The 72,089-nt window shown below is 36.0% G+C and overlaps 1 protein-coding gene across 1 annotated transcript; it reads right to left on the bottom strand.

The window, feature by feature from the left end:
• Positions 1-35,236: 35,236 nt before the first annotated feature.
• On the bottom strand, positions 35,237-65,471 carry ALX1 (ALX homeobox 1). Its single transcript, XM_026699054.2, has 4 exons — positions 65,139-65,471; positions 59,707-60,011; positions 44,845-44,973; positions 35,237-35,842 (listed from the first exon to the last, which is right to left on the bottom strand). The coding sequence occupies exons 1-4, from the start codon at positions 65,362-65,364 to the stop codon at positions 35,528-35,530; spliced, it is 975 nt and encodes a 324-aa protein (XP_026554839.1). The 5' UTR covers positions 65,365-65,471; the 3' UTR covers positions 35,237-35,527.
• Positions 65,472-72,089: the final 6,618 nt, after the last annotated feature.

The raw sequence follows: 72,089 nt of genomic DNA, 5'->3' as shown, positions 1-72,089 counted from the left end.
TGATTCAATGACTTTACAGGAGACGCAGCATAAAGAGATTGGTCTGTAATTTTCAACTAGGCTGGGGTCTCCTTTTTTGAAGATGGGGATGACTGTGGCTTGTGACCATATGTTTGGCAAGGAGCTGGTCCTGAAAGATTTTTCAAAGATTATGCTTGGCAGTGGATAGCTTTTTTAAGAAGTAGGCACATATTCTGTCCGGTCCAATAGATAGAGATGGTTTTAGATTGCATAGTGCTTTTTCAACATTGTCTTCTGTAAAATGGATATTTATTAGATCATTGTAGTTGTCTGTGGTTCAACTAGGAAATACTGGGCATGATCCATTGCTGTTTACAAATACTGACCCAAAGAATGTGTTAAAGAGGTTGGCTTTAATGGGGTGGTCGTTGCAGTCTTTACCATTAGGTCCTATCAGGGGTGGGATGGACCTTGAGTCTTTTACTTTGTTGTTCACAAAACTGTGGAAAGCGCAGGTGGAATTGGTGTGTAGAAGGTTTTCCTCTTGTTTAATGTGATAATTGGTGCATTCAGTTTTTATCTGGTGGCATAAATTTTTGTATTGGCTTTTGAAGTTGGCAATGTGACCAGATTTGTTTTTCCGCCAAAGTGATTTCTTTTTTGGATTGAAGCTTCCTTATTGTTATGGGTAATTTGTTTTTTTCTGGTTTGGGGAGTTGTTATTGGTACATATAGTTTGATGACTCTTTTGACTTCAAGAAAAAATAAGTTGTAATGGTCTTCTACAGTATTGGATCCAGTGAACAGAAGTTGCCAATCAAGAGATGAGAGATCATTGTCTATAAGATCATAGTTGCCTTTTTTGAAGTTATAATTGGGCATCCCATCATTAGGATGATTTTTGTGTGGATGTATGTTGAGACACAAGTCAATCATGTTGTGGTTACCCTTGGAAAAGGGTTCTTTAATTTGTATTCCATAAATTGAATTCAGACTATTGCAGAAGATGATATCAAGGAAGTTGTTAAGTCTAGTATTATTGGTTACTAGTTGTTCCAGTCCTAGATTTGTTACTGCATTGTAGAAGGTTGGATGTATGGGTTCGGTTTTACATTCATTTAAGGTCCAGTTTATATGAGGTAGATTGAGGTCACCAAGAAAGATAAAAGTGTTGGGCAGGATGTTGCCCTTGTTAGTAGTGAACTTTATGTACTCTCATTTAGCTGACAGTGTGATCAATACTCTGTTGAACTAGGATTGCCAATTTCTACCTCTCACAAGAATGGATGGAACTCTTGGTGACAAAGAATGCCATGGTTAAATATTTGTGAAACATAAAACAGACATATAAAGGAGAGTCATTAAAAACAAAGACAATTAGTCAGACTAGAAAAACAATACGTAGAGATATATATGTCTAGCCCAGATACACACAGTAGCTACAGTCTGGAATCATTTACTTGTGGATTACTTTTTATCTATTAATAACATTTGGAAAATGACTCTGTGCCCTAAACCTTGTTTCATGAGACAAGTATAATGCAATCTTGACTACTCTTAATAACCTTTCCATGATTGTCGCTCTTTAAAGCTTGAGCTGCTCTGTTTCAGTAGGCCTTTTAGAGTTTCCCCCACCAGTTAAATTTAAAGAGGAAAAAAATATCTAATTACAGCATTTTCTGAAGGGTAGCAGTTAAGAATTTTGAACGGTAACTTTTCTTTCTCTAGGAAAAAAAAAGCTATCTTCAAATGCTTATATATCATAACATCACTACTGCTGTTTCTTTCTTTTTCTTTACTTGTTGCACCAGTCTTCTTCCCAAGAGAGCCCAAAATAGTATATGAATAACAATAATGTAATCAAGAATAAAATTATCAATCTTGTGGGGGGGGGGAATTCCTCATAAATACAAAAGAAAGTGTCACGGTAGAGAGTTGATAACAGGTGTGAGAGACATGAAACTCATTGTATATATTTGGTCAGATTCTTATATTATCAGAGCAGAGAGTTTGAGGTTTCTTCAACTTCATCCCCTGCTGCTTTGAAAAATGTAAGCTTCCCTTTTGATGTCCTGTTCTTACTGTGGTTTCTGTTAACCGTGAGTGCTGTCATATTGAACTGGGCATATGCAAAGAATTCTCCCTCCATGCCTTTAAAAGTATGTCTTTAAAATAAGTTGTTTATCAGAATCCAGTGCCAGAAAAGAAAGTTTATTGGAACATGTGAAGGCATGTTGACCACACTGATCTTATTTTCCCTACCCACTTCAAGGATCTAGAACTGGCAGAAATAATTTGAAATGTTATAACAAAAGAAACCATAAGATTTACTTTCTATTTATCTTTGTGGGTAAATTGGAGGAAGAAAGATCAAAGCAGATATATATTTGCATAGTATTATATATAGATATGTACTTACAAACACACACACACACACATCTCAGACACATTATATTTAAATAGAAATAAAGTAATGCTTATGTTACGACCTCCCTAGTCCTCACTGTTCATGGTCAGCTATACCTTTTCTCTATTCTAATGGCTTTTAAAAATCTTTATTACAGTGTTATTCTGGACATACATTCAAATCAAGTATGTTTTCAAATAGAAATTTTGACCTCAACTAAAGTACTTTCATCCACAGAATAGACATATGGCCACAGGATGTGAATTATGCATATGTTGTACTGTTGCTAAATATTTACATTACAGGGGAAGATAGCAATGGAAGACAACCACAATTTGAAGACTGACAATATATATTGTATATTCGGTATAGATAACTTTTTTGTACAATAGTTAAAGTAGATGACCTTCAAATCCCACTGAGATTTCAAAATATAATATAAAAGTCTACATACGATAATTGGACAGTTAATAAATTCTTCTTCCTTAGAAGCCATTAGAGTATATTTTCATTTTTAGCATTGGAAAAATTGTGTGGGTCCTAACAGTACTATTTGAATATGTTTCAGCACATAGGAAGTAAAACTTAAAAATTAGAAGTATGCATGAAGTAACTAATAGACTGCCCAGTTCCATAAGTCACAAATATTAAAATTTAAAAGCCAATGCATAAATTATTGGGTTCTCCAATTTGTGCTCTAGACAATAAAAAAGAAGTATGCGAAATCTATCTGTATTTAATTAAAAATAGCATCTGCATTTGTGTCAGATACCACTTCTGAATGTAAGCACACTTTCAGAAATAACTTGCTATCAAGTCATTGGACTGTTGAATTTTCTTTGCTGCATTTAAAAAAGAGAGAATATGTTCTGCATAAATTAATCATTCCCTAATTTCTTATTTAGGGCAATGCAGTAGCTCATCAGTTAAGATGCTAGTCATGTGAGCTGGAAAGCTGGCAGCCTGGGTTTGAGACCTGAGCATCATGCAACAGGGTGAGCTCCCATCCTATCCCCAATGTCTGCCAACCTAGCACTTCAAAAGAATGCAAATATGAGTAGATAAATAGGTACCACTTTGGTGCAAAGGTAACAGTGTTCTGTGACCTCATGCTGGCCACATGACCGCAGAAATGTCTTCAAACAATACTGTATTTCAATGGCCTTGAAATAGAGATTAGTACCTCCCCATGTAGTGGACAACAACTAGTGGAGTAAAATATGCAGGTGCTTCTTTACCTTTTACCTTAACTTCTTATTTAAATAACAAAAAATACAGTATATTATAAAGAGAAGAGAAAGAAAAAGATGAGAGGAAAATAGTAGCCAAAGACATTTCTATTAAGTGGCCAAGTAGAGATGCTATCTTCTACTTCATGTCTAGCAGCCAACTAGACTTATAGCAATAGCACTTAGATTTATATACTGCTTTATAGTGCTTTACAGCCCTCTCTAAATGGTTTACAGAGTTAGCATATTGTCCCCAACAGTTTGGGTCTTCATTTTACTCACCTCTGAAGGATGTAAGGATGAGTCAACCTTGAATCTGGTGAGATTTGAACTTCCAAACTGCAGGCAGCAGAAGTCAGCAGAAGTAGCCTGCAGTACATGCACTCTAACCACGGTGCCACTGTGGCTCATTAGGATTATGATTAACTTTTCAGTGAGGGACAACATTCTGCCTACTGAAAGACAATTTCAGAGAAACAGAGAATAACCTGTAGCACATATAGTTTTTTCTCTGACGCTTTACCATCATTCCTCCCTCCTTTGGCTAAAGTGGTTACTTCACTCTACCTCAGGGTAGGATCAAAAAAATCTCTTGTCACCAAAAGAATTCCATATGAATTTATCCAGATATACATTACATAATTAAGGAGATTGCACACTGGTATTGTAATCCCTGCTCAATGTTAACTGTATGGAAATAATGTCATTATTTTGTCTAAGAACCCAAATGACCTGCAGTGAATATTAAACAAACTTTATGTTGCACTGAGGAGGAGATGGCTTAAAATTAGCAAAAGCTATGATCAAAAACAAAGTTATTTATATTTATATTATAGAGTCAATGGAGCAAATGATTGCAGGTAATGTAAACAGCAAGAAAAAAAACCTAGGAAAGGAACATGAATCTGTATATGTCAATAAAATGTGTATTAGAAATGGAAAGTGGATGAAGAAGTTTCAATACATGCAAAAGCTGGTAGAATGGGGGATAGATATATAGTGTGTTGTGAAGAAGGAATGTTTGCTGAAAGAAGTAAAAACATCTGGGTATAAGAAGATGTTTCTTCTTTGCTAATGGCAAAGAGAGTTTGATATGTCAGAAGAAACATAATATATATTACTATGGGTAGCATAACAAAAAGAGATAGTTCAAGACTGAATGGGTGCTGAATGAATATGGATTAAATACTAAAGTGAGCGATGACTATGAAAAAAGTGATTTGACCATATATACAGAATGAATGAGGCAGTGGTGGAATTCAAAATGTTTAACTACCCATTCTGTGGGCATAGCTTAGTGGGTGTGGCAGGGGAAGGATACTGTAAAATCTCAATTCCCTCCCCACTACTGGGGGAAGGTTACCACCAGTTCTCCAAACTACTCAAAATTTCTGCTACTACAAAATTTCTCCAGAACTGGTCAGAATCTGCTGTATACCACCTCTGAAATGAGGATTAAATTGCCAAACAGATATATGAAGAACAGCAAATATTTCACAGGTAAGCAGAAAGATGGGAAAAAATGTGGTTGGAAATTGTCAAAAAGAAAAGAAAGTTAAGACATTTCAAGAAGAAAATGTGGCCTATAAACCTATGGTATGGTGGAAACAAATATTTTATAACTAGTTTAGATATGTTTTCTTTCTTTTCTTACCTATGCCCTTGATTATTTTATTTTACTATTTCTTAATTCCTTTCTATAATTTGCATAACATTGCTTATTCTGAAAAGGAATATTGTGATGAAAATGTATGTCAAATGGAATGAAAATATATATAATATATCTTAATTTATAATGTTTATACAAGCAAGAGAAATTTAACTTTTCTCATATTTTGTGGTGTATCAGCCAACAGCCAAAATACTTTGATCCTAAAATCAAATGTTTACTATCGAGGGAAAATCTTTAGTACATGAGAGATAATTTAACAGGAAATAGCTAGAAGAAATAGCTGAGAAGTTACATATTATAATCCTCATAAATTGACTGGGATTAGTTCAATATTATAATAATGTATTCATGAAAAGACTTACATTACTACCATTTAGGGAAAAGAGCTTTGGTGAAATCAAATGATTGATTTCTACCACACAGATAGATTATCTACCACACAGATAGATTTTCTCAAAGATGGTCTATTCCTAACCTTTTCTTTCATGTGTATGTTCATTGCCTCTGTAACTGAATCCATCCACTGCTGGTCATCTCCTTCTTTTCTTCCCTTCTACCTTTCCTAGCATTAGAACCTTTTCCAAAGAGCTTAGTCTTCATATAATGTGTCCAAAGTGGGATGAATTTGACCCTGGTCATTTGTGCCTTGCATGAGAACTCTAGTTTGATTTGTTCAATAATCCATTGGTTTATTTCCTTGGCTATCCATGATACTCTCTAGAGTCATCTCCCACACCAAAATGCAGACGCATTAATACTATTCCCATTGTGCTTCTTAATGAATGAATGGATGGATTCTTTATTGGCCAAGTGTGCCCAACTTTTAAAAATCCAACTGTCACTTCCATAGAGAATCACAGGGAATACCATGGCTTGCATGATTCTAATATGTGTAAGCTATCATGGCATCTGAATATGTTTTCCAAGGCCTTCATAGCTGCTCTTACTGAGTGCTAATCTGTGGTTTATAGGTTGGTCCTAAAAAACAGAGCTATCTACCACTTTGATATCTTCATTGTTAATTCTAAAGCTGATTGTTCCACCAATTGTCATTAATTTGGTTATTTTTATATTTGATTTTAATCCTGTTTATTCATTGTATTCTGGGCTGACAGATTCTTTGCATACTCAGCTATTAGGATAGTTGCATCAGCATAACACAGGTTATTGATCTTCCTTTGTCCAGTTTTAAAACCATGCTCATCTTCTTCCCGTCCAACTTCCCTTAATATATATTCCACATAAAAGTTGAATAAATATGGGAAGAGTAGATAAGCTTGTTTCACTCCCTGGCCAATTTGGAAGCCAGTCTGTTTTACTCTGTTCTCTCTGGATATATGTTTTTGTATATATGTTTTTCCTGACAACAATTAAATTTCTGGGATTCCAACTTTTCTTAGCCCATTCCACAACTTCCACAAGCATGTCTCATGTTTTTCAGCCTTTTCTAAACCTAGCTTGAACTCTGGCATCTCTTTTTTCATGTAGGTTTCCAATCTATATTGAATGATTATTATAATAAATATTTTATCTAAATCAATAATCACTCTTGGCTTAAAGTCTTTTACTATATTATTGGGGTTCACGCATCATAGTATAGCTTAATGTGATTTGGCTTTGGCTTACCAAGATGTATAAAGCTACCATTGTGGTTTGGAAACATGGCTTACCTTTTTTAAAAATTGAACCAGTAAGTTTGTTCAAGTTTCTGTACTTTTTAAATAATTTGTAGATTCAGCCTATGACTAAAAGGCAGATTGCAGATTGCAACAAACCAGCCTTGGTTTTGGAATAGAAACTCATAATATAATTGTTAGTTGTATAAGTTAGTAATATAATACTGTTTATGCAATAGCAAAGCTTGTTCTACCATAATCTAAAATAAAAGCTTATACAGTTGACAAATATTGTACTAAAACTCCATTCACTTTTACAAGGCACAAATGGTGTCTTTTTTTCTGAATTTAGTAGTATTATCACTGGAAAGATATCAAATAGTTTTGCATCACTAATTATATATCCATAAAGTAGTATTAAAATTGTCATAATAATTCCCTTGAGAGGAGTGTATAGCAATATTCAATTATTACACAAACATTAAACTTCATAGAAAGGAAAGTGACTCAGACAAGTTCTGTCCACAACATCCCCTGTTGATTATCTTTAAATATTCAGCATGAAGATCTGAAGTAGGTTGGGTTGACTACAAAAGGATGTACTGTATAAAAGTGCTAAGATTATTAACCATATTCCTCTAAACACAATCATATATTTTATCCAGATTATTGTGCAAAATAAGTGGTCATATCAAGAAATGTCTCAGTATGCTAGAACATTGTTCCATATTTATACTAAATTTACAGCTCCTCACAACTTTTTGATCTGAATATGATAGGATCAGAGAAGAGGTTGAGATCATGCTTTTCCTCTGACTTCTAGCTACTTTGTTATGAGGAGCCTCTTGCATTTAATGAAACTATTTAAAGCAAGCAAATGACAATTATATTTTTTGTGTACCTTTTCTGGCATTCATACCAAATGGCAAAAATATCAAAACTATTAGTTCCAGGTTTTAAAAAATATTATTTCAAGGCAAAGGGATAACACAGTGAAAACTAATACAACAGAAAAAGTTTCGGGTAAATACATATATGCAATAATGTATCGTATATTGCATCATATTCCTACAGTAAAAAAGGAAGAAAAATGTTGTCATTTGATACAATTGCTCTTCAGAACTAAGCTATATTTGTAAAATGCCTAAAGATTTTCTAAAGGTTAGTTTCTAGAAATATATTTGCTTCTCCAAGTAAAACGAAATAACAAATATATACAATTTGACTTGTATACAGAAGCATACCTACTTGCAAAGCTAAGCCAGAAGTCATGAATTACTTAGGAGAGCTAGGTGATCAATAAAATCAAAGCTAGACTAGAAATAGCTCCCATATGAATTTTGTTTAGTAATGTTATATCAAATGTTTCTCAATCTCATATGGTTTTTCCTAAAACTTTAAATATTTAACCAGATGTCAGCTGGACACAGTGACATTTGCACAATATATATTAGGCATTGCCAACAGGCATTGATAATCAGACAATTTAAACATCCAAAAATAAAGAGGGGGAAAGATTGACATCAATGTTAACCATAATTCTGAGATATTAGTGAACATAAAGTTGCCTGAATTATATAATTAAAGCTAAGTGAAATAATTGAACATTTTATAAATGCAATCCACACTGAGAATTATTCATTCATTCTACTTAAATACCATTGAATCAATAAAGACTATTGTCAGTTACATAAAGATGAATTATCATGCCATTAAAATGCCCAGGGTAAAAAATGAAAATATCAACATTTTCAGAAAATGTGAAATACAGTGAATAGATAAATTATATATTGAATATACATTCACAAATATGAAGCAAATTAATTGATTTGAAAATGGAAATAAGATAATATAAGGTGGGAACAGTCTGTTTATCTTCAAACTTTCTGTGGAAAAGTTCAGAAGACTGAATGAGATGGGAAAATCTTCATTCTAATGGGGCCAGAAAGTAAGATACAGTAAGGAAGAACATATTGGATGGGCCAATTTAGATTTTAAAAAGAGAATAATAGCAAGAAAAATTTCTTTTTCCATTTCTCTCTTTCCAGCCATCAAAATAAATATGCAATCAATATCTAATCATGTTATCATTGTTTTAACTGGGAGATTGGAAAGTGGGATGCAACAAAGAAACATATGAAAAGAGGCAGAAAAATATAGGGAAATCAATAGCTAATGCACACGATGTCTTAATCATAATGCCAAGGACTAGTAGAAATTGGCCTCACCTCACGCACAGGAATTATATCATTCCATTTTTCCCCTCCTCTTCCAAATTTCAAATATTAAAAAGAAACACAATCAAGTTTTTGTCTGGAATGATAAATGGCAACCCCAAAGCAAAGCAAACTTGTTTTGTGATAATCCTTGGAGATCAATGGCTGCCTTGTTGTCTGGCTTACATTTGCCAAAGAAACTGAAATGCAAACATTCACTCCTTCTTCATGTATAATTGCTGCAGGGAACCAGATCTTGATTCATTTCTGCAAGAATAAAATAAAGCTTTGCCTAGACCATATTTTATTTACAAATATAACAATCGCATGGTTTTCTATAAAATAAATCCTACAAGCATGACAATTATTCAGTTTGTTGTAAGCTGCAGCTTTCTTTTAAAATACATTCCTAGGGGAATTCTTAGACATCTGGCTATTTTTGCCCATAAAATCTGGACTTTTCTTTTTGAGTAATGGACAATGTGCAACTTTCCAAATCATCTTGAGTGGATGTAGCTACAAATAAATATGAACCGTGAAATTCAAACAGTAAACAGTGGTTTATACTAATTTTCTTAAAGGGTTCCTTCTTCCTTTTTGCTTATCATAATGCCTGATATTATTTCAACCAGAAATCCTAATTTGGTGGGGTTGATTGGCATGTTTGACATTTGTCATAAAAAAAAGTGGGGGGGAGAATTCTATGAGAAATTTTACAGTTACAAAGTACTGGCTTATCAAAATTTACCTCTTGTAGCCCACTCCTGGAGAATGATTCCAGTTATATTTGCTATCTTATCCTTTTCTTGGAGCAGATGAACTTAATTTTAATGTTAAAAACAGTTTTAAAAAGTGTGCCATAGCCACTTTATCATTCTTATTTCTAAGAAAACATCATATGGCTCTACTTAGGATCTGCTGGTATTTTTGGAAATAAAGATGATGGCTGGAGTTTAGCCAGAGTAACCTTGAGGACCTCAGTTTTAAAAGGAAGTCCTTAGAGGTTTCCAAGCATTATATTTGGTGGGTACTGAAGTTAATCAGAACTTACTTGTATGGGTACAACTAGTTGCATATATCATTTTCATTCTCTTGTGTCTGTTCCAAATGAAGCTGTTCAAATGAAGTTCTTAATGTGATTCTTTATCATGTCTTCACATGATAAACAATTGTGTTAAATGAGAACTGGGTGTCCTTGAGGTCGCCCATTAATAGTCAGGACCTGAATAGCAGATTGAACATGGAAAACCTGGCCACAATCTTCTTTAAAAAGAAAATAAGTGCTGCATTTTCCATTAAATTACAGTAAAACTTTCTAACTGTAGAACTACATATTTAAATTTTCATACTTAATGCATACCATATTCTTTTGCTATTAATGGTCTTCTAAACTTCCACTGCATTTTTATAAATAGTATCTGTAATAGCTCTTTTTATTTTTCAAAGCAATTTATATATATATTAATATTAATTTGGTGGCTGGCATAGCTTGAACCAATAATGAAATCTGAAACACAATTATATTCAAGATTTCTTCCAAGAAATTTTTTTTTACTTTGGATATGCCTATAATTAAATATTGCATTATTACTATGCAGCCCAAGATATTAACATTTGCTTATCATTGCTTATTTGCTTATCATGTAAGTCTCCATAAATGCTAAAATTGACTCTTTCATGATGTGAAACTGTTTAGAATATCCTTTTGGTTCATTAACTGGACAAAATGTGTAAGTTTAAGAAAGTAGACAGAACATGCCTAAAGATTAGGACGGTATTAAAACTTGTGAAATAAATAAGTTCCTTACTATAAAGTAGCATGAATGTTGTATGGATGATAGAATGGTTTATAATTAATGGTTTATCATTAAATGTTCCAGGATCATCATGAGATGCATTGATCAGTAAGATTTAAAACAGTTTAAGGTTTATTATCTAAACTGAATTAACTCAGGATTGCTTTTCATAAGATGGACAGTAACCATTACTCGTCTATATTACTTTTGAAAATAACATTAAATGAAGAACACTAACTCTTTTTCATGAAATAGACTCACATTGTCTGTTGTGAGTTGTCCTGTTGCCAAATACTAAATGCTGTTATACATACACACACATACACACACACTTAAACACTCACTCACACACATACACACACACACACACACACACTGAGAGAGAGAGAGAGAGAGAGAGAGAGAGAGATTTTAATTAAGGATGATGTCATACATTGGCTTAAAAATATTTTTCTTTATAAACTGTATTTTACATTGTCTGACAAACAATATAGCTCCTCCATCTTTTTTGTGAAGGCCGCTGTAACTTTCAAAGAGTTGTTCATAAGCTCACACTTCATCTATCATGTTCAGCTACAACATGATGCATATGAAAAATGCAACCTGATAGTAGACAGAACTGCTAGTTTCTCAGCCATAGCTGTACTAATGCTGGCACAAAAATTCAGACAGATAAGGTATTATATATTACAGCAAAAAAATAAAAATAAACAAATCTGTTAACTGGCTTTCTCATTGATTTAAACAAAATCACAGGGAACGAAATGCCATTGTATATATTATAACTTGGACACAAATAGATGAAGAGACAGAGTAACATTTTTTCCTCCATTAAATATTATCTTAGATGAACAAATATAAAATTGTTTCTACAATGACTAAGTCAGTACTTTTGAAATATCTCAGTGAAACTTCATAGAGATTCTTTAAAAAAAAATCTGTAAGTTAAAACGCCCTCCTTCCCCTCTCAAGAAGAAATAAAATTTTAAAAAGCAACATACACACACACACATATGAAGGATCTGGGAGAGTAAGATTTGGCCTGATATATTTATTAAATATCTCTCAAAGTCTTCAGAAATAAAACATTTTAAAATGCAACTGTTGGACTATCTAAATATCTAGTAAAAGATAGTAACAGAATCTATTCAAAAAGTCTTAGAACTTGTGACAGGATTGTGTTCAAAAACTGCAGGTGCATTGGAGGGGTAAACAAAAGGCCTATCTTGAATAAATGAAATTAATTTTCTTCTATATGCGCTTCCACCAGGAGCATTGACTACGTGCTAGGAGTGAAATCCAGCATCTTTTTTCATTCTTTTTAGGGAATGTAAGAAATTATGAATTCAGTGAATCCTTCTATCATGGAGTTGTAGAGTCGTGAATCCTTGAATCATGGAGTCGGATAGCAAGAAAACAACCAAACTCAGAGAACCCAAGGACTCCACAATTCAAACCTGAGCTACATATATTCTATTAAGCCTTGAATCCTCAGGCATTTACAAGGTTTTTCACAGCAGATGGATTCATTTAGTCCTTCTATTTTATCTTTAAATTGCTATTAATGCTTTAAATTTTAATCTGCCTAGAAAATGCAGGTTATTGGGTGGGTCAATACAGTGCAATAGACTGAATACAAGAAAACAGCTTAATGTTCATGGAAACATATATTATATGTTCTTAATATTCTGTCATCTATTACCATGATTAAAAAATCTCATAGAGCTGGTTTAGCTATTTTAGACCAACTTTGCTAACCAGTTTGATTTCCTTCAAGTGCATAAAATGATTTTAGTTTTTCTTAGCTAGTAGTCAGAAGGCAAATGTTAGCATCAATTAATATACATTGCATAAGCTTAATAAAATACATTAAGGAGCCATGGACATTATTTGTTAAATCAGCGACAATTTTGTATCCCAAGATTTTCCTTTGAGCTTTAATTGGTTCCTCATCAACCAAATGAGTTTCTTGTAGTGGTATAACATCTGTCCCATTATCTATGGCCAATCTGCTTAAGTATTCACATTTATTTCTATTTAAACCTTCTTTAGTTGCAAAATATGGATCCGAGGTCCAATATCTTTTGTCAGTAAGTTCTTAAAAGAACTGTTGTAACCTAATTGCTGCCTCTGTAGTTTTTGCCTATGAGGGATATCCAGTTCAGTTGCTGTGTGTATAGACTTTTAGCCGCTATGTTAAGATAGAACATTGCCTAGGGTATACCATCATGTAAGTAGTCAAACATAGCCTTTTGTGGAAAAAAGATAAAATACAACTACCATCCAAAATATGCCATATGCTAAATAAATAAAGCTTACTAAGATAACAAGATGCAAATCAGTTTTTAAATATGTGAACAGGCTTTTTCTATTTCCCTAAATAAAATTTACACTTTGATTCTGCTTTTGAAAAATATGATTGCAGAGAAAAAGAATAAATTGGATATTAAATATCTGTATGTTGCCTTGGGTTGAACATGCTTATAGCTCAGGTTTTCTAAAAATGCAGAATATGGTTCATTTTTTTAAAAAGTCATCCCAGAATGCAAAGCTAGAAAAAAAATAGCCATTTACACACAAGCTTCTGTTCACAAAATATCGTTCATATCCATTAGATAACTATTCTTTATCTTCTGTCTCCTTCCCTGCTCAAAGCTGGCTCCATTTTGTTGATCATTGTCTCCTACAATGTCAGTTATTTAAGATTTTATACCAATGAGGAGAGAAATCATTCCCCTCTGCTTTTTGTAGCAACAACAGCCAGAAGGAGTTAGAAAAGTGAAAGGAAACATCTTAGAAGATTCTAGGGGTGCATAACAGCAATGTGGAATCAGTTGTTATGGAAGATCAAGATCAAAAACTCTGAAAAAAGCAACATTTGACAAAAGAAGGAAGGAAGGAAGGAAGGAAGGAAGGAAGGAAGGAAGGAAGGAAGGAAGGAAGGAAGGAAGGAAGGAAGGGAGGGAGGGAGGGAAGGAAAGAAGGAAGGAAGGAAGTTTATTGTTTTATTGGGATGGGGATCATACAGTATAATGACACAAAAGAATAAAAATAGCCATTAAAACATCTGCAAACAGTTCTGGGGAGGAGATGAAGCAAGGAGGAAAAATAAGGAAGCCTCCTCCTCCTCCACATGCCAAATGACCTGTACTCTGAAATGCTCATTTATGTCTATACTGCTCTTTCTTTGACTCTTGTCCATAAAATAGAGATAACCAGATTCCAGCCCATCTCTTTTAAAAACAAAGATACACTGAAATCTATGATTCTGATGGAATTTTATGCCTCCAATTATTTTAACCCCTGGCATTAATTATTTGATTTTTTTTTCTTTACTAGTACAAAATATCCATCTCCTGGATCATAGCATTGAATTCATTTGCTTTAGTTTGAAGATTTTTTTTTTCTGTTTCTCTCTGTGTATGTATGGATGAAATAAGTCACACTTAGTCCTTATTTAAATTCTAAACTGCAGAATCAAGCAGTACACATTCATCCATTAAGATTATAAGTCTGTATATATCTTAAGTAAATAAACACTTAATGTTTTGAGCCATCCAAAGCAGTTTAGAAGTTAGCTTGAAATGTTCTGACTAGAGAATTTCAGTAGCAAACCTCTGGTTGAATGAAAGGATTAGTAAAGCATATATATGTGCAAAGCAGAAAGACACACAAGTTCTTGCAGTTTTGAAGCAGAGAAAGGGGATAGATCAAGCTGTGAAACCTGAAAGCACAATACTAATTTGCATTGTTATGAACATAAAAACTGTTTGCTGAAAACCAATGTTTATATATTTGCAAATACATTAAAAAGCAAAGGCTTCAGTGACTTCTGCTCCCAAAGGAAACCAGTCTCTGATTAATGGTACCCAGGAACTTCTTACCAATTGAAGAAGAGGAAAACATAGAGAAGTTTCAATAAAGGAGAATATTTGTAGCTCAGGGTTGAAATGAAGGGTCCTTGGTGCTCTTTTGTTTTCTTGCAGAAATTTCATTACTCTAATTAGGTAACATTATCACTGCTAGAAAGGAGTGCTGTTTGCTGTCAGTTTATGTTCTGGTGTCTTACCTGTCTGTGTGAGTAGGGGTGGTCTTGGATATTCTTTGGTTGGCTTGTTTACTGATGGCTCCTTGGCAGTTTCTTGATTTGGGTATTGTTTACTTGACTGTTGGTTTGAAGTTAACCTTGGAGTTAATCTGTGTTGATTTGGGTGCTGATTACTGGTGGAGAAATGCAGGATTCATTTTGTTCTCTTTTGGACTGGTTGATTGTCTCTTTTCCATAGTCTATAGATGTTGTTAATGTCTATGTGTCTATTGATGGATGATTTGTCAGAGTGTCAAGCTTCTAGAAATTCCCTGGCATTTTTGAACCTGGCCTGGTCTAGGATTGTCACATTTTCCCAATTGAAACTATGGTTAAATCTCTCTATATGTTGTGAAATTAAATAAATTTTGTCATGTCTTCTGACTTGGTGTTTATGGTTGCATTCTGCCAATCTTCTGCCTGCTTGTCCTACATAGTGATTGTTGCAGTTCTTACATTGTATGTTGTAGATGACTCCTGTTTTTTCTTCTGGGGTTACTGGATCTTTTGATTTGCTTAGGATGTTTTCAAGGGCTTTAGTTGGCTTATATGCTATACTGATTCCATATGATTGTGGTAATATGTTGGTGGTTTCTGAGATATTCTTGATGTATGGCAATGTAATTCTTTTTAGGGTTTGTGTTGGTTGTGCTGTATTAGGTTGAATGGTCAGGGACTTTTAAATCAAATTTCCTTCCTTGGGTATCCATTTTGTTGGATAAATTGAGTAAGCTGGACATCGTAATTGCATCATATACTTTTACACTGAGCAAGGAGTTGCGCTAGGCAGTTTCATGATTTTTTCTAACTCCGTTAGTATGTGAGTTCATAAAAATGCAGTCATTGTCTCTAAAAGGCTTGACAATGTAAGCATGTCAGAATGAAGAAGGTTGGAACTATTATTATAATTGCATATTCATGGCCAAAAGTAATATATTCAAAGATGTGTTATTTGGGGGGTTATTTGGGACATCACTTCAATTTGTGACTTCTATTGGTATCCAGTTTAGCTGCTCATGGAAACACTGCATTGTATTAAGTACAACTTTATTTTGATCTAACAAGGCAAATACTGTAATAGCAAAGACTAAATATTATTTGCTTTAAACTGTTTAGCATAGCTTATAAATCTATGAGTCATAATGCAGCAATGTAGATCTCCAGCAGATATTTTTCCCCGCTGTCTTTTTGTCTTAGTGAGACTGCACTTGATAATGTGACCCATTAATGAATTAAAACATAAATCTGCTGAAGAGCTATGAACAGTTGCAGTGTGGTCCTTTTGTAACTGCTTGAGAAATTCTCTTTTGGTCATATTCCAGCCCCAATTGTTGACGGAGAGTCAATAATCTCATTTTGTGGTCACACAGCAGAGTTCATAGACTATCTTTTCCACAGGCTTTTCCACAGGCTTCACAGATGATCTACTGTACATAAGATTTTTTTCTGAAGTTTGACATTAGAGTGGGCTGATTATTTGTAACATACCAACAACAAAGAATTAGGGTCACTTTTTTTTACTCCTACCCTCTCTACTGAATGTGGTATTTTTAAAATAAATGAATATATAACATTCTTGTGGAATAACTGCAGGTCAAACTCCACTGTATAGCAAAATTTTCATTTTTCATAGTTATGATATAATGTTACCTTTTTTTAGAATTATATTTTTTTTTTGTAGAGGGAAAACCTAGGTCCAAGATCTATATTTCACATATTGTAGCTCAGTTTTAAAATAACTGCAGTTCGCTGGTTTAAGATTAAATATAAGAAAGTTAATCAAGCAATGAGTATATTCAAAATGCTAGGTTAATGACAAATTGCAGATAAATACTGTCAGATTCTTCAGTTAGGACCACAATTCTTCAGCCCTGGATTAACCATTAAGGAAAACAGGCACATGCTTAGAGAATCAAGAAAAAAAGGGGGCATCATGGTGTGTGTGTGCCCCCAGCTACCATGCCCTTAACACTTTCATTGCCACACTCCAGTTTAGTTGAACGTTTTCTAATTGTTCTTATCTGCCATGTTCAACTTTAATCTGCATTGGTAAAAAAATATTTTATTTGGAATGGCAAGTGAGTAAAATTTAAAAGTTTGGCTTGAAATGATGTCATATATAATAATTATTTTCATGCAACATAAAAATTCAATCCACTTTTACTTTTCCTGCCATGGACATGGAGTGAAGGAGAAAACCACAATGTTTGAATTTACTTATTAGTAAAATAAAAGATTGTAGCAATAAGTGTGTGTGTCTATACATTTACATACACACACACACACACACACACAAAGAATTATGTCCAGCATTAGCTAGGAATAAGATGCATTAAATTGCAGTAGCATTCAATTTTAGTCCACAAGTCCCATGCACTTCAACATTTCTGCAGTGCCCCTATTGGCATCCCAACTATTTGTCATTCTGAATACTTCTTTAACAATGCAATTAAAAACAATATAATATTATGTATTTCAAGCGGTTATTTACTTGCATAATGATTAACTAAGATACAAGGACGAACTATTTTAAATGTATGGGATTTAAGTTAATTGTAACTACTTCCATTGAGTTCAGCAAGCCTACTCTAAACAGAATAGCAGCTGAATTCAACCCACTGCAAGGTAGTAGCTATGGATATTACTATTTCTCTTCTAATTTAGTACTTGATGGAAAGTATCTCCCCCCACACAGAAAAGAGAGTTTATTTATAAATTGCTTTGGTTCACTTGACAAGGTCAAATCCATTCTTTTAATGATGAATCTCATCTGTTCTGGTGCAGAAAGAAATGTTTTCTTTCACTTCTACGTGTTGTAAGAGCTCATTCATCTCTGTATGTCCTTTAAGAAAATCGAGCTACATCAGAGGGAAAAGGAGTAACCAAAAGGGCAACTGATGGCCAGGAAGATATATTAAATTCACTTTCCTGAGACAGACAGTCAAATGGTAACAAGTGATAGAAAACAGGACTATATTTTAGCATGATGTGTGTTCTCTCCCTTATAATTAACCCCCCCTTGTCGGCCATCGGCATTTAATGAGTCCAAACTACTTTGTAACTGCAGATTTTGTTCCTCCTCCTCCTCCTCCTCCTCCTCCTCCTCCTCCTCCTCCTCCTCCTCCTTCTTCTTCTTCATCACAGCCCTTATTTATTTGAGAGGAGGCCCAGTGACACCCTCAAAACATACAGCCCTGCCAAAGGAATTTGAAAGAAAGAGCAAATGAATGAGCCAGTGTTGTTTTAAACATTTAGTAGTATAAATAGGAAGTGTGGATAAATACAGTGGTTTAAGTGGCTCTCTGAGTAGCTTTGTTAGATCCTTTGCTGACAGTCCAGGGGAGAATTAGGTCAATTAATGTATATAATATTTCATGCTGGCTTTCAACCCAAACACTTTGGGGGGGGGGATACAGAAATTGATTATTTGCAAAACTGATTTTCTTCATCAGAATAGTTTTTTTTGTTTGTTTTCTTAATTTGGAGATTCTACTTGCAATAAATGCATTTTAACTGACAAACAATAACAGGAGTAGAAAATATGGCTGTAAATTTCAATTAAGTTGCAAGATTTAATTCAACAATTTAGTAAGCTATATGATTGAACTATTAGAATTTGAAAAAGCAAGATAGGAACAATATTGATACTTTTAAACCTTGATTTTGGTGAAGATGCCTGAAATCCTGTGGACAGCCAAGAAAACAAACAGATGTATCATCAAACAAATCAACCCAGGCATAAATGACCTGACTCAAATTATCCTACTTTGAACAAATTATACAAAGACCTATCAATCTAGAGGATGCTATAATGCTGGGAAATGTGGAAGAAAAGAGAAGAAAAGAACAACTAGCAGCAAGATGGACTTAATTACAATGGTGAGGTGAGCATCCTTGGAAGATTTGAAAGACCAGGTTAGGGATAGATTGTCATGAAGAAAATCTATCTATATGGTTACTAATTTGATGGCAAATAATCTATCAATCAAATGATTGAACTATATGAGAACTAAGGAATTATAACTTACTGCTATACTAAAAATATGTTTTATGCTGCCCCTGACTGTTAAATGTGTTATAGCAGGCTTTCACCTAAGCCTTGTCTCTAAAGCATTTATATTTCATACAATGTTGCACTGTGATTTTAAAGTTGTTATTTGCCCAGTTTAGTGAGTCTATGTTTTCAGGACATGATTTTTATTGCTTTATTAAAACTATTGGGAAGATACCCTATTCAATAATATCCTTTTTACAGTTGTGTTGAGAATGAGGTTAAAACCCAGCATTCAATCTGCAGAGATCTTAAGTTTCTACCCAGGAGATAATAGTCACATTTTATTATATAGTTAGACTATATAAAGGGCAGTACAGTAATTGAAACTACAAGCCTCTTAGCTGACAGATGCTAAAACACTCACATAACTGATTGCAGAGCAATACTTTCTGTAAATTTTATAACATCATCACCTACAAAAAACTACCACGGTGGTTGGAGAATCAAGGAAATACTGACAATGTAAAGACCTGGGCGTTCTAATTAAGTGTCCAATGAACTTTTCACTGTTAGGATAAATCCAGTGAATCAGAGAGGCATCAAGAAAATCTAGATTCAAAATTCTCAATAACAAAGCTCGGTCTGTGACTTGAGGTTGGTCATTACCTAGTTGACACAGTGCATCATCAATCATTTTAGTTTGGTTTGGACTTCCTATATTGTATGAATTCGGGATTATCAACTTTAAATGATAGTTTAATATATAACATATTGAGTATACTCAGCTATCTGTAGTTTTCAATAAAGGATGGTAAACTGAGCCCAAATTTCACATATCTCATCAGATTATAGTACACGCATCCCCTTGAGCTCCTAAAGAAATGCAGGATACAAATACAAGAAACTTGTTTATCCATCCCAGTCTTTGTCTCAATTTGCGTTGTTCCTAAATTATAGATCAGCTTCTGCAGTTGAAATGTTACTTCTTATGTTCTGACTAACTGCATTTTGAAGTTTAGTTACTAGTGGAAAATTCTACAGGAGTCTGGAACATCTGGACACAGCAGATATAAAGGACAATGTGGATCCAAGGAGTAATTAGTTCTATCCTAACAGGCAGAAATAGTTGAACAGAATGTCCCTCATCAAGGCTAAATTTTATGTGTTTCTTTTTCAAAGTCAAAGGAAAGGATTTCCATTATCATCTCAGCTTTCCTCCCATAAAGTACATACTCAATTGATGTCTCCTAAAATGCCAGAGAAAGCAATATAGACATATACTTTATGTGTGAGCAAATTGGAGGAAAGCAAGGTCAAACTCCATACTTGTTTTGCAAATCTAACAGGATTTTGGCACTGAGATTTAATTTTTCCTGGCCCCAAATGATGGCTTTCATGAGAAATGTGTGGGCCAAACTGTCATCAGTGTAACTCCATGGCTGTTCACATTGTTTATCTGCTTTAGTTATCAGAATTTGTATCTTTATAGAAAGTAGCATCCTGGATTATGCAGTATTAACGATGCATTAAAAGTCAGCCTCATTTGCTTTCTGCTGGAAAATACAAGCCTTAAACTGCTGTCTCTGCCACAACATATTTAACTAAATGTTGCAAACCATTCAGAGATTTACAGACAGACAATTTTAATTCTATCATCACTAGCATTAAAAAAAATGGAAGAAAACCATATTTTTACAAGTCAGTCATCACATTTAAATAGATATCCTGGAACAAGTTAGCACTGCAAAATTGATGAAATTGTGTTATTTATTCTAGAAAAAAATCATGAAATCCTCATTTTTTTTTACTGTATTTTTAAAAAGTCATCACTGAAGGACCTTGTGGTAGATTTGTTAGTATTGCTTGCATTATATTCTGATTTATGGGAAATTTGTTTTGAAGAGTGAAATATTTTTAAATAAATGAGTTTTGTTAAAATGCCACTAGATGAATCAGCTGCCATTATTTTAAAATGTAAACAGCCACCAGTACATTCAAACAAGATGAAGTTGGTCTCATGATGAAAAAAAAATCACTGTTCTTGCAGTCAGGCAAATGTAAGGAAATTGATAAAATTGGGTTGCTTTTCAGCCAAATTTTAGGAGAATAATTTTGCTGTATTTTCTTGGGGGTTGATGAAAATTAAGGGTGGATGAGTGCAGTCCATTCTTCATAGATTTTGCAATCCCATTTATTTCTAAAAAACAAACATGAAATAATATGCTACTAAAATTTAGCCATTTGGTTGCTAAATGTTAGCTACCTATTGTGGAGTGCTTTGAAAACCAAATATAGGTTTTAAAGAGACTCCACATTGGCTTTGGGAAATGAATTATCTATCCTCATTCATAGAAATGAAAAGAGCACAAATGTTGTTCCCTTTTCCAGTTTTCTCCTAGCAACTGCCTGTGAGGTAGATCAGGATGAGAGATGGTGATTGGCCCAAAGTTACTCGGGGACCATCTCTGACTAAGCTTGGACTTGACTCTGAGTCATCTGGATCCTAGTTGAACATTCTAAACCATAACATCATACAGTCACCATAATGGGAGAAAAAAGGAGGGGAAATCAAGGGTGCAATGTTTTCATGTTTATCTGGAATTAAGACCCAATGAAATGGTAGGATTTATATTTGAGACAGAACAAACAAGGTTTTATTTCAGACTGAAAATCTATACACACTTATCTAAATAGCTTATTTTTAAATAGATCTAAACTGGATTATACAATAATGGTGTGATTTATCATCATCCTCATCCTGAAAAGCAGAAGAGTCTTGTATCAAGAGTCTTGTATCAACACATTATATTAATTGCCAACTTTGGGCAAAACTTTAATGCTTTACAATGGGCTTTGCTATAGCGTAAACATCTTTCATATATTCAGTATCCTAGTAACAAGCAGAAGTGGTATTCATCAGTTCTGGAGAACCAGTAGCTGAAATTTTGAGTAGTTCGGAGAATCGGCAAGTATCATCTCTGACTGGAGATTTTACAGTATCCTTCCCCTGCCATGCCCACCAAGTCACTCCCACAGAACCGGTAGTAAAAAATTTTTGAATCCCACCATTGGTAACAAGCATTTTGAAACAAAGTCCAACAGTGCAAGTTAGGCCTTGCCATTATAGAAAGGATCATTATTGCATTCCTAACTGATGACAGGCAGACTAGCAATTGACAGAAAATGACCATGTAAGCATCTTGTAACTGATTCACACAAGCAACTATTCACATGAAATAACCCTTCAGTGATTGCATGGTAAATGAGCACCCTATGATTCTGCATTTAAGAATTGACCATTTTGAGATTTGGAATAGGCTCTGACCACCTGTTCTGAGACTTTTTTCTATAGGTCCTGGAGCTCTCCTGGCCATAATCATTTCCCCTGCTTCCAAAGCATTTGAAAGCAAGGGAAACACAAAAATAAGGCTGTAAACCCAAGAATATATTCCACATAGCAGAATAAAATAAAGAAAGTCTTCCCCAAGAAAAACAAAAAGAAAAAGCTCCTGTGTTTTACAGAATTTGCTCACCATATCCCTCAGAGTCTTCCAAAGTCTTCAACCACATAAAATTTGTTTATTCCTGAATGAGGCCGACTTTCAATATCTCCCAGATCAATGAACAAGATGCTCAAGCACATATTGTATCAGTGATTTGATTCAAAAAATATGATTCTTGTCTTATGACTCTTTAAGGTCATAAAGACTAATCTAACATAACTCTGCAATCTAGCGGCTTCAAACTGACATGGGTTATCTGGTTCCCCATTCATCATGTGGAAAGCTGCCTTCGATAGACTTTCATTCATTGCAGCTATGGAGCTGTGTGCAGAGGCATGACAAGTTTAAAGCGGTGTCTGCATCTCATCACGCTTCTGCTCCAGCAAGATCGTGAATACCTGCTTGTCTAACTGCATCAGGGTATGCCTGCAGTATGTAACCAGAATAATTTCCACCATAAACATAGTGAGGGAAAGTTTAATTTAAACACAGTCTTTCCAATTAGTTAGAAATGGCAGGAAATTTGCATCCACACCCTCTTCCCCTCAGTTGGGGTAATTTTACACAATGGTTGATTGGCTGCAAAGTCTCCACTACTGCTGTCTATTGCTAGGAATTTTCCTGTTTAGAGCTTATCAAGATTGCTTTGTACTTCATCATCGTAAATAATACTAACAATAAGTAACATTTTCTGGGAAAGACCAGAGGATATTCTGGCTTTAAAACACTGGAGACATTGGGAAAGAAATCCTGCTCTCTTGTTAATAGTATTGAGAAAAATTATCTGAAAATATACCTTGAACAAGATTCTGTGGAAATTTTCTAAGAAATAAAAAAACATTTTCAAGAAGAGTTTTGCTACTTAATTGCAAAATGCTTGTATTTTCTCTTCTTATTTCTCTTCTTAGAAAATTCTCACCAACAAATTCATAGAAATATTTGGATTTATAGCTCAGTAACACCACTTCATAGCAATCATTTACTCCCTTGCAATATAAAAACATCATAATCTTTAGTTTACTTTAAAATAATAATAATTTTATCTCATGCTAATCTGGAAAGGGTTTTTTTTCATCCCCCCCCTCCTTTTCCAAAGTAATTGTAGACATGCTTTTGGAAGAAATAAGATGGCAATTAGCAAATGATTTCAAAAAGAATGCCAATATTGATTTTAAAATTGTAAGCAAGAACAATACATTTTTCCTGACAAATAAGTGTATAAAAACTCATTTAAAGTGCATTATTAGTAAATAATTTTAATATTATTTTGAACTATTTTTAAAAGAAAAAAGAGTTTCAAATTTCCTTCATGAAGAAGGTGACTGATCAGCAATTCCTTAGACAGAACATAACTTTCAAGTTCCCAGCTGGAATACTGATTTAAGAAGTAAATTTCTATGCCCATGTTCACATTTGAATACCTTCCAGTATATAAATGGGACCTGAAATATTAAATGTTAATAATTAAAGATGAATACGGTCCCCAAAGTTGCATCACACCACTTAAGAAATTATTGGAGTCCTTGCTCTTAAAAAATCCCAGCATTTGGATATTTTTTCCAAGTCAGTTTTAAGGGTTCAGAAAATGATTCTGACTGCCCATTTATTCCCTCATTCCTCCAGCTCTAAGCCATTCTAAACCTTCAACCAAATTTCCTTTTCTTTCCCTTCCCTTCCCTTCTCCCTTCCTCTTCAGTAGGAATAAAAGCATACATCAATAGAAGATAAGGACATTCCTTATTCTGCTCTCTGTATCCATCATTCTGAGGAGAATTCTGTGACTGAAAAGTTCATTGCTAGGTCTTGACGAAGAAACCTCATAGAAATTTCGTTCTTTTCTCTTTTTTGTAAATTTTATTTGTTTTCACAAAGAAATACAAATAAAACATCTTTTTTGAAAGTAGCGTAATCCCGGGTTACATTTCTTCGTACAGACACAAATTCAATTTCATGCTCATTTTTATGTTCTATTCCATATCTTATTACTGTTTTGCATTTTCTACATAGCTTCTCCCCTCTTTTAATTTTCTCAAATTTATTTTAATTATCTCATCTTAATTCAAGTCATTATATTTACACTTTTTGTCTGTCTTGTTTCAATTTCATATTATCTTTTCTCATTAAACAAAGTTTCTCCTGTAATTGCTGATTGGAGTATGACACCTTTATATCTTTTACTTTTATCCATTTAACTCTTATTTAAGCTTCAATATATACCTTAAAGTTATAACATTCAATATAATACATAACTTCCATTCGGATTCTGCTTGGTACATTCTTAAAATACACTCTATATTCTTAAAAAAGAAAAAAAACATCATAAATATATGTAGTTAAAACAACACATTCCATTCCAATTCAATTCTATCATTAATGTTAATATTCATTAAAATCTTAACTGCTTTAACATTACTTTTCAATTAAATATCATACTTCTATGGGAACAGTTATAAGCTTTCCATAATTAATCCCCCCCCTTCACTTATATTTTATAAAACATTAACTAATTAAAATGTTTCTGTCCCTTCCTAATTCAATTCTCTCATTTATTTTATTTCATTTGTTTTGTTAACAAACATTTCACTAGAATACAATAACTATTTTATCCCTCATTTTAATAATATATTGTTTCCAATTTTCTAAAAATTATTTCTATTACTAATATAACAATACAATCTTATGTACCTTTACAGAATCCCTTTTTCAGTTAAATTTTCACCCATTATCTCTAAATAGGCCCTGTTTCTCTATATCTTGTGTCTGTCCTTTGTAACTTCTTTTCCTTTCCTTCTGCCCTCTCTTCTTCTCTCTCCCCTTTTTACCCCCTTGTCTCTCTGCCTCTATTTCTTTCTTCTGTATTCCCCTCTTCTGTTGCTTTCCAATATTATACTTATTTTTTGAACTATTTTTCTTTTCTTTGGTTGTTTTTTTAAGTCTTAAATTCTCCATTCTCTTTCCCTCCTTTCCTTTTTCTTCCTCACATAGAATTACTTGTTCATTAAAGATGGGTTCTTCTTTGTCCCAGTCTTCTTGTTTTGCAGGCATTCCTTGTTGTTTCTCATAGTTCCAAATCTCCATTTCTAAGAATTGAAAAACGAAGCCAAAAGAACCTCTCCCTTCTTGTGCATCTTCTTTGTACTTTTTAAGTTCCATTTTCAATTCATCCAGAAGTAGTGCCATTGTATAAATTTTTAAACAGCCACCTGATTGATTTTAGTCATTCAAATGCAATAACCAAGAATCCAAATATCACCAAGTAATCCAAATACACGCAAGCTGTTTCTTTTTGCTTTTTTTCACTTTCTCTTCCTGGGGTTCTACTATTTAGTTGCCAAATTTCAGTTAAAATGTATCTTTTAGAAGTCTTATTGAAGTTTTACTGTAAATTCCTTTTAATTCCAGGCAGTCTCCTCCCTTTTTTCCAGATCCTGCCTTTTATTCTTTTTCTCTCCTTTCCTGCTTTAAAAAAAATTTTTAGTGTCCAGAAATCTTTATTATCCCTTTGACATTTTATTTTATTTTCAGCTTAATTGTCTATTGATGTCAAAGCGGATTTTTTTTCCTGATTTCTTATTTAAGTCTCCTAGTTGTTGATATAGGGAAAGGGAGAGGAGAAAAAAAACCCAAACCTTTCCCTTTTTACTTTCCTTCGCTGCTTCAGAATCTTCTTTGGGAACAATGTTATTTTTTTTTAGTTTAAATTCCAGGGTACCTTAGTTGTTGCTTTTGCAATTTAACCCGGTCAGCCAGAACTTTCACTTCTTATCTTCCTCCTGCACATTCTTTTCTGGTCGAGTTCTTCTTTGAGGTGGCCATTTCTGACCACCACTACAACCACCTTCAGGAAAGGGAGTAATGGCCAGCTGAGGAGGAGAGATGTGGCTCTCCTCAACCCTGTTAGCAGCCTCCCCCCTCTTCACCACCTCTACGGGATGGCTTAGCCCTGAAACCAGTGGCTCAGGGCACTCCAGCGGCGAGCCCAGATCGAAACTGTGCATGATCATGGATTTCTGTTTATCGCCAAAGACGCTCAAACCGGAAGCTCAGAAACCTCATAGAAATTTCTAAAGGCCATGAAATCCATAAACTGCATATGTTTGACCATATGTTCAGTTCTTCAAGCCAATAGACACAGATAAGGTTCACTGCAATAATTGATTCATCACAGCACTATCCTTATTGCTTATGGTCTTGGGCTGATTGTTTCAAGAACATGAATGAGAATTAATATACCATAATTTAGACAATTTCTACCCAAGCAAGCTATTTTGAGACAGCTCTATTGTTTTTTTGTAATTTTTAACCAACTATAGGCAAGAAAGAATATCTCAATGTGTTGAATATGGTAATGATAGCATACCTTAGAAATGAGTAAATACGCTTTAAGCTTGACTATTTTAATTCAGACAAGAGCCATTCTAACATTTAAGATCTGTACCATGAGCATTCAAATTTTCCTTAGATTTGCAGTATACTGAATTGTACAGTTATTCTATTTTTAGAAAAACAAATTTCCCTCTAAAGAATGAGCTTCTCCCCACAAAAATCCTTAAGTAAAACAAGTTGGCTGTTTTTTATCTGGTTTGTGTGTGTGTGTGTGTGTGTGTGTGTGTGTGTGTAAATGTATGTACTGCAACATTCATAAGGCCTTCTTTAAAATTTAGAATGTCTTTAAATTATTGTGAATTCTGTGCATTACAATTTCTAAAATACAGATAAATATTTAAAGAAAAAATGAAAATATTGTCCATTATTTTTAGGTGGAAATAACTTTTCTGAAATTTATTTACCTGGAAATGATTATCTCACACACTATATATTTTTAGTATATTGTGAAGTGTATATGGATGTTTACTTCTAAATTTCTTCAAGTGACCAAAAATTCTCGATATTTGTGCTCAGTTATCAGTATACATAAGTCATCACTTTGTTTCATAAGTTTGCATATTTTAACACATCCCCCAAATATCTCCAGGTCTCTGGAGAAGGGTGTAAAATCGAGAAAGGCAGAAAGAAAGAGAATAAGGTGACAACCAGCTACAAGGTGGATGAATTCAGTTACAGTGGTGGTGAGTGTACCATTGGGCTTAAAAGACCTGGTAATCATGGAGAAAATCTATCTATGCATTCATTAGAAGTGGAAAACCAAAAACCTTTTTATAGCTACCGGATATATCGGGGGGGAGGGGGGGTAGCCATGGTAATGACTCACTACATGTAACTCTTCTTCTAGATTTAATATGGCATCCCCCCACTCAAACATGATACATAATGAGTGACCTTTGCCATTTTTCAATATCAGTTGCCTCATGCGGTTTCTTATCAAAATAGGGGGATTTGGAGGGAAGTCAACAAGTAAATGTAACAAACAAATCAATTATACTGTAAGAAAGATATTCAGGATTTGAACCCCAAGGATCCCATATGTCCCCCCACATTTAAAAGTTGTCATCAACCTTAACGTGACAGAAGAATATTATAGGCTTGAGACTGAATAATCAGATTAGTTATTTTGAATTTTATTCCATTTAGATGCTAATGTAATCTAGTCAATATTTTTCACTACATTTTTAACTGGGGCCCTAGTATATATTTAAAGATGTAAGTGAAGTGCTTCATCTTGTCCTGCAACCTTCTTGCTGCTCTTACCAGTATGTGGTGATGATATTGGTTAGTTACACTAATTTTGAAACAAATTTCCTCTGGCATTTTCTATTCAAAGGTATTGGAAGCTCCCTTGAGTTGAAGAATAAGATGTAAAAGTATGTAATAAATTGAATGGAGTGCCACATCTAGCTGATCTGCTGAAGTGAAGAAAGGACAAAGTTTGAGTTGGAGAAAGTTGTGTCCTCAGATTGCAGTAAGAAACATCAACAAGTTTAAGCTGTAAATGTATGGATATATGCACACATACACACACACATACTCATAAATAATCACAGGAGGAAGAAAAAGAAATCTGCCAGTTGCCTTTACTAGCTGAAAGGCAGCATTCACATTCTTGGATGCTCCGGTACAGGAATGTTTCAGAGTTCTGTCCTGTTATTTAACAGTATTATGAAGTTGTTGGATAAGCTAATAATATGCTGGGATTTGGGATGAGATATCAATGTAGAATTATACATTCTCATTCCGGGCCAAACTACAAGGGTTAGGAAAAGTCCGAATCACTATCCAGAAGCTGTTAAGGACTGAAACAAGTTCAGATTAATTCCTACCATGATCAGAATTTTGCAATAAACATTGTGCTAATGCTGACTCTAACAAATATACTATTTGGGGACACATTTCATCCTAAAAGATCTGGTTCATGAGGTAGGGCTGGCTTCACAAATCTTGTTAAAAAGTTCCTGTGCTTGTTGTGCTTACAATTCCCTGGCAATGATAATATATGCTTTGATCACTACCGCAATGCAGTCTATATGGGGCAGCTTTTGGAGATAATCTGGAAATTGCAATCTAGAATGCAATACCAATGCCAGTTAGATGGCAGAGCAATCTCACCAGTTCAGGTTAATCCCATGCTGAGATCACTGTGCTGGTTACCAAGAGTGTCCAGAAATGAGAACAGTCAGTTTGAACATACAGAACCATATCCAATCAAAGGCAGTAAAGGTATCATTGTGAAATTTGTCATGGCAATCAGGGAGAAATAATGTCTGTCCTCATTGGCGGCATTGACTGCATTCAGGAGAACCATCCAAAAGAGTTTTGAGGGTTGTGTGGAAGATGATTTAACCTGCTATAATTCTAGCCAAACTTTCTTATCACTGACCTTCACTGCAAACAGTTTAGGCAGATATTTTCAGATGAAACATTTTAACATGTGGGCTTTGTGTCACTTTGGACAGTACCATACCTAGTTTATGCAATACCTCATATATTATTATATTAATATTCATATTAATATAATAATTAATAATAATTCAACTAATAATATTCATTTGTATCAGATATATTACATCTCTCTTGTGGAAGTAGATAAGGCTTTTGATTTTGTTTGCCTCCATTTTTGCATATTTGATGCTGTTTTACTGCTTGGCTTACAAGGGTCCCTAAGAATTTCTTCCTACCAAAGAAAAGAATTCGCACACATGCACACATTTTTTTTCCAGGCGTTGTTCCCCTGCACCTTAAAAGAAGTTACATAAAACTGAAAGTTTTACTTAAAGGGTCAACTTTGGACCCAGTTCATTGAATCTATCTCCATCTTTGGCAATTGTTAAAGAAGTGATGGTTTTGCAGTTCCAGAAGTTCTGAGATGAAATGGATTGTTTTTATCCTTTCCAATCATACTTGAGTTTGGCAAGGAGATAATGTGAAATAGATTACTGTATATTGGGAGGAGGAGGAAGAGTGCAACCTTGTTGATAATCTGTTTTCAAAAGCCCTCAAGTATTGCATTTCATCTTATTAAATGAAGTGTCATTGGAGATGAAACTTATCTATTTTTAAAAAATATTTTAGTTTTGTGTTTTATACCTGACATACACTTTTAATGTTGTTTTTATGAGTGTTTTTACTGTATTTTTGCAAGCCACTCAGAATTAATAAGCGGTGGATGCCATATCAATTTTCTAAATAAACTTATAGGTACAGTCAATGTGCCTTTATGTGCCTTCTTAGTAGGAAGCATGCAAATGGCAATTTAAAGACTTAATGCTTGGTTGACAGTATATTAACAGTAGAAGGAACTACTGTACCATAATGTGGTAGTCAGCAATCTTTGATGCAGTGTCTCCTCTTGTCCTCTTATAATTTTATTGCCTAGACTTTCTTTCTGCAAGGAGATTGTCTTCCCTTCCTGTTGAAGTTCAGGGGTTGTGAGAAAAAAAGCAAGAATGAGCAAAGGCTGGCCTGTATCCTGTTCTACTCAAGGCCCAATCTCAAATATTCCTTTATTTCAATTAAGTTGTATTTGCCTTTCTGAACTTGGGAGAATGTTTCTTTCAAAGAAGCAAATATTTCGTTCATCTGAAGGAGTCCGGAATGTGACAGGGGAAAGGGAGGAGAAGTAAATCAAAGCAGATAGCAATTCACCAGATGTAAAGTATTTTTCTTCAATGCCCTCTCCCTCTTCCATCTTCCCTCCCTTCATCGCAACACACACATGCCTTGTTTCTTTTTTCTCTCCTACCAGAAATTTCAGAATGTTTGCTGACAATTTAATTCCTTCATATAACAGAGGCACTGACATCCTGTAAAGGAGCAGCAGTTTTGTCTCGCTCCTGATGAACAGTCAGAGGGAGTTTTGCCTTGAATCATGTGCAACTCAACATACCACACAGACAAACCTTGACTAAGATGGACTGCAGTCAGTTTGAAAGTTCAACTCAAGTTTGAACTATTATAGATCTTCTTCCAACTTTACAAATTCATGTTTCAGCTTAGTAAAAGTCTGGAATTAGCAACATTGCCTGCAATTTCTTACCTTGCAGAAGAAAAAGGGATTCCTGAGAGTTTTGAGTCACTTCATCAAGATGCCTCTAGTATTGAAGAATGGCTCCCAAGCATGAAATATATAGTCAAATGGTTAGTAAATAGTGAATGATGAACTGGACTGAGAGAACCTTTGAGCAGAATTTTAGTCACAGAGACTCACTTACTCCCCCCACCTCCATAGACACACATAAAAACAACAGTCTGGACATGGTATAGGAGGCTGCAGGGAATAGAAGAGTGTATGAATTTCCTCTGCTCTGCACTGTCTTTCATGGGTTGTGACCTGCAAATGTCTTTCTGCGGAGAAGAGTACATAAAAAGACTACCTTGAATTTAGAATCAGTGCAGGGGATTGAAAGGTCCCTTTAAAATGTGAATTGGGAAGAATCAAATTTTTATTCAGTTACTATGGACATGTATTGTGGATGGAAAAAAAAACAATTTCTACAGATACTGATAGTATTCATAGTGTTTTATGTGCAATATAAAATCCAGAAGTTTTAAAAATGAGGGAACCACCAAAACTGAATTAGAAGTGTTATAAATGTATAAAGGAGAGGAAAGAGTGGGAAATGAGTAATAGTTGGCAAAAATAGGAAAGGTTGAACAGAAATTCATGAATCATTTAATCATTTCATTTTTGTCTTTCTCCTAATATCTAATATTATCCCAATAACAGAACAGATACAATTTTGACAACAAAATAAATATCCATAGAATATTTTTTGAAAGTATATTAAAATTTTAAGAGAACCACCTCATTTATTGTTTTTAACATCCCATTGAAAAAAGGTAAAGGAAATCTTTTTTTAAATTTTCTTTAAAAAAAAAACATGTTCCATAATTGCAGAATAACTATTAATGGAGATTGTACTTAAGACCAACCCATGTTGCTTAAAGATAAATCCTTCACCAGCATATTTGTAAATATGTTTGTCAGATTTACACATAGTGTCAAAAAGTGTCAGATTTACACATAGTGTCTTGTATGTTTATTTTCCTACTATTTGTCATTCATTTTAAAATAAAATAAGATAAGAATTACAAAAAAAAATATCTGTGATAGTCTGTAATATTTACAAATAGTAGCCAAGGAATATATATGAATATGTCATAATCATCCATATAATGCAAATAAGTAATGTCTGACTCCTTTTTTCTCCCTTTTATATATTGATGCAATTGTGGTTTTAACAGAGGTATCCTTTCATTGAGAAATAATTAGAAAATTTATTCTTCCTATACAAAAATTAGAAAAATATGTCTATATTATTAACAGAAAATTTTTCAAAACCCCTTAGGGTGCTTCTCCATTTGGACTTTGCATTTTCATACTACCAAAATAAATTATAAGTTTACTTCAAAGAGTACTTTTCAGCTGTTATTAACATATTACAAGTGAATGGATTGTTATAATAAAAATATCTGATTTTGATTGCTATTAAATATTATATTGAAACATAAAACTCAATTATTATAGTGCTTTACACATCTTATGAATATACAGATCTTTTTAGACTATCAATCGCTTCTGATTGTCATTAAATAGCAGTAGAAAATAGCAATTTTCATCTTCCTATAATCATTAAAATTAGCAGAAAAAATTATCTTTTTAAAAAAATCCATTGTATCTTTATGTGTTGAAGTAAAGATTCATTAAAAGACATATTAAGAATGTTTGCCATAGATACTATCACTTCCTAAATCCTCATTTCTCACAAGATGCTCAAGATGAACATATCAGTAATAATATTTAATGTTTGATCAGTAACTTGGACCAGCAGGGAAGAATCCAATTCCAGTATTAAAAAATATCTAATTATTTTTCTTTCTTTCTTTCTTTGCTCAGTCTAGTCTTCACACTTAAATAGCAAAGTGAGGAAATATATAATATTGCTTCTACACCTATTTGTCATGCCTCTAATACTTCCTTTTTTCCTGTGGATGTCACCCCTTTGTCATTACTGAGATGCTTTCTCAGTGGAGCTATATCTTTTTTTTCACTATGTTAATCATAACTTTGTCTGGGTATATTTTTTGTAGCTGAAGTAGGGTCTTCTATTCACAATCTAAAATATATATTCAAAAATAAAATTTATTGGGAGGACTGCAGGGGGAATTCACCAGCCAAATGAGTTAAGTGTGAAGGCTGAAACAGGCTGTTAAAATGCTATCCATTATTCCTGAGGAGGCAGAAAAGTATGCTAGCATAACATTTGCCTGAGATGTACCCAGAATCAACAGCAGCTACAGGTACTGGCCTTAAAATTTGAATATGGACCAGGTAAGTGAAGCAACTGATGCATTCCTTTGATTTCGTTTCTCTCCTACTAGGCATTATATGCCAGCAGGAAACCACAGCCAATTGCTTTTCCTAACTTAACTGAGACAAGTAGAGATAGAGACTTGGAGTGGTGCATTCAGCACCATGCCAATTTGCCCAGAAACAAAGATCAGAGGTATTCTATGCCTGTGACCTGTCAGCTGGTCAATGTCTCAGCACTAGCCTGTTTTGTTTTTTGTTTTTGAAAAAAAATACAGGCTCGGAAATTCCTTTGAAAGAGCTCTAAACCTGTGTCTAAAAATAGCCTGGCTGACAGACCTCAGATGGAGGAGCAGAGCAGAGTGAAGCAGGAGGCAGTAACTGATGAGTGTGCTTTATTCGCATCTACCACAGCAAGAGAATGATAGCAAGTCCCCATGCTCAAAAGCTTCTGAAAGAAGCCCCTGAATAGCAAACTGACATAAAATGGTGAACATCCCTCCCCTGAATAATAATAATAATAATAATAATAATAATAATAATAATAATAATAATAATAATAATAATAATAATAATAATAATATCATATTTCCCTTTTCTGGCAGAAGTGATCAAAAACATGTAAACCAATCAATGGTGACAGAACCAGTAACACCCTCCTGATAGAACCAGCCTTCTTTCTAGGTTATAAATCAGCTTTTTGTGAAGCACAGGACTAGCTCTCTGTCAAGTGAGACAGTCCTGCTTTTTAAGTCCAGGTCTACGGTTCTTTCAAATGTCCACTGAAACCATATTTTTGAAAGCAAACAAACAGACTGAGGTAATATTCTTTCAAAAGGTCATTAAATGTATGTGCCTAATGCTCCTGATTTGGAAAGGACTTTGGAAAGCCCTAATCAGGCATCATCTGTATAGCTGCCTCTTTGGAAGCCAATTTCCCATCTATTCTTAACCTAGACCAACTGGTCATGGAGGGCTGCCTGCAATAGAAGCTAGACAGATTCTGGCACTTAAGCGGGTCATCATCAAAATCAAGGCCTCCAAATAAGCAAAAATTGGATCTGTTTAGCGGAGATTAAACAAAAGCAGCATCATGAAGACAAGCCATATAAAATGCAGTTTGCCAGGTATAGTTTGTGTCACTCTGGGCCCTTGGTGTTAGATAAAGGAAGCAACCTGGATATCCTAAAAGAAAGCATGGCCACCTGGTAAGGCAGCCAAATACAAGATTCCTCTCAATGAAACATTTTGCTGCATATTTTATGTTCATATGCAAAATTATACCTACACATGTAGTTTGATATGCTTCCTTTATACAGTATGTAGATATGTTTTATGTGAAGCATTTCATGCAGATCTATGTTTATTTACCTGTTGTAGTACACAAACATTTGTAATGTCATGCAACAAATGTAGACTTTTTGTAGCAAACATTATAGTTGTAGCTGTTCAGGTGTGCAGAAAATTAGCTCACCTGAAAGAGCAAGATAGCAAATTTGAAGAAACAGTAAGAAATTGTCCTTGTGGTACTTTTGTACTATATCCCAACAATCCTGAAATTGTATACATTATATGGCAGACAGCTTCTAAAGTTCCCGAAAAAGTCATCATGCTCATAAATATAATGTAAAATAGTTTTACATCATCATAAATATGATGGAAATAGTTTTTAAGAAGGATGCATTATCAAATAAATAAATGCACAACTTTTGTTTGTTAAACAGAAAGGGGAAAACAGTCATCATGCTCATAAATATGATGTAAAATAGTTTTACATCAACATAAATATGATGGAAATAGTTTTTAGAAAGATGCATTATCAAATAAATAAATGCACAACTTTTGTTCGTTAAACAGAAAGAGGAAAACATTTCATTCAACACACCACTTATTGAAAGGTTTCCTTTAGAAAGGAAATCTTTCTAAACATTTGTTGTGACAAATGCATTTTTCTCTGTCAGCACTGCTTATGAGTAAGCCATCTACTTTGACATCAAACAATATATAGCACACATACTTGTTTAATAGGTTTATTATTATTATTGCAGATTTTACAATTATATTTCATCAACTGGTACAACAAAACTTATTTGGTTATTTTAAGAGGGCTTTTGGAGATTGGCCTGTGGTGGTTCCATTTAGTCCTCATATACATTGACGCTTAAATGCTAAATAGCACATTGGGTATTTATTCAAGCAGGCTTCTTTGTACATCCTGATCACTAGCAATTCTTCACACAGCAGCTTATTGTTGAGTCCTTTAATTATAGAAACAAGATTGGTGGTGGAGGAGAAGAGCTTTTTTATATCTGACCTTGAAATTGAAAGATATTCTGTTATATTACATAGCCCAGGAAATATTAGCAGTATGTTCTTTGGCTTTCATTCGTAAAACTGCAATACTGGAAGACCTCCGTTCAAATTCTGGCTTGGTTTCAAACGCATGTCCATTAGTTCCAGAAAGTAAAGAGTCAGTAAAGAAGTTATTAAGGGGAACATGACTGAACTGGCTCTGATGATTTGAAAAGCCAGAGTATCCAGAATCTGTCCGAGGAGAATGGGAATAAGGGGTCATACAAGAGGAAGTATCCCGTGGAAGCATGCAGGAAGTCACCGAACTGCTAGCTGCATTTCCTGCCCACAAATTATTCTGAATCTGGAACATATAAACAAGACAAGATTAAATGTATATTTCAAACATATTTTTCTTTCTCGAGTTTCATTTTTCATTAAATCTGATGAAATTTGATGAAATACTTGGTAGCCATTCATGGAATGTAGAAGCACTTGTTTTATTGCCCCTAAAATCAGGGCCTGAGTATTCTGAGGAAATTGATATCTTGCTTATAATCCCTTCACAATTGATTGAAGTAGAGTTTTAACAGAAACTCTCAGTCAATGTCATGAACAACTTTGTCCTACATTTTTGCAGAAAGAGTGATGCCAACATCCTGCAGCAATGCATGCATATAATGAAATATTTTCTGGTTTATAAATCTGACTTGTATATTAATGAAACATATATTTAATGAAAAAGAAGGATACCTCTGCATTTCATTTCAATCTTCAAAGTAAAGTTATATCTAGTATATTTAGAATCTTTCATTTATTTCGGTAACTGTTCGCAACTATTGATATATTTATTTCTAACTGATAGGACAGCTCAGTAATGCCTTTTGAAATTTTTCATTAGCCACAGGAAGATGGCAGAAATTTGGGAGGGTTTTCCCCCCTAAACTATAAAGAATGACCACCACATACTCCAAACAGATCTGGATCTACATAATGGTCTGAAAGCCAACAGTTGCTGTTGATAGTGCCTTTGGATAAATATCACTCTCAAAAAAAACTTGTGGAAAATTTCTTCTGCCCCTGGAGAAATACAGTCAATGATCACTTAATTCTTCTGCCCATGGAAAGCATGAAAGATTTGTAGGAGACATTTGTGCACAGCTGTAGATTCATTCCTTTGTTTGAAATTAGCTTTGTATATAGCAGCAAAGATGTACAACTACTCGGAAAATCACTGCAGAAATGGAAGCAAGCTATAAAACTAAAGATCAATATGTAGGGAAAGTTTAACTCTGTCCTCAAATCTTGGATCCGGATCAAAATATCAACTACTATTGTCTGACAACAAAAGGACAGATTCATTTCAGCTGTGGTGGGGAAAGAGTGCTGTGCCGTGAAACCTTTGTTTATGGAGATATTTTCAAACAATTGCAAGCTGGAGCCAAAGTAACTGAAAAAGGTCAATTTATATTATTCTAATCTTCCCTATCAAATTATCAGGTGGCTAAATGAATAAACTGGAAATAGGATTGCATACTGTTTGACAATGTTTTCTGCACATATAAAACTGTATATGTACAGGAGCTGTAGGAATAAATAGAAAAGCCCAGCAAGGGCTACAGAAATGATTGTACGTATACATGTGGTTGTACATTTGCTGATGTCTGAGGTGTATTTCTGTTCTCTTTTCTGATTGATTCACAGCATCATTTTAATGGCAAGAATGAGAATACAAAGTGCTCCTTACTCACATGATTCTTAGCATCCTTCCCTCTTTCCATATATTCCATTCCTCAAAAATCCTCTTGTACAGATGTTCCAACATCCAATGGAGCACTTCTGGAATGTCAGAGAAGTCATACTGGCATTCCTTATGTCTAGCAAGGACCACTTTTATGGTTGCTAAGCGGTCACCATATCATCTCATGAAAACAACTTATTAACCCATGGCTGGGCCACATTTAGGATTATATTAATGTGGCTGAAGCTATGATGCCCCACTTGCCACATGGATGTCACACAAACAAGCATCCCCATCCCAGACCCATCCGTATCTGTCCACACTTCTCCAAAGGTCAAATACTGTCAATTGTGATATTTATTTCCTGGACATATTTAAATCAAAGCAGAACCACAAACACTTCTGCTGTTAATATATTTTAGGACATTGATAATATTTACAATATTAATACAATAATGAAATTCATAAAGTTATGGTTCCAAGTAGCTCAAAACTTCCAGAAAAGTCTAACCCTTCATCCTTTTGAGGGGGAAAAAGATACATTTGGCCATGATTAGGTTTCAATTAAAATTGTTCAAAATAAATATATAACAATCCACATTATGTCAATAATTACCTTAGACTCACTAAACAAATAATTATTTCATTATTAATGTCAGTATATTGTATATAAACAATCAAAATAGGGTTAGCCTTTTCAAAAAAACTGGCACAGAAAAAAATGCAAGACTCTTGTTTGCAACACCCAGTTCTAACTAAACCATGCAAACCAATTTTCATGCAAGTGGCTAACAAACTCTAAATAACTACATTCCTTTTTGCTTTAGCATAGGTAACAAATTTTAGCTTAGGGTCCATTCAAACTTTCTTTACATCTAATGGATTTTGGCATTACCATTTGCCATTTGATCTAACATTTTATCAAGGTGGGTAGCTCTCAAAGAATATTAAAAAAATATATTAAAAACATATGGCAAATGGACAAAAACTGAATTCATGGCTGATTTACGTGACAAAAACAAGCCCAAGTCTTATTCAAATCAAATAAATCAATTTATCCATTTCAACAAAATTTGTCAACTTCACCAACCATTCCTCCACAGTGAATAGTATAATCTTTCATTACTTCTGTTAACTGCTTATCCATTAACACCAAAAGAAAACGTTCTTGCTTCAATTTAATATTAACTCTTTATTAATCATTGAAATACTCTGTATTAAAATATGTATTTGAATCCATTTTTAACCTTTTATATGTCTATCAAGTATGATAAAATGTCTCTTCATGTTATTCACATTTCCAACATACATTTAAAGTGAATTTTACATAATTCTTCTGGTGTCATGTACCAGCAATACTTTTTTAATATAAAAATTGTCTTTGAGATGATAACACACTGTAAATTTCAACCCTTTTAAAAACAATTAGAAAAAAGCCATGGAAGATTATTTCAATATATGATCACTATTGCAAGATATAGAAAGATTTGATACTGCCCATTATGGAGGAATAGTTGGCGAAACTGATAGATTTTTGCTGAATTCCTTTGATTAGAGAAAAGATGCTGTATTTATTGATGACTGGCTCTTATGGACTTTTTGCATAAAAATGAAAAATGTGAACTTGTGATTTATGGTTTTGATGATTACATAGGACTGTAGAAAGTAGAGTAATATGATGTAACTTTAGAGAGAGATGCTAAAATATATTTGTATTTATAGCTACCATGAAGAATATTGGTTGCTACTGCTTTATACCTTTTCTTATTTCTTTTCTATTTTTTTCAACTTTTTCCTTCTTTGGCACTTTTTGCTTTTTCTTTTATTTCTTTTTTTAAAATTCCTCTTTACATTATATTAATTTGTCATGGTTTTTATCTTCTTTTTTAAAGGTTACGGATACAAAGCCTGTAATCCCTCTAGCAACACATGGTTTAAGAGCAAGCGGCAAATGTTTTTCATGTTTTATTGCAAAGTGATTATACACATCATTTTAATTTGTTATGAAACTTGAAAATTTAATCACAAACTTTATATCAGACAAATGTTTTGAGAAATTATAAAGCTGGCAAGCAACAGTAAAAAGTTTTCTTAGTGGAGAGAATATAAATTGGATAATACGAGCACAACACAACACTTACTGCTTGGCTCGTGAATCTAGCTGAACCTTAAAAGTTTGGTACTGTGAGTTTTATTTGTTCCACTTATTTAAGTAAAAGAATACGTGCCAAAGACTCATTGGTTAGCAAGTTATATAGTGTAAGTATCATAAATAATCCTAAACCTAAAACTTATATTGGAATTCAAAATAAATAAAAGATACTTTACAATAAGTAGAAAACTCTGGTACATGGGAAGGACAGAAAACAGTGCTTGAATGTAAGTATAATTATTCTTGTTTAAATTTTCTGTGATCTGTGCAGTATATAAAAGGTAATTCAGGGAGTTTCTGAATAAGCCTACACATAGATCTCACCTCTGGTTTCTGTTACATCACAAACGTTTTAAGTTTTTCTCTTGTGGTTAACATGCAATCACCAAAGTATCCTTTAGTGTATTTGTGCATGTGTTTATGTCTGACCATGTTACATAGGGTCTGTAAGATTTTAACAGTTTAACACATCTGTGCATCAACTACAATTTTAGCAAATTAATAGGTAAAGATAACTTTAATCTATGGAACCTGGCAGAAGATATATAATTTGAAGTTATTTTAACTCTAGTATGTTACCCTGCTAAAAAAAAATCAAAGACTATGTCCTTTACAATCTTAAAGAGATACCAGTAAATATACATTCACATTTGTATTTAAATGTAGTTGGTTGCAACCATTGCAAATGCAAATTATTAATCAGTTTCAAATATTCTTTAATTAATCAGCAGACCCATTTTCTATGGAGATTCTCAGTCATCCAGCTCATAGTTGTCTCAAAGGTGCTTTTTTAAAAGGCAACAGGACTGGGCTTTTTTTTTTTCCTTGAGGAAGAAGAAGCAAATGTTTTGCTTCTTATCCAAGAAGCCCAGCTGATGAAATTTCTTGGATGAGAAGCGAAATGTTTACTTCTTCTATAGTCCAGTTGCCTTCTGCAAAAGAACCTTTAAGATAGCAACCCCATTATTTGCTAGATAGAAATACCAAGCCCTACCTTCCAAGTGATTTCTAGAATATTTAATTTTCTCACCGAACCATTATGCAACAATATAAGTTTGAAGAACAAGTAAAAGGAAATATAACTACAAGTAATAGATGCCCTACAAACTATGAGATTCTAGTCATATTCCAAGAACTTCAAATTAAATGGCAGAGGAAAGTAAAAGTATATCATGCCAGACCGATATCAAAATCTAAATCAAAAGAACCATAACTGTCTTGAGTCTTAATAGAAAATAAAAAGCTATATGCAATATTGTGTTGCCCAACATTACATTAGATTGGGATGGTCCAAATACCATCCCAATCTAATGTAATGTTCTGAAAGTTACTTGTCAACTGTACACTGAACTAATAAATTCTCTTCATTTTTTGCAATTTTATAATTTCATGTTTGAAGTCCATTGGCTAGATTATAAAAATTGTAAAATAATTATAAACAACCTAACCTTGAAAATAAATCTCAAAAATGTATCACTGAATGTCAATATATGTTGCTTAGAGTCAAACTGATTCCCATTTTATACTGATAATGAAAAAAGTTAGAAGGGTATCAGGCTTAAAATATCATAGCTTGGAATTTAAGCCAAAACCTCGGAATGATAACATTTAAAGCTATGTGTTTATCAAATAATTCCATCAAATGAGCAATATCAGCACAGGCAGTTGTGTAAAGCTCAATGCAGTTTCCACAACAAATTTAATTGGGCTAATGAGGACTAGCATTTTCAGGGAATATTGAAAAAGGCCAATCCATCCAGACAATTAATCCAAAAGTTAGTTAGCCCTCAAAGATTCAGTCCTGTTTGGAGTTAAGTTAACTTCAACCAGTCAAATAAGTCCCTCATGCTATACATGAAGACTAAGTATCACACCTGCATACACACTGAAAACAAGCTTCCATGTCTTCTACAACATTAGTGCTAAAGTTATTAATAATTCCAAGGGGTGTGAAGAGATGGCCTCCTGGTTTCCTTCACATTAGGTGAGAGGATCAAAGCATGAGAGAAAGGCTATAGTAAAAAGTTACTCTACCACATACTTCCCTGATTGGAAGTATGACTTCCAATCATGGTGACTTGAATTTCTGGGAGATGCATTAACAACACATCTAAAAGATAGGCAAGGCAACTCTACTGCAAAAACAAAAGCAGTCTTTGGATAAAGAGCAGGAAGCAGTCCTCTTTTTCTTTATTCACATTATGAGTATGATTTTGGCTTTTTCCTACATGTAAGTTAGATTGCACTGAAAGATAGTAGTTGACCTAATGAATGCCATGGTCATGGTCACTTTGTTTTCTTAAAATAATTACTATATGTCACAGTACATTCATTCTGTCTTCCCTACCTCTCTCTTACCATGTAAAGAAGTCTAAGAAATGAGCCTCTCCTAGAATCATATATTTCAAGAGTCACGAGAGTAAACCATCTGGCCATGGCACCCTAGAATACATGATATTGAAGTGCTGGTTTGTAGAATCACAGATGTGTTCTTATTGTCCATATTGAATCTTTTATTCCATACCACACATAGCTAACCTGTATGGTATGCAGGTTTGGGTTTTTTTTAAAGAAAAGAGGACTCTAGCCATTTTCTTTTTCAGAAACAGTAAGCTATTTAAGTCTCTGCTTTGGAAGACCACTGCATATGAGAAGAGGGTTTTTAAAAAGTCTTCTGAATATATTATATCTCCATGCCTTTACTTGCATTCTCAGCTTTTAAGAGTTAAAAGTTAAGCAATCCCCCCTGTCAATCTGTTCCTCTTTTAGAGATTTAGAAAAAATTCAGACTCTCAAATTTGCACTTTGTGAAGATCCCTCAACAAGTACAAAAAGAGAGAGGACATGCATTGTTTTTCTTTACCCCTACTTTTTGCAAAATGCTAAAAAAAACAGAATCTCTTTCAGAGCAGGAACCTGATAATTTGGAATTGTGTGCCTTGCTATATTCTACTGTTTGTTTGTCACCATTACCAGGGAGAGATTCTGGTATCATCCCAATTACCCCCACATCCACAACTGACCCACCTCAGCCATTGCCTCTATGTCTTACTGTCTTCTGCATCCATCACCATTATATCTGTTTTCTGGACAACAACCCTGCTCATTATTTTTATATTTCATTTCACTTTCCTTGATTTCTGGCCTGCAATTTTATAGAAACCAAGAATCAGAGTTTAAAACACAAATTTAATAACTGAAGCAGCAAGGGAATCTAAGCTATTTTTAAAAATAATTTGGCCAACTGGCATCAATTATTTTTAAGGTGCTGTTTTTTTATTTATTCATAATAATAAACCAAAACTTGGGTGTGATGAAATGAAAGAAAAACCAAAACAACTCAAAACACATTGATGATGTCTTCTCAAATGGTGACAAAACATTTGCAACCAAATTGCCAAGATTGGAGCTCAAACCAAAAGCCCAACTACCAACCTGAGCTACTAATATTCAAACACATTTCAACTAAAGAAAAAAACAAGTAACTTTGCCTAACATCCAGAGGACACCAATAACGCCTCTTCTGAAGAACTTATCCAGTAGGTTCCACTGCAAAGTTCCACTGACTAGGCTATTTCAGAAAGCCTTTAGAGATTCCCCCTCCATCATTAAATGATTACAGGGGCATTTGTGGGGGTCCACAATCAAAGCTCTCTCCTTTTAAATGTATGTCAATCACAAAGTACCATCTTGACTTTCTTTTCTCATTCAAATTGCAGGTGCTCCTTTATAATTGTAATATTGGCAAGAATATTACGTAATATGATGGAAGTGAACATTATTGTTAGCTGTTTGTTTTTGTACTGTATTATTTATTGCTTTAACATTTCTACTCCATTGGAATGTACACAGTTTAAGAGTCATTTATGAATGAAGCAGATTATTAGCCTAAATAAATAAAATACTGAAAGTGGCTCATGACTCATAGTCTTTACTCTATGTAACTGTAGGAAATTTTACTCTATATATTTATTGAAATCACAGGAAGAAAAGAGTTACACATGTATGAACTATCTGTATAGTCACTCAGATTTTCTAATTCTCCTTTCTAATTCAGAATATACAAGCACTGGTTTCATGCTATAACTTTCATATGCTCCAATCATCATAACCAATGATGAGAGACAATATACTCCAGAGAATTGGTAGGCACCATTGTGAGGAAGATTATAGCAAACAGACATAAGATATTACAAAATCAATCAATTCTATCTCTAATCATACCTAGTCAAGAAGTCAATCTTTGATATGATAAAAACAATATGGGCAATTGTTTTACTTTTTTACATTGGAATCTCCATTCTAAATAGTTTTACATGGAAGTTCATCCCATGTTTTTCCTACTTTCAGAGAAATGGAGATACTAAAGCAGCTATGTTAATTTTATTAGGACACAATACTGGCAAAGAAAAGCTGTTGTATTAGCATAATTACAGCTGGTTTTAAAATATGTGAGATGATTCTAAATCATCTGCAAGACTCCACCTGATTATCAAAACTGAAAAAAGAAGTAGAATTTCCAGACAAAAGGTTAATGCCTGACATTTTGCTAGGAAGCCAGCTTTGGGACTTTGGAAAGAGTTGAAAGAAGTTTTCTTTGACTCTCTTTTCATGCAATATTCCAACAGCTAATTATTTATCTCTGTAAATACTTCAGTTGTTCTAATTACAATGCTTCCTGACATTTATGGAAGGCAAAGGGGAGAAAAAAAGCTCTCCAAAATGTGTCTGAAGGAAAATGAAATTATACAATTAACAATTCACAGAATGGAATAAAAAGAAAACAGATGGTTGGCTGCATTACTCTTTTTTATAAAATTATTTTTCAAGCAGGTTATAGATTGCCAAAAAAGTCCCCAAGCATTGTCCTATCATGCTGCACAAGGGCAGATTCCTTTTAATAACTAACTTATTAAAAGAGCAAAATCTATAGTAATTTGGTCAAAACTTTTCTTGGTTTTATGAGCTTATGGGTTTCATCTTGATTTCTACTTAAAATGTCTTCCATGCATCAGAGCTAAACCACTTTAAAGCAGGAAGCAGACATCCTGGTGCTGAAACATCTCACAACTGAAGGAACTGCCATCTTTCCCTGAGTCAGGGTTCCCTGGTTAACTCTGTTACCTGCATCTGAGTTCCAGAGGGAGACAGAGGGGACAGAACAAGCAGAAGAGGTTTTCTTGTACTGAGAGTTCTGATTCTTCACTCAGAATGAAATAGTTCCAGAAAACTATTCTATGTGGCACACAAAATCTCCAATTTAGATGGAAATAATGTAGGGGGAAAATGAATTTATTGTATAGCAATTACACTGTAATTATGCCGTGTGTGAGAGAGAGGGGGGGAGGGAGAAGGAGAGGGAGAGGGAGGGAGGGACAGAGAAAGAGAAAGAGAGAGAGAGAGAGAGAGAGATGAATTATATGCTTTTTTCCAGAGAAAAGAAAGAAAACAATAAATATTCAATATTTAATACCTGGGGGTAGCTATCAGTCCGTGGTAAAACAGATATATCATACGTGGCAGCAAAATGACTTTTTGCTTGTTGGATTTGCCCATAACGTTCTCTCTTTCTCCATTTTGCTCTTCGGTTTTGGAACCAGACCTATGTCAAATAAGAAAATTATTAGATTGTCCAAAAGACCACTTCTACTACCCTCTCTCTTAATTGTTTTGCCAGCCCATAGATCAGTGATGAATTGCTTAAGTCCCAGGATTGCAGCTGACCCCTGAAAGTCCTTCATGCATCCCCCAGGCACCTGGAAAAATTATGTTCACATCATAAATATTAATTGACAAAAAGATAAAGTGTTTTGTTATAATCAAATAGTAATATGTATTGCATTACATTTTTATTTCAGTCAATAAATCTGTATTAAATCTTAATATGTAAAGGTAGAGTTTCCTAGTTCATTCACTACTTTCTGGACCATGGCCCCCATGTTGTCTGTGCTAGCTCTGGAAGGAGTTTTGCTTGGAATTTCTTTAAATAAGACCCTATTAAGAAAATGTGATTATAGCTTTCTTCTGATTTTTCAAAGAAAATCCATATCTTACCATGCCTTAGAAATGTCATGAGAAGATATTTTCCTCTGGAATGATAGAGACCTTGTATATAATCTGACTTGCAATGTCTATCACTGAATAGCAGTGGAAACAATTATCCCAATATATTTATTTCATTATTATCATCTATAAACTTTTGGTACTCAGTAAATGCTAAATTCAAAATGGGACATAGAATGTTTCTATAATAATCTTGCACAGGGATATTTGAGTGATTAGAAAATATAGAGTTAATCTACCAAGAAAGAGGAGAATCCTGGAAAATGAAACAAAAATAGAAAGGATATGGAAAAAAAACAGTAGAAGTCCTTTGTCACATTAAGTGATTACCAGCTTATCTACAGATGCTCACTTCATTTTATTTCATTTTCCCTCTTTCAGATTCAAACTTCAATAGTCAATTTTAGTTTAAACATTTTTTTATTAGGTTATAAGATAAAATACAAAATATACAAATAAATAGGAAGACACAAGAGGGGAAGGGTGAGAGAAAGGTGAAGAGGGACTAGGAAAAAGAAAATAAACATTAACTCCCCTTATTTTGCAGTAAAATAAAGTATTAACATCAAACCACAACTTTTTGTTTTACCATAACAATATAAACTAGACATTTCTACAAAAACATATCAATCTAATCAGTAAAAGCCAAAATCAAATTTCATTTTTTTCCACTTCAAGCACAAAGTTCAAAAGTGGTCTCCATGTGGAAACAAAAGTATTCTTTCCTTTAACCAAAACAGTCAATTTAACCATGTCTGCCAACTCCATCAACTTCTGTAGCCATTTGTCCATAGTAGGAATTGACGTGTTCTTCCATTTTTGTGCATACAATAGTCTTGCTGCTATCAACATATATAAGATCAATTTTTTTCTCCAAGTCCTTTTCCATTAAACCCAAAAGAAAATTTTCTGGTTTCATTTATATGTTCGTTTTAAGAATTTTCTGCATTAAAAAATAAAACTTACTCCAAAACTTCTTTGCTTTATCACATATCCATCATAAATGATAGAAATGTTCTTCTTTGCTTTTACACTTCCATCATTCATTTGAAATCTACATTCTAGATACCTTATCCAATGTTAAATACCAGCAGTACAATATCTTATAAAGATGTTCTTTTAAATTATAATTTAGTGTAAATTTTAAATCTTTCACATTTTCCCATTGTTCAAGCATCACATTGTATCCAAAATTCCCTGTCCACTGAATCGTACAATATTTTACAAGTTCACTCTCCAAATTCAATTTTCAATAACATTTTATAAATTTTAGCAATAATATGCTAATCACTACCACGCAGTAAGATTTCCAAATCATTTTTAGCAAAATCAAATCCATATTTTTTTTTATCTGATTTAAAATCATTCTTTTAATTGTTGATATGTAAATCAATGGCAAACATAACCTTCTGATTCAAGTTCTTCCCTCAACTTTAATGTAGGGTTACCAGAGCTGAAAGATAATATTTTACCATAAGTCCACCAGTCTGGCTTCTTTTCTTTAAAAAGCTTCCTGCCGGGGGGGGTGGGGGGGGGGGACCTAAAGAGGCAACTTAGTAGGGAACCTTGTTTTATATTTATTCCAAACTCTTCATATGGCATGCCTAGCAAAATGATTATTAAAATCAACATTAATTTATTCTTGGCCCTCTAATTCAATTAATATCACTTTGATAATCACTTTAATGTTATATGTGTGACGATACATTCAGCAGAAACCAGTGCAGCCTATTTCCATTAAGTGGCAACTTGAGAGCAGGTCATGGATATTGTTCAGAGTTACTATTGGAACAAAAAATCCTGCATGTCTGCACACTTTAATCAAGCTGAATCTATCAAATTAACTCCAATTATCAGACTTGGTAGAGCTATTCTATTTCCTCTTAAATTCTTTTTTGAAATGTGAGCTTTATTAATTTAGTAAAAACAATTTGTAGCTCTTTGTTCTCCAGTGAAACTACTGGAAATGTACTATTTCTGTTTCCTTTATCTGGCCCAGTCAGAGAATATAAATGGATGGAATAAGCAGCAGTGCGGGGTGGCTACCCAAAGCCACCCATAGAAAAGGACTTCCTGTGTATCAATAGCTGTGGTGATCAGCACTGCCATACATGGTTCTCATGGTTGGTATCTAACTATAGAGAAATCAACTATGATATCGCAATAAGACATCAAGAATGTATTTAAAATAGAGTTGTTCTCATCTTGTCCAAATAAATACCAGGAATGAAAGTCCCATAATAAGTAGTTGCCATTTTAAAATAAACATGAATATACAAAGACGATAGCCAGCGTAGCTTTATTTCCAATCTATATGCCTTGGAAATAAAGTATTAGCCTACCACAAATGTTATATTGAAGTAAATATCTCACTTCCAATGATTTCTAGGAACTTTAGATCATATTCAGTCTTGAAGAAAGTCCTACTGAGCTTTACCAATATTTTCATGAGTTGAATCCTCTTTCAGTAGATTAAAAAGGGGAAAGAAAGAAATGAAAGGGAGGCAATACTACCAAATTATGAATAAGGGAAATAAGGGAAACTTGAATCCATACATGATATTGGGGAAACATTCTTGAGATTTCTTATAAGCAGAAATTTCACTAGTTAATTTTAATTTAACAACACATAGTCTAATAGGAAAAAAAAACTTATTGGAATAGTCTATTATACCTTAACCAAGTATAATTCCAGTTTTATAAAACTGAAAAGAAAATAGTTTTGCCAGAAATTTCTAAATTGGCATCAGAATGGTGTACTCCAGTATTTGTTCAGTCATTTACATATATAAATACTGTCAACATTACTACTCCTTCAGGCTGGAAATGGAGTACAGTTGTTCTAACACATTAAACAACAGTAAAAGTGAGCTGATACCTTGTATGAGATACAGCATTTAAAACTGTATATAAAATGTATAAATAGGGGGAAAGGAAGAAGCATTTTTTTTTCAGAAAGAACAAGCTATAACTATGCTCCTTGAAGAGTCTTGATATAAAAATCACCAGTATTTTCTATACAGACCTAAAGACTGCTAGGGGTTATTTTCAATCCGTATTTCAGCCAGTGGATAGAGCAACAATGAGAGCCAAATTATTCTGGGCCAATACACTGAATGAAGTGCAAAATTGCAATGTGACAACTGAATTAGGATGAAATTGAAACCAGGTGGATTTCCCTCAAAGGACATAAAATATTAAGATTAAAAATGGATATACTTTGATTCAGGGTTTTTTCATAAGTTTTTTGTATCAAAACGTAGCTCACTTTTTTTAATTAACAATATAAAGTCATAAAATTCTAGTTCTTGTTTGAGCAGAGGATATTTGTTTCTCTCTTATAAAGTTAGACCTGAAAACTTTCAAGAGGATTGCCAGTAAAAGGAAATTAATAACAAGCTATTCAAAGCCAGAGCTATGTGTCCTTAGTATAAGTTTAGAAGTCTATAAATATCTATGAAGATTCTCAGTCATCCAGGTCATGATTGTCCCAAGGTGTTTTTTCAAGAGGCAACTGGACTCTCTGGGTTGTTGTTTTTTTTTGAAGACTGGTGCTGAAAGAAGCTTCTTGATGAGAAGCAAAACATTGCTAAATGCTTAAATTGCAATCACATGATTTCAGAGGATGATGCAACAATCTAACTTTGAGGGTGAGTTATAAGTTACTTTTTTCAACACCATCATGACTTTGAACTTCAGTTTTTAAATGAATGGTCATAAGTTGAGGACTACCTGTATAGAATGACAATGAAGCAACTGGCAATTTCAAAGTGAAAATTGCCAGACGTATCAATTTCACATACTGTAGATTCTTCCCTATCACTAACAGGTAAAGTCAACTTGTGGATTCATTTTTATAATTATAATTTAATACTGACATAGAAATAATCCACTATTTTCAAGCAGATGATGTTTCTCTTTTAAAAATCATAATGTAATTAACTGATTTGCAAATGGGGTACCCATAAAAATCATTTGCAAATAAATTTATTTCCCCATGTATCAGGACTGCAGTTAATGCCCTCAACAATCATTAATTAAAGTTATTTTTAAAATACTTCAAAATGCCTATTCATGTGTTTGTGAAATCATAATCTAGACAGTTCTGGAAGCCCTTTGGGTGGCACCTGTGACAGTGCTGTTATGTGAGCTCCACTGACTGCCATTTTGCTTCCAGATCCAAGTCAAGTAATCACCTTTAAAACTCCTTTGTGGGAATCTAAGGAACCACCTTACCCTGATGGAATTAACCCACCCCACTCATTCCAGTGGAAAAGCCTACTTCAGATTCCATTAACCAAAGAATTTTCACTGGTGGGGTGTAGGAAAAGATGCTTTTGAGCTATGACCCCCACCCTCTGGAATATTCTGCCACACTCCTGGCCTTCTAGAAGAGCCTAAAAACTTGGTTCTGCAACTGACCTGGTTTCCTGCTATACTGGGAGTGGCTAATGGTATAGAGAGGTTTCTCACCCCCAGGCTGCCCATCATCTTGTTTTTTAACTTTTAATTCATTTAATTTTAGTTTTAATTGTTTTTAGCACTTGTTGACTTTTTATTATAATAAATAAAATAAATATATTTTATTTGGCTAAATATATTTTGCATTATTTAATCTAATTTTCTCTAGGATGTGTATCAGACCAGAATAGTTATGGGGTAATATTTTAGTACAGCAGTTGGAACACAACATTTTAACAAGTTAAAAACTTTTATCAAATTGTCCAGTTGCTCTTTCTATAAGAAAGTAATCTTTGAGCAAGATTGCAAGTGTTCTGAAATAAGGATATAATCAGATAGGGGCTGTTTTCATAAATGTTTTCTAAGTGGGGGATAGATACTTTCTCTTTTTTTAAAAAAATGTTGATCTTTATTGTTTATAAAGCATTGTTTTATTCGTATGATTATTTATCTATGACTTTTGCTACTAGCAATAAAAATGGTAATTCATAATACTCAATATGCTTAATGTGACAACTGGATCATATTAAATTCATTGGAGTATAATCGTATCAACTATGTTTAATCAATCTTGGTTTAAAAGAAATATTTTCTTCCGGTCCTGCCTATTTCTTTGCTCTGTTACACATCTCTATCATTTCATTCACTGAGAAGAAACATAGCCAAAAGTCACTTCTTGATTTATGATTTAATAAGTAAATCATAATAATTTAATAATTAAATAATTAAAAACATTGTATTGCTAAAAACGCTAAAGTGTGCACACCAGGGGTGGGTTTCAAGTAATTTAACAACCGGTTATCTGCCGGTTGCTGAGTGGACATAGCCATGGTGGGTTTGGCCAAGCCAGCCTCCTGCACCACCCTGAGAACAAAAACAGGCCATTTCCAGCCTCCTGGAACTTCCAGGAGGCCCGTTTTTTGCCCTCCCCAAGCCTCCACACGGGCCCTTCACTTACCTGTAATCCAAAATGGGCCACATGGGGACTCTTGGGAGGGGCGGGGTGGGGTGAGCGGGGCCAGCCAGGTGTGGGATTTGCCAGTTCACCGAACTGGCCATAAAATGAACAACCGGTTCACCCAAACTGATGAGAACCCTTAATGCATACAGACTTTTTAAATATGCTATTATGCACTTGTAATAAAATATTGCATACTTTCAACTTTTTCTTCTTTACTTCCTCTTTTACCACTTCAACTGTCAAGGGAGTATATGTTTTATATATACTACATATAACTTTTATATTCAACAGGAAAGCAAAAGAAAATGTGTAACTCACTTTGTTTTCAATATTCACTTCATTGTGATGATCTGGAACCAAATCCGTAATGATTTTAAGGTATGCCTATACTTCTAATAGGCTTTCTGCTGATCTCTGATAATCCACTGCATGACAGCAACAGCCATGCATCAGATGAACCTAGAAAAATTACTTCACTAAGGCATTTTGGTGAATTCTGCAATATAGTTCGATGATGCATTCTGAATATCTAAAATTCACAATATTTCCTAATATTAAGTCATCACATGTTGCTGCCTATGCCTTTCATCAGCTCAGACATCAAGTCAATGTAAAGAGATTTTGTCATGTAAAAGATCTCATGATTAAGTTCCCAAAATATGTTCTCTGGAGAGGTGGAGTGAATTTTCTGGAATTTTCATAGCCTTCGGCAAAATAGTAAAATAATAAATAGTAAAATAAAATAGAATAACAGAGTTGAAAGGGACCTTGGAGGTCTTCAAATCCAACCCCCTGCTTAGGCAGGAAACCCTATACCATTTAAGAGGAATGATTGTCCAACCTCTTCTTAAAAACTTCCAGTGTTGGAGCTTTCACAACTTCTGGAGGCAAGTTGTTCCATTGATTAATTGTTCCAACTGTCAGGAAATTTCTTCTTAGTTCTAGGTTGCTTCTCTCCTTGATTAATTTTCATCCATTGCTTCTTGTTCTGCCTTCAAGTGCTTTGAAAAATAGCTTGACTCCCTCTCCTTTGTTGCAACCCCTGAGATATGGGAACACTGCTATCATGACACACCTAGTTCTTCTTTTCATTAAATACAAATATACAAGATACAAATATACCCATAAGAATATGACCCTACAAAAGATAGATGTCCGATATTTGAGAATAGGTTGTTCTGCACAATCATTTGTAACTGGATCTATACCATCTTCAACCATTTTTATTTTAAATATGTTAAATATGGCAAACAAAATAAAAAATGCAGGATCCAATCTGGGTCAGTCAACAGAAGATATACTCTTCCAAGCTTTCAGATTCCTGCTGGAGCCCAATCTCAGGAAACTTCTCTCTACCAGAATGTGTGTTTTGAGCACACATTCCATGTATAGTATTTGTTTGTTTGTTTGTTTGTTTGTTTAGTATTAGTATTTACTGGGACTTGGCAGCACAAAGAAATAATAACCAACATCCTAATAACTTGTTATCAGCACCCCAATTAACCAATAAGAAGCCACACCCAACCAGGAACTACATAAATACTGTGAATAGAATAGCCCAAAGTACACATTCCGGTAGAGAGTCTAAACCTCTGGTCCTGGTGACTGACCCAGATTGGATCCTGCAACATTATCCTGGGACACATTTATTTGCCTTCTTTCATGAAAATCAAAAGTACCAATTACCATTTAAACCAGTATTTTTCAGACGTGACCATTTTAAGATATGTGAAGAAGTCCATAAAACCTAAAATTGCCAAGTTTGAGAAGCACTGATTACACTAAGGACAGAGAGGATATGTTTTTGGATAAGTGGCATGTTATGCAATATCTGTTTACCAGAGGCAAACTAATGAGGTTGTTCCCTGTCAATCTTTCTGACTCCAAAAGTAAAAGGAGGACATATTTCCAAACAGAGAGCTGTCTTCAGCCACCATCTTTAAGAATGCTTGTGGACTGGTTTAGGGCTTCAGAAGCAGTCCTGAAAATAAAGATGGTACCAGAGTCTATTTTACACTACAAAGTTTTCAATTTTTAAAATAATTAAAATATTTTTTTTAAAAGTCAGGCAAGTCAAGGAGCCCAATGGCACTAGCAAGTCTCCATAAATACATAGATGAAGAAGGCCATGCATTGTCTACTCCTGGTCTAAAACATTAATATAATAAAAACATTGTGCTTGGAAATATATTGTTTAAAATATAGTTCCATAAGTAAAAGGCATCTTTAAAAGCAAACTTTACTGCAGAACTCCATTTGTACCAAGAGGCAGCCAGATATGCAGTTACACAGGAGAAGACTCTATCATTGAAGGGGAAACACAAAGAAAGAAAGCAGGGAAACAGAACAAGACATTTCAGATGAAGTCAAGCTGAAAGACACTTGTGCGGGTGGGGGGTTGTCCCATCTCTCTCTCTCTCTCTCTCTCTCCCTCTCTCTCTCTCTCCTTTTTTCTTCAGATTAAGCTATAAAAGGTGTTTGAAGTGTACATTTATATTAAAATGAACATTGAATGAAATATAGCATTGGAATTACTAAGAGTAGGTTATGGTCACCCCGTGGTAATAGAAATCTCTTTTGCTTAGTCTCTCTCTCTCTCTCTCTCTCCCTCCCCCACTCTCTTACTCTCTCTCTCTCTCCCTTATAATAGTAATTGAAAACTGGCAAGCTGTCAGATTAAAAACTTCCTGACCTTAGTATCTTCTTTATTTATGCAATCTCATCTGAAACAGTAAACAGCAGGCTCTGGTATAAAATGGCAATGGCAGAGAACATCCAAAGAAACTAGAGGAAGTGTTAAGGGAATGAGAAATCCTTGCCCATGCCCAAGACATGTCTATTTATTTTCTTTCATAGAGATGTACATTTTCTATAGTTTCTTTTACAATGTTTACAATTTCGATCTGGGGTTCATGTATGCAATGTGGACTACTTTCCTTCTTTTTATTGGCTTCATTTTGATTGCATATGGGTTTTAATATAGGATATCTTTCTATGTATCTTTGAATATGTGTTTCTCTATTTTCCACAGTTTACTTACTATGACACGGGTGTTCTGATATTCTTTGGAAGTGGGAGACAAACTGCAATTCTGCATCTGGGACATAATCCCTACTTTTACTTTTATTTAATACCTTGGATAAATTCTTGTCTCTGGTTTGAATTAGTTAGCTTTCTGGAATTAAGTACTGACTTCCAAAGAACGGTGGTGTGTTTTGCAATTCAATCCTCACCTCAGTCATTTTCATATAATTGTTTTGTTTTTACTTTTTAAAATAAAAAACCAGTCCAATATTAGTAAGAATATCAACAGCTACAGAAGTAAAGAAAAAATGGGAAACAAAAATAGGAAACTTAAACAAAAAAAACCATCTGAAAGAAGAACAATTGGCAAAATATTTGGACAGAATACAATGTCTTTGCTATATCTTATGCAACCCCAATTTTCCCCTTCTTCCATGCTGAATCTAAAAACTTGCTGATCCAGTCAATTATTCAGCTACACTAAATAAAAGAAGCATAGTATTTTTTTGAACCAGCTGAAGTTTCCAAAAGCAGTCTAACCACGTCAAGCATATTGTAACTAGTTGATATGAAGCAGATGAAACTTATGTTCTTAAGGTTTGCTACTTTTGTGTTCTCCACTATCAGTACAAAGGCTTATCTGCAGTTCTCAAAGAAATATAAGCTGGAATATTTGCTTTATTGGAGCTGCTATACCCAAACCATGACAGGACTGGAATTTCATGAAAGCTAGTAGCTGCATGTGACCTTCCAAAGTTATTGTTGCAAGATGCATTGTTTCAAGATGCATGGCAAATTGCACAAATAATTTATTTCATATTTGTTCCTTTTCAACTGAATGACTGAATATATTCTAACATTACCAATATTTCACCACATTCATAATTAGCATTACATAATAACAAATCTGCTGCAAATAGAACACTCCTTCAGTTAAAGATTAGCCAATTAAGAAACAATTAAACCACTTGGAATTACTTTCACTGAATAAGGTGACTGTCATGCTGAAACACCAGCGTGATAATTAATTTTCCACAGATCCTCTTGCAAATGTAATAGAACAATTTTGAAAAGTGCCCCCATCAAAAGGAGAAACACATGTATAATAAATATATGATCATATATATCAATCCCTTTGTGTCTGCAGTAAGAGCAAATAACTCATAATATTTAATATTTAGGCCCCTGTCACTGTAAATGTCTTGACAATCTCCCTAGGCTGGGTGCAAGTTATTCCTCTGACATGCAACAAAAAAAAAGAAACCACTTCAATAAATGAGATTCAGGCAGGCTCTTCCGGCATGTAAGCAGGATGAAACTAAAATTCGGATCTTGATGAAATACTGGTAAAATGAGAGGTGCAGTGCATATATTCAGCCAATTGTTTGGTTAATTTAAATCAAACAATTTGCTTGAATTTTAGGAAGGAACTCATGGGGGAAGAAACCCACATTTTTTAACCCTGAAACTCAACCAAAATGTTTCTGTTTACATCGATTTACTCAAAACCGACGCTTGGCAAAGATAAAGTAACCGTTGCCTATATAAAACGAAGCAACAATCTGCTGCTTGTTAACCCTGCCTAACCAGATGCTGGTCTCTAAATGATGTAAAGCCTTTGAAAATTGCTTAGTATTATGATGGAATACTGTTGCTGCTCAGTGGAATTATGATCCCCATTTTCTTACATTGGCCTTTGTCAGTAGACTGATCAGAGATGCAAAAATCTAGGTCATTTACTTCAATAGCATGGAAATTTCTATGTACACAAAGAGTAGAATAAACATTCTCAGGAAAAAAAATGAAACCAGCAATTTTGTTCCAAGAAGAGAATATAATATATACAAGCCATAACATCCCTCTCTCTCTCTCTCTGGCTCTGCCACTCTTTTATCTGTCCATAATGACTTGAGAAACCTTAGCAAAACCTAAGCAGCTGCCTTCTGAAGTAGACCAAATCTTGCTATTCCCTCAAATAGTAAGATATGATGTTAGCATGAACGGTATAGCAGTTTCTTCAAATGCAAAACCATATTCTGTATTTCTGAAAATCGTGTCCAGCAACTTTTGACTTGATTTTGAGTTTTCAAAAATATTTGTTATTGACACTATTTTTTTAATTTGAGAAATAGGATGCTTTGGGTGTTAAATAACTACTAAATATTCTGGATTTAGTAAGATTTAAAAAGTATAATTTTAGCTTGCTTAAATAAGATAGTATTTAATTATGCAGCCAGGAGACTATGAATTTTAAACCTACCTAAGGAATAAAAGCCATTTGAGTGACTTTGTGCTAGTCACCTCTCTCAACCCAACTCATAGGACTGTTGTAGGGAAAATAGGAGGGGGCAGAAGTATTGTGTATGTTCATTCCTTTGCATTATTTATAAAAATAATAAAGGCATGATAAATATAAAGAAATTAAATAAATAATAAGAGCCATTTAAATACCAGGCCCTCTCCAATCACTGCAGAAGATATAGTCTTAATCATATTTAGAATAGATTAATTCAGATTGATGCAATTACTCCAATACTCCAGATTTAAGTGTACTTTCGGTTAGTCCTATTGAAACCGGAAGGATTAAACTCAGTCATTTTTTTAAAGTGTGATGAAGTCTGGATCCAAGGTATCCTATTTCTTTATAGGAGTTCTCTATAATTTAAGGTATATTTTTGAATTTGTTGATATATCCATTATCAGCTATTTCCCAGTGTACTAACTACTTGATCATTTAAAACCTATTGTATTCAATGAAATTTGCTTCACTTTGCAGGACTTTTTATGAATTTGTCCCAGAGATATTTAATTCATAAGAAAATACATTTAGGATTGCAATATAGGTAGTCTTTGGTTTACAACCACAATTGAGCTCAAAATTTCTGTTCCTAAGTGAGACAGTTCTTTAGGAGCCAAGGTGGTGCAGTGGTTAGGGTGCAGTACTGCAGGCTACTTCTGCTGACTGCTGGCTGACTGCAATTTGGCAGTTCAAATCTCACCAGGCTCAAGTTTGACTCAGCCTTCCATTCTTCCGAGTTTGGTAAAATGAGGAGCCAGGTTGTTGGGGGCAATATGCTGACTCTTTCAACCACTTAGAGAGGGCTGTAAAAGCACTGTGAAGCAGTATATAAGTCTAAGTGCTATTGCTAAGTGAGCTTTTCCCAATTTACAACCTTTCTTGTCACAGTTGTTAAGTAAATCACAATAGTTGTTAAGCTAGAAACATGGTTGTTAAGTGAATGTGGATTCCCAATTGACTTTGCTTATCATAAAATCACAAAAAGTGATCACACAACCCCAGGACACTGCACCCATCATAAACATGAGTCAATTGCCAAGCATCTGAATTTTGATCATGTGACCATGAAGATGCTGCAACAGTCATAAGTGTGAAATATGGTCATAAATCACTTTTTTCAGTGCAGTAGCAACTTTGAACAGTCACTAAACAAACCATTGTAAGTCAAGGACTAGCTTTATTAATACCTGCATCCAACAAGTATCATTAGCACCACATAAGTATTACATGATTTGACTGAATATATGAATTAATGCAGCCTCATGTAATGCAACAACCCTTTCATATGTATTAAATCATAAATCCCAAAATCTCTAGTCTGGTGGATGGCAATAATAATTGTAGTCTGACATCTGGAAGATATCAACTGGAAAAAAAAATAAAGTTCTGTTTGTGACAGAATCTATAATGAAATAATTCCAAAATACAGCCTAATTTATTCTATGTCATCACAACATGTAGAAAGTTTTCAAGGTTCTAGTGGCCCAAGTATTACCGTGCCTTCACTAAGTTCAGTGGGAATAGCTCCCAGGAATGGGAACTGAATGTGGTAGTTTTAACTACTATTGGAGCTCCTTTACCAATATAATATATTGCAAACTATATAATATTCAACCTGATACTGTCAGGTTTGCAGGGATGCATTAATAGTTCTATGTGAGATACATGCACTTACAAATACAAGCATGACGTACATTTGCTGTTCACCATATATATGTTTAAGTATATGCTTAACACATCATAAAAATCATGCTAGTAATAATGAAGAGGGGGATATGTATATATACAATAATCTGAAACAGTCTTAACCGATAGCTTACATTTGCTTTTGAAGAAGCACAAGAATACTGATTAGCAGAACATTGTTACTTGACCATTTACTACATTAATCTTGACAGTTTAATACAACAGATCCTATAAACAGAATTCCGGTGTTTTAGTGGAAGATCCAAAACTCTGTATTTTGCAAAATCAGTCCCTGATGATGTTATTGGCTCATAGAATATGCAATAAAATGTTGGCATCACACTTCAGTAGAAATCCAGCTAAAGTTCCTGGAATTATATAGATTTCCAGATGGTAGAAGAGTCATGTGTGAACTTCAGGGCCAAAGTCCAAGATATTTCAGCTCAGGAAAAGCCAGTTGGTGATGATCGTAGTATTCAAAAGCCCTCAACTGCTGTGAGTATGCCAGGGGCTAAAATGCTGGACACTGTTCAATATAACATGTTGTTTTTTTATTCTTCTCTTTAAAAACATTTCAGAATCAACAATAATAAAAATGAAATAATAACAAAATGACTCTCTATAGTGAATTGAACCAATTCATTTTATTATCATTTTATTTTTATTATTGTTTAAGCAAGTTCTCATTTTCCTAAACAGCAGGATGATTATTCCAATTTCAGAATGCAGATACATCCCTTTAACTACCTGCACAACTTGGCAATCATTATGTTAAAATAATTTTATCATATTTACATGAGCTTTATATTTCCAGAGTCCCTAATGTGAATAAATTACATAAGAACTGGACTATGTAATTTTTTTATTGAAAACATGGCTTCTTCTGTTCAATGCCCCCATTAACAAAATTTAGCTCTAAAATGCAGCTCATGCAAGGGAGGTACAAAGGCACCTTAATGAAGCATAGGTAAAGCTGTCCAGCAGAACCACAGAGGATCCAGGGACAGCCGAGCAGATGACAAAATGTGTTTTGTGACATCACGACACAACCCAAATGACTTACAATGCGGAGATGTAAGCACTGAAAAAACAAGGATCAAGTTGCAGTTGTCAAGGTTCCAACTAATGAACCCAACCAATTCAGCACTCCGAGACTTGCAGCTTTCTCAAAGAACTGTTTTCATCCGTGCCAAAATGATGTACTCAATAAAACAGTTCTTTGAGAAAGCTACAAGTCTCGGAGTGCTGAATTGGTTGGGTTCATTAGTTGGAACCTTGACAGTGATATCATAATGTGCTTTTCCTTGTCCTTTCATGATTGCTGTTAGCAGTGGGGCTTTAGGCTGTCACAGCTCTGGTTGAACCCCCAAAGTCCACAATCTGTAATCCAGTATGATATCCAAAAGCAAGACACTATGCTTTTGCCATTTCTGGCTGAAGGGAATATAAAACCACCTTGCCTTCCTTTACCAAGACCATTAGACAAACACATGAAGTGAAGAACTGGGGGGGACGGGCAGCTAGGGAAGGTACTCAGTGTTAAATGGGTGGCATGCCTTACTATCAAATAATAAAGGCCTAGCAGAGGCTCTAAATAACCTTTTTATTTTGTCTGACTGATCATTTATACCATTTTGTTTGGTTTTTTCAGGAGCCTACTGCTTCAGCTGTTTCTTTTAGCCTCTAATTCAGTATTTCTCAAACTTGGCCACTTTAAGATTTGTGGACTTCAACTCCCAGAATTCCCAGGGAGCACAAAGCCAAACATTTTAAAGTTGCCAAGTTTGAGAAACACTGAGTAGATTATGTTGTTCTATTTTTGATGGAACTGAGGCACTTACCTGAACTCGAGCTTCGGTGAGTTCCGTTCTCAGAGCCAACTGCTCTCTGACATAAACATCAGGGTAATGTGTCTTCTGGAACACTTTCTCCAGTTCTTCCAGCTGTAAACTGGTAAAAGTGGTCCGGTGCCTTCTCTTCTTACTGCTGGAAACATTGCTGTCACACTTATCACCAAGTTCATCCAATTCTCTTTTCTCTGGAATCCCTTTCACAGGAGACATTCGGAGATTGCTGCAAGTGTCCAGCGGTCTGCCCATCTCAGGGTGCAGTGGTTGACTCTCAACTTTCGTAATTCCAAAATTCACTGCAGAAGAAAATAAATGAAGTTGGCCTGCATTCATGTTAAGTTTAGCATCATTTTTAAAAAAATGTGAAAAACCATAGATTGGTTGTAAGAATAATGTGCGAAATGTTTATAGGTACACAGTCTATTCTTGGATGAGACTTGTTATACTCAGATTTCCTTTTATGTGAGTATCTAGAAATTAGTAGATGAGATAAGGGTACTATTGTGGATTTTCAATTTAGTCTCATCAAGATCTAAGTCTGATTTTTTTCAAAGTAAGATGCACTTTTCCACCAATGCTATTTCTTTTTCTACTAAAGATAAATTGATTCATACTTAGAATGGAAAATCAGATCAATGTAATAGTGCAAACATATGGCACAGTACTAGACATATATTCTTAGCAATAAATCTTCTTGCATTCATGGGAGTTAACTTTGAATTAAGTCTCTTCATTTAGAACAAGCCTTATTCTCTTCAACAGGGCTTATTTTCTATGAAATATCTCTAAAGGGTCAGCTATATTGCGAAGCCTATGTTTGTCTACTTTTCATTTACAATGTAAGCCAAAGGGATTTATTTTCAGGTATACCATCAAATACAATTATAATCAAATTTACTTAGGACTAAGATCAATTTATTAATGAACAAAGAATATGCAGATGAACAATCTGATTGTATTCTATTTGAGGAAATAATCAATTAGTTTTAAAATGCTTTCCTTTGGATGGATTATGTCATTATTTTATTTTGCAAATTATTTAATAATGAAAATTATTAGGGATGCATGTATTAACAAGGATTTGTTAAAGAATACAGCATGCTGAGTCAAGGTTAGTAAGAAATGAAAATATTTCACCAAAAAAATAATGTCCTTTGTTCTTAGTGGAGTGGCTTTTTTCCAATTAGTTTCTTTATTACTGCAAACTTGGAGGGGGCCTTTTTAAAATAGTAACTCAGTCAAACTGGTTATTTCCTATATTTTGCCCTCGTCCTACCAGAACTATTTATCTTCTCAGAAACACTCACTGTCCAAGATAAAGCTTAAAGTATTCCCCTGCTCCCACTTAGCTTCCGAACAAATTCTCATGATTCCCCACCCCCCACCCCCTTAAAAATGTCATATTTCTAAGATAATTGATGTTACATGTTGGGGTGAAATCACAAGTTTAGGAGGAAAAAATCGTTCAATCTGCCCATAGCAGTAAGCATTACAACGAAAGGAACTATTTTGAACTTTTTTAAGTGTTCTCTGTCACTCCCAGTAATTTCACTACATTGGTCTGCTCATTGGGTATGATTTTAACTAGGCATGGCTTACAATTTATACTAGTGCCCTTACCTCTAGGTCAGATTCCAAGCAATGGAAAGTTCTACTGATCAAATATATTTATGTTTTTACTTACAAATTAGGATTGGAGTCTCTCTCTCTCTCTCTCTCTCTCTCACACACACACACACACACACACACACACAGAGAGAGAGAGAGAGAGAGAGAGAGAGAGAGAGAGAGAGAGAGAGAGGCTCATACACCTACACATAAAATAAAACAATATATAAAAAATTGAATAATTTAAGCAAGGTAAGCAACAATGATTTAAGTTCCGCCAACAATGTACTTTCTGGTTCCTTTCTTGGTAAAAGTTTAATCCCATCTTCTATGAATGCAAACAATAACTAAACATGTACGAATATTGGCCAAATATTAGGCATTAACAAATAGCAAACTAATTATACTTTTATGAAATTGGTAGATTCATTAGGTATTCCCTGCATTTCTCCATATGTATATGGGGATGTGTGAGTGTGTGCTGAGAAGTGATTCTTTCTGAAATCGTTTGAGCTTTTTTCTTAGGCACAGTGAACACTGAGAACGTTACAAAAGGTGGGGTAAATCTTTAATTCTAATAATAAGGAAAGTTATACTATGTTTCAAAATTAAACTTATCAAAACATAATAATCATTTAACATAGTTGCTTTATTTTATGACACATAGTGTTTGATAAGTAAATGTCTCCCACCATAATCTACCATAATATACCTCCCTTTGCTGTTCTATTTGCAAAATTTCTAAGAAGCCTTCCACAGATTTAGTCTTTATAAACTCCTTTGCTTAGAATAAATTAGTTATCAATTAGAAATGTTATATTTGTTTCTGTTCCGCTTTAAAAGGGCCATATTTTTCATTCTATATTCTTTTTTTAAAAAATACAAATATAGTGTCTTAAAATCAAAACTGTAACCAGTTGGCTGAGTCTAAAATTAGAGAGCAAATCATATTTCTGTGCTGAATTACGTGGCAAAGAACACATTGCTAAGGAAAAAAATAAATTCAGCATTTAAAGAATAAAAATGCTAACTAATTCCAGAAAGCAGTGTGGTTTTTTTTTTATTAGATGTTTTAGGCCAGTCTCGCTTTGTTTGTTTTGTTAAGTGATGAGTTTCTGCACTAATTACATGACTAAAGAGAACTCCAATCCACTTAAAACTGAAGGACTCAGTAACAAAGCATTTCTTCTTGACTTGGTTTGTCAGGTTTAAAGACTGGGGTCGATAACCGCTTCCAGGTTTAGGAGGCAAATCTGCAAGTTAGGAAGAGTTAGAGATGTTTTGCTGCTGTTTTTGTTACGGGGGTTTTGGGTGACCCTGAAGCTACTGTGAAATAGTTGGATTTAGGGGAAGATGTGATCCCTATACATCTCTGAAACAAGCTAATCCCAACATACCCTTATCAGTTAGAAGTGGTGAAGTATGTAACTGTGTGTGTGGTAGCCTAGCTTTTTGGATGGAAAAAAAATTGTAAGAACAAAGTTTCCTTAAAGCCAAGAGGACTTGGGTAGTCGACAAGTTCCAAAGTCTTTCCAGGCTGGAAAAGTGTTAACAGGCAAGCCTCCATGCAATGTACAATTACTTTGGAAGCCCATTGAATACTTACTTTTCACTTGCTAAGTATGAGCATCTAATTGCAAACCAAAGACTTCATTTCTGCAAGAGTCTGCCTTGCTACCACTGACTGTTACTACTATGCTACTAATCGCTTCTGCCGCCACCACTGCTCCTGGGGTGAAAGAGAGAAAACAGACTAAGAAGGACCTGACCCTTTTGATAGTTTTAAGTCCTGACAGGTTTCTGGTTTCCAACATTTCGTTTTGCTTGACCGCGAGAGTTTCTATAACCTCCAGCAAGTAGGAAGAGCAGCGAAGCTACGCAGCGCTTCCAGGCAACATAAAATTAACCGAAAGGGCAGCTGCTGGTTTGGGAGAGAGAGAAAGGAAGTAGCAGGACCACAGCCTAACTACGCAATCGTTTATTTTCCCCTTAATTTAATTTACCTTAGGGATCACACGAAATAAAATATAAAGGAACTATTTGCTAAAAAAATCAGAGGAGAAATATGGGGATGAAACTATCCGTGAAGCAGATAGATTAAAAAAAAAACAATTAAAAATAATTCAATGTAACCGTGTTGACAGAGGCCTCTATAAATGGAGAGTTGGTCCGAGTGATGCCTTTTGTATGTTACCGGTAGTTAAAAGGGAGGGGCGGGGGAAGAAAGCTATTAGAAAATAGATTCCCAGCGGCTGGCCAGTTGACCATATCCAAAAAGAAACTCAACAGCAGAACAGCGTTTTCCCAAACCACAATTGAGTTGCCTAGTCCTCCAGTCATCACTTTGTTTGGTTCTGCCTAACAAGTTATCTAATGAGTAGTCTTATTCTCTCTCCATATAAACAAACAAACAAAATTGTGCTCTTATAATGGGCTGGGATCTCCACTCAGATATTCAACCGTAAAAGCCGAGCTGACTTATTATACACGATTCAGATCACAGCGGCACGGCAGTTAGCTGAAACAGAGGATGAAAATGAAAAGTTGCTGCTACACCCATGATCAAAAGTAAAATGAAGTTTCGGGGTGCCAGTTGACCCCAGACAACTGCTGCTTTGTGTCATCCTTCCCCGCCCCCACCCTGCCCTCGCCCGGTCCACAATTTTAAGGTTAGCATCCTGGATTCTGCCTTGCCGAGCCTTTGTGGATTCACTTTCGTTTTGCAAAGCAAGAGGAAGATGCGATGTTGACGTTTACAAAATAAAACCGGTGGGTCTCTCCTCCGTGTGAGATGGACGAGATGAATCCAGAAAACCTACAAGGGCAGAATTTCGAGAGTATGGGCCAAGAGAGATGCCTTCACGTTTTTCAAGGATTTCCTAAAGTGCCTTCTTCCCAGAGGATCCTAAAGAAAGTGCATCTGGAAATTCGTCTGCAAACAGTCGGGAAGTTCAAATATTCCCGGGCGCTTTGCAGACCAAGCTTCTGCCTAAGGGAAGACTGTGTACGTTGTTTGTGCTTGTGCATGCATGTGTGTAACCAGTGTGCCCAGAACATAACTGCGAGGATTGATCAGAAATTGTCAACGACTTTAAAATGAAACGGCAGACGGAGAGGAATATGCGATATATTTTCTCGATTTTTAAAGCGCGCGGATTTTCTTTAATTCGCAATTATAGCAGCCGGTTCTAAATATTTTTTTTTTCTTTTCCCCGAAGTCACGCCTGTTGATTTCAATAATTTTAGAGGTTCTCTCTGCCGCATATCCCGTCGCCCATAAATAATGCGAATCTATCAAAAGGCCTCTACCAGACATCAGCCTCCCCCCGACCCCCTCCCGACCCCCCAATCTTCTTCCCTACGGCTCCTAAAACGAACCAGAATCCAAAGGCTTCGGGAAAGTTTTAGGTGGATCGAGCCCTCAAAGTGCCAATTACAGCACCAACCAGACTAGCCAGCCGCGTTTTTGTCTGGCCTGGTATTCTCTCTCAACTCTCCTGATAATTTCCGGTTCAGGCTCTTGTGCAAACCCTAATGTGTAAATCAGAAGTTAAATTTGCTGCCCGGAGCTGGACTGTTTTGTGTACTTAGGGGAGGGAGAATTGACAAAGATCTCTCTCTCTCTCTCTCTCTCTCACACACACACACACACACACACACACACAATCGCTTCCCGTCTCCCCGTTCCCAAAGGCCAATTGGGCTCCATTGGCGCGGCTTTTCTTCAGGAAACAGGATCCCGGCTCGCGTTCCGTGACAGCCATCTTCAACTGTCCGTTCCCCACCCCGCTGGGTCCCCCGGTTGCCTCGCTTACCGGAGCCATCCCTAGCCGGGGAAGTCCTGTCCAGCCGGCCGTGAGGAGCGTAGGCAGCAGCCTGACCCACGCATTTGCCTCCGCCTTTAGCGTAGAAGGCTTCGCCGCCGTCCAGCGCTTCCATGACGTGCTCCAAAGGAGCTCCGGGAGCCAGGTAGAAATCGCCGCTTTTGCCCGCCGCCGCCGGGGGGCTCTTGAGGCCGAATTTGTCGCTCAGGAATTCCATAATCCTCGACGGAGCCGCGCTCGCCCTAGCTGCTGCCCGCCCGGCTGCCGTCCTGCTCCCTGGCTGCCGCGACGGAGGCGCCCCGACGGCGCTTTTTATATCTTGAAGCGCAGCAGGGGCTTCTTGCGCAACCCTTCCCGCGCGCAGCCTCCCTTGGCTCCACCCAGCCTGCTGGCCCCTTCCTCCCCCCGCTCCTCCAAGCCTCGGCCCACAGCGGAGGGGACGCAGGCCAAGAGGAGGGGGAGCGGCTGGGAAGAGCCCCTCGTCGACCGCAACCGACTCACATTTCGGACCGGCTTCTTCCCAGCTCAGAGGAGTCCTGCCCCCTCCCCGCCTCCTCTGCCCCAGCGAAGTCGCGTCGACCCGAAGATTTAGTTTCGGCTCCGGTAAACCGGAGGAGGAAGACAAAGGGACCGATGAGCGGGGGCGGCCGCCGTCAAAGCCCTGGTTGAGCCGGCAGGAGAGCGCCTCTCCGAAATCGCCCGGGAAACCTCTCTGGCCGCCTTCGGAGGAAGTGCCTCGGGGAAGCCAGTAAAAAAAACCAAGAACGCTGCCAGGCCGGCGTGGAAACCGGCTGCTGCTGCTGCTGCTAGACCTTTCAAAGGGCTGGGGTGACACATAGCAGTATTCCAGCATGTGAGGGGCTGCCACAAAGGGGGGGTCAACTTGTTTTCCAAAGCACCAGAAGGCAACTCAAGTAACAATGGACGGAAGCTAACCAAGGAGAGAAGCAACCTGGAATTTAGGAGAAATTTCCTATTGTGAGGACAATTAATTAACCAATGGAACAGCTGCCCTTCAGAAGTTGGAGGTGTTTCATCGCTGGAGGTTTTCTTTCTTTCTTTTTTTTAAAGAAGAGACTGGACAGCCGTCAGTCTGACATGATAAAGGGTCTCCTGCTTGCGTGTGGGGTTGGACTAGAAGGCCTGCAGGGTCCCTTCCAGCTCCATTCTGATTGAAATGCTCTGGAAGGAAGCGGTCCTCTTACTGGCTTCTGGCTCTAGATCCGAAACAAATTCAAGCCTTGCTGGCTGAGTAGGATTCTAGAGCCTCTCCGGTTTCAAAGTGCAGCAGCCTTGTCCCTGCGTTTATTTTCGAGCAACCTTTTTTTTTACCGTCAAGAACAGGTTTGCCTAACTTTTAAAAAATGGGCAGACGAAAAACCTCGACTCCAGGGAAACGCGCGCCTGTCTGCGGCAGCTCTGGGGATCCGGAGAAGCCCTCCGCATCGAGGAAAGCTCAGGTATCGCCAAGTAAACCGTAAGATGGCGATTTCCCAGGAGAACATCCCATCCACCGAAAGACCTAGAGAGATGTCTGCTATCTTGCCCCTTCCATCAAAATAGTAGGCGGCTTAATATTTCAAGCGAATGCGAAAGGATGAGTCTATGTGGATCTGTGGCAAGAAATTGCAGAGAAGAAACCTCTATATACATTGTGAACACTTTTGGAAAAAAAAAAAAAAAAAAAGAAGAAGAAGAAGAAGAAGAAGAAGAAGAAGAAGAAGAAGAAGAAGAAGAAGAAGAAGAAGAAGAAGAAGAAGAAGAAGAAGAAGAAGAAGAAGAAGAAGAAGAAGAAGAAGAAGAAGAAGAAGAAGAAGAAGAAGAAATAATAAGTTTAGTGCGATTAACTAAAAAAATCAAACTAGCATCTTGGAGGCTAATGAGCTGATTATCAGCATTGTAAGCCAGGGATTAGGAAAGGCCTTCTTTTTATTTCTCTCCCCACCTTTAATTTATTTTAATTTATTTATTTTTAAGACGCTAAAAGCCTCCTAGGGTTTATTTTAAGCAAATCTGCTTAGTGTGTATGGCGAGCGTACTAAAATCGCTTTATTGATAAGAAAACAATCCCGTCCAATCTAAACCTTCATCTGCTGTTAATTCTTCCATTCCAGAAAAAACACAGGGGGGGATGCTGCAGCCATTTATCCCCAGTATTCCTTCTTGCATCTCTTATTGTGCCCCAGCAGATTTCCCAGTTCCTTCCACGGGCAATCTCTTATGCCCCCCCACCCACCCACCCACCCCAGTTTCTCAGGACCGTTGGAATAATGTGCAAAACAGTCGCGTTTCGCTTTGGCATGGTCTTTGGCCCGAAACATTTCTTGTGCTGATATTTGAGGATATCTGTCCCTTCGCATTCTTCCCACGACTGTGAACTTTGCAACTGTAGGGATAAGAGAAAGTGGGGGTGGAGTCCTGAAACCTTCCTCTCCTCCTTTGAAAGTAAGGGTGGGGGTGGCTTGCTTTTTATGACATGAATTAAGAGAAACTCGTAAAACGCTGGTGCTATTTTTCCCTATCAGAACCTCCCTTCTCTTTAAAAGGCGAGTTTGGAGGCAACAGCTGCTGGGTGCGTGCCCCGGGAAGTGGGACCTTGAGAGAAAAGATATAAGGCGACTCAGTAGGCCAGTTCTCCCAAGGCTTCGAAATCACTCAGACTTTTGCTAGGCATTTTACACCACTCCGGATGCTGCTTGATAAATATTGGAGACCGCGAAAAGAAGAAGAGCTTCTTCTTTTCTAAATCTGAAGTAGGAAAGGACGCGCACTTTCAAACCCTCACAACTGTAGTCACTTCGGGATATTACTGATGGTGTTGATGTTGAACAAATAAAGGTGAGGTGGCCAGATTCGTTTGGAGAGGAATGTGCGTTGGGCCAACTTGAGTACAAGCCTATGGCTTCTTCTGCCTTAGACGCGATTTGCCCAGGCGGGGGCTTTGAGTAAAAGAGCTTTTAAGTAGGTGGTGCTTCTCTCTATACCGTAGAATTCCGAACAATACGAGCATTTCTGTCCCGGAGGACCCTCTAAACAGCACATCCATGAATAGGCATTTCCTGGAGTTGACTGCCAAATTCCAAAATCAATCCCGAACTATTTCAATCAAGAGCCAGATTTTTGCAGGACCCTGTCAGAATCGCCAAAGGTCAGTCACAAAAGTCCTTTGCTGGCTTGGAACAGCCTATCCTAACTGACTAGAGGTTGGATTGGACCATTGGTTCAAAACAGTTCCGCCACAAAGCGATGGATGCGCCCATCGGGGACTATTGGCTGGCTTTGTGGGCTCTTCCCAAAAAGCAACTGCGTCTCACGCTTATCTCGGTCATAAAGCCCCGGCTGCGATCAGAAATAGCTGTGAGTGAGACGCAGTTTTTATTGACCTTGGGACAGAGTTCGGGGTGTGTGACACGATAGCCTCCTGGTGCACAAGTACAGAGAACCAGTCACAAATTTTGACACAGGAGGAAAAGATGATTTCAGGCAAAAGGCAACTTACTATGTTATTAACTGGCATGAGATTGTAGTTCTGTGCAGTTACATAAAGGAAAAGGGCATCTAAAGTTCAGTCCTTCCGGACTGTAGCTTTGAAAAATCGTCGCAGGACCTTGGGATAACCTCCCGACTTCGGAGTTCCCTCACCCTCCCTTCTTCCCTCCTCAGCCTTCATCAGTCGGAGAGATGCGGCTTTTTGTATCTTTGAAATTAAAGCGATGCGCGTCCTCCTCCTTGCCTTCAAAGGCAGCCCACGCGAGGAAAGAATGAAGGGGGGCGGGGAGAGTAAGAAGGACACCACCTTCCTTCCTTTCCCCGAGAGGATTGGGCAGGCCAAACACCCTGTTCCACCCGGCCTCTTTCTTTGGAAAGAGTCGCCGGGGATTTGAAAGATCCCCTCGTCTTCTTCCGCTGTCTTGAGCACAGTCTCCGCCGGCTTTGCCCTGGATTTAGGGCGGCAGTGTGACCTCTCGCCAGACAAGCTCCCGTGATTTATAGGCTTTGGCTGTGATAAGATCGAGCCCAGGGAGGGGCGAGGGAGGCGGACCAGCAGAATGGTTCCCTAAAGAGGGGGAGGGAAGGGAAAAGGAAGGGGAAAGGGAAAGAAAAAGAGTCTGCTCTCCGGGCTCGCCGAATCGGGAGTCCAGAAGCCCCGCTAGAGTCTTTCTTCGCAACAATTTCTGAGTTACCTTTGGTGCGCAGCTTTGCTCCTAGCCTCGCCTCCCAGGCCCTTCGCATCTCCAAAACCGGAGAAGCGCAAAACAGATCCCGCCAGACGACGCTTGGGAAAGAAGCCTGGGTGGGAAAGGAAGGGGCCCGATTGCTTTTCCTGTCCTATCCTGCCGCGTCTTCTCCCACCTCAGAGAGTCAGAGGCTCAGTCGCTCCGAAAAGCAGCCTCTGAAGGGCGCCTTCTCCGGCTGCAAAGGCCAGACGGCCAGGCTTCTCCCAGCGGCCGGGAGGCAGATGTGGGCTTGTGTTCCAGAAATGCAGCCTTCCCCGGACCGGCTGCAGAAGGGTGTCGGCTAGATGGGGAGACGGTTCTTGGCGGGAGGGGTGTATGCAAGAGGAGGAAAACAGTTCCTGAGATAATCTCGGGAGCCATCCCGCGCAAACGGCCTCCCCGCAGCCCGGGCCGGCGGCGAGGAGCCCGCCTGTTGACGGACGGCGCTGAAAAGTGCAGCTGACGAGTTGCGTCAGCCTTCAGCGTCGGGTCGGCCCCGACTGTTCGCCCTTAAGGGAGTGAGGTTGGGGCAGCTAATGAACTGCAGGAGCAGAGGACACCTTGCCACTGGCTTCAGAAGCGGGTGGGGGGGACAGAGACCGCGCTGCTGGCAAGTCGCTGGAAGAAAAGTAGGGAGGGAGAGAAAGGAAATACAATAAATGAAAGGGAGAGCAGCAGTGTGCGTTTTTCCGGGGGGTGCGAGAGTCATCCGCTTCTACTAAAAACCTGAGTTACCAGAAAGAAAAAAACGTTACGCATTTAAGATAAATATCTTCCACTTAAAAAAGCGAAGGGGAAAGAAGAGAAAGATAGAAAACAAGGAAACACAGCTCTTTTAATATAGTCTCGGTTTTAAAAGGCCCTTATACGTTATAATGTTCTTAGTGCCAACAATTAAGCCCTTGAATAGGCTTCCCTGTGGCTCAACAGCGGGAAGGAAAACGGGAAACCCTCTCTTTTAGACCTCTACTTTCCCGTTGGCGCCCCTGCTCAGCTCACCTTTTTTTTTCAGCTCCAGCCCGTTTTCACGGGATCCACACTCTCGCGGACAACCTTCCACATAAACACGAGAAACCGCATAAGGCTGGCGCGAGTCCTTTTCCCTCACGCAGACAGTGAGAGTTACGAAGAAAATGTTCATTCCAACATGCTGACACTCTTCAAACAAGAGAAAAATCACTAGGCTCGTCTACTATTAATATAAGTGGTCAGTTCCCCTTTCCCATTATTGTAACCCTGCTATTTGGTTCTACTGCCCACTTTCTTCCTGGTTCTCCCTTCCCCCCACTTCCCTCAGCACCAATTCCCGACAAATTGGGAGTTCCCCCTTCCCTCCATTCTAGCTCTTCAAAAAATCGCTTCTTGAAATCGCACACAAGGAACACTTCGCAATTGCTTTCAGCGATGTCAATTTCGAAGCCCGCGTTAATTTCAAGAAGGGTCTTCCAGCCCTCCATTTCAACGGAGCTTGTTCCTTCTGTCTGGCCTCCCACCCTGTCTCCCTCCCACCTCCCATACCCAGCATTCAGAAAAAAAAAACCGCCGTAGTTAAACGTTTAGAACTGGCCTTCCCATTGCGTTCTGCCTTGCTTACAAGGCGTCGATTTTATTGCCCTCCTTGCAGAGAGGCGCATATTTGTGGAAGAAAGACACCACGTCCAGGTTTTCCAGCTTTCTTCAAAACGAGCGGCAGAGGAAAGCACAAACTCGCTCAGAAAAAGATTTCTCTCCCGGATCTCTTTCCCGGGTTTTTTGGAATATAAAAAACTCAGGATTATTCACTGAGAAGCCTGAAGAGGATGTGGGATGTCTTTAAATGCTTCAAATCTAGACAGGCGGGGTAGGAAGAAGCGGAGCAATCTATTCGACTAGTTCGTATTCAGTAAATAAGAACAAAATGTTCCTACCCCATATCTTCCATGCATTGCTTATTATATGGTCTTCAGATTCAGGTAGGTTATTTTGTGTGTGTGTGTGTGTGTGTGTGTGTGTTCTTGTCTAGATTTCATTGCAAGGATCTTATAATTATGGCATTAACAATTATTATAAATAATTAAAATGTGCTGTTCAACTTGAGTTCTTTGAGTGGTATTATTTATAATCAGTGGTACTGTAACCAAACACGTATAAGGTACAGATTTACCTGGGCTAAACTACTAGAAAATGCATACAGAGGATGATTTAAGATGCTGGACTGCAGTTTGAGAAAGAAAGAAAAAAGTTCCCTACTTCTCAATGATACCCTGGTAAGAACAACAGTGCTTTCTAAAACATTCAATGCCATTGGGCAAACTTTTGTGGGCAATGGGCAAACTTTTGTGGAATATGTGAGAAATGTACTTGGATCTGCCGCTCTACTTTATCACCAATCCGATTTCACAATCTCTTAAAGTGCTGCCCAGTAAAGACCTCGATGTTGCCCGCAAATACCCTGGAACTAGGGAACTTCAAGGATTGCAAAGCTCTTTCCTTGCCTTCGCGTAGTTCACATTCAACACGCCTGGCTCGAGCTGAAGGAGTTGGACTCTGGATAAGTGAATACAGGCTTACGCGCCACCCAGTTCTATGCGGCCTCTCAGGTAAACCCCATGGAGTTCAATGCGGTCATTCTTAGTGATGTAGGCATACACAAGCTTACACACACCAACCATCCACACTCCACTGCTCCGAAATGGATGCCACAGGCCGAGTTTAGATAAAAATGATTTCTCCTGAAAATAGTTGT

This window comes from Pseudonaja textilis, chromosome 5 (assembly GCF_049901715.1).
Source record: "Pseudonaja textilis isolate UNSWEBS1 chromosome 5, rPseTex1.2, whole genome shotgun sequence".
Taxonomy (NCBI): Eukaryota; Metazoa; Chordata; class Lepidosauria; order Squamata; family Elapidae; genus Pseudonaja; species Pseudonaja textilis.
The sequence above is the reverse complement of the archived record's forward strand: the minus strand, read 5'-3'. Positions and strand labels throughout refer to the sequence as shown.

Coding starts and splice junctions, on each gene's coding strand:
- ALX1 (XM_026699054.2), bottom strand. CDS start 65,364: ATGGAATTCCTGAGCGACAAATTCGGCCTCAAGAGCCCCCCGGCGGCG. Junction 44,974..59,706: donor TCACCGAAGCTCGAGTTCAG/GTAAGTGCCTCA, acceptor TATTTGACATAG/GTCTGGTTCCAAAACCGAAG. Junction 35,843..44,844: donor GGACTGATAGCTACCCCCAG/GTATTAAATATT, acceptor TATATGTTCCAG/ATTCAGAATAATTTGTGGGC.